Genomic DNA, 72,089 nt, shown 5'->3' on the forward strand with positions numbered 1-72,089 from the left:
GTAGCATTCTACAATTCTTACACTGCCCAGCCACGTACTCATTTACAGCTGATTCGAACCCGCAACCCTTCGGTCACGAGCCCGGCTTCCTACCACTAGACTAGGTGTTTTATATTCAAAATCAAGTAATTCATATTTAAATTCTTGTGATACATGTTTTATATAGTTTTCCTCAATGGTTACTTGACAAATTAGCTTATACTTTGTATTTCCCAATTATAAAAGAAATTCTTGGAGTGAAAAAGGACAACAAGAGCATACCAAAGTGTCAACAAAACAATAATTCGAACTCCTAAGGATAAGACCAGGTGTTCCGGTAGGATGAGCGTCCTCTGCTTCAATGATGACACCCTCCATGTTAACCTTAGTCAAATCCAGGTAAATTCATAATACTCCGGTGGTGACAACAAAATCAAAGTGCAAACATTAGCATAATAAAAAACACCAACCTTCATATCACACAAAGAAATAACACTTCTCCGTGAAATCACGATGGTGATCACCCAAAAATGTCTTTGAAAGTAGCACAGAGCGTCTATATCGCCTTGAACGATCATCTGATGTTGTGCATGGTCTTCTCAGCGGAAGCGAGTTTTCGTTTTCATAAGCCGTGCCATGCCTTCATTCCTATATGATGGTTTGTGGATATGACAAAGTAAATATATCTCCAACCAATGGAAGATTGTTAACACAGCGATTACCTAGATTACCAATGATGCAAATGGTGTTTACTGTGATGTATGACGGTCGCATGCCTTTAGGTTTATATCAGTATCAGTATAATTGCACGCTTCCACGTATATACATGCAAATATGTTGTTTCTGGTGTAAGTTTCGTTGCTCTTCTTCGGATATTCTTATCATGATGTTTTAGTGTTTTTTTTAAATGGTTCCGCTTATGGTTTAAACATTTTGATTCCTTAGGATGAACAAATATTCTACTAATGGGCCCTGCGAATTTGGTGTTTGGGTGTTTAAATGTCGGTTATATGCCAAATACCAGAAACGTATTACCACTTGGTAGATAAATACTACGAAAATTCAGTAAAATATTAATACAGCACTCACAAGTTTACATCAATTGGACGTCTCGTGAGGCAACAAAATAGGGCAAAATAGATAATTAACTAACGTACATTTGCCCCTTGGACTACAAGTAAGATCATATTCATCCTGAAGTTCTACAGAGAAAAGTAAGCTAAGCCCATTATTATGGATTGTCATATGGTGAAATGAGTATAAAGGACGGACTGATGAAAAACACAAAATACAAGGTCTCCTTACATACATAGGAGAAACATAACTCTGGTGGTAGGAAGCCAGGCTCGTGACCGAAGGGTTGCGGGTTCGAGTAACGTCACGACACTGTGTTGTATCTTTAAACAAGATACTTTACTCCGCTTTTTCCAGTCTACTCAGCTGTAAACGAGTACGTGGTTGACAGTGCTAGAATTGTTGAATGCTAGCTTTGAGCGCCGAAATGGCAGCACCAGCTGTATGCTCCCAAGGGAGTTAAGAACGATATTGGCTGGTTGCAAAGGCCCTATAGTCACGGACAATAATTTGTGAACCGCTTTGAGACGACCTACGAACTAGGTTGTGATAGAACCTCGAATTATTATCATTACTTCTCAAGTTTCGATTTAAATTATTTCAAATAATTATTGCCTTATATGTCAAATTCATCTATACATGAAATAAAAAGAGGATTTTGATGTTGCAGTGTTCAACAGACCTTTAATCTCGATATGATCATAAAGGCAAACTGCTTATTCATGGTACTAGTACCTTGATCGCATTGTAGAGATATATACATGAATGATAAATGCACAAAGATGATTAATTGATTGTATTCATGTTAAATTTATTAGATACTTATAGATTATCACACTGTATTTTCAGCGTTTGTCGTTCGAACAGTTTTCTCATCGCTCGCACGTAGATAAAATCTGTAGTCCACCGCATAGTATGATAAACTATTTATCATCTTTATACCAATACCTTATATTTTTCCCCAATTAAAAACCTCAATTATTAACCATGTTTTCCAAATGACCTCTAAGCTCAATGATCAACGATCGCCTGTGACAAACGTAAACAAATAGAAGTTTGAACTTTAAAACTACGTAGAATAGATATTTTTAAAACAACCCTATCATCATTCGCTTTTCCATATGCACATTTACAACTGAAATAGTATTGTTATTCTCACAATATTTTCCCCAACTTTGTATTGATATGTTTATGACGGACTATTTTCTTACGCGGATCACTTTTGTGTGGAAACTATTTCCGGTTTCGGACGTCATCTGTCGCGAGCAGACGTCCTTTTTTTGAGAAAAAACGTTCCCAAGTGCTGGACAATGGGAAAATCCATTCTCAAATTCTTCTCAAGTTGTTCCTAAGTCGTTCTCAACTTTTTCTCATACTGACAACAAATGATAATGAACTTATCATGCTACAGGTAGGTGGTATAAAGTAGTATATAGATGATAATGACAGGTCGTGTATCAGAGGGAGAAACGAATAGGATAATGGTCAGAGCTGCTGATATTTCTCAGCTAGGCTATTCGGTGTGGGAGCTCGGGAGCTCGAGGTATGAACAGAGCACGATCTTCATACAGTTGAAGTTGTGTTTCTTTTTTTCATATAAAATTATCAACACAATTGAACATATATCTATCCTATTAAATGTTGATCCGAATGTTTAATGTACCTATCGTGATTGTACAATGAAAAAGTCGATAAAATACCTGCGTAAATCAGCCACTGTTAAAAATAAAATGAAAAAAAATGTTTACGTCTGTAAGAAAACTTTGTTATTTTCAGGTAACGCAAGAGGAAATGTTACAGTCGCCGCCTACATAGAGGACAAGTCAAGGGCAAACTACGTTTTCAGTAACCCGTTGTTCGACCACAGTTCCCTCACTCTAATATCATGTACAGCGAAATGCCTCGTTGAGAAAATGTGTTATGGTGTGGTCTTCAACGAAGAGCAAAGACATTGCCAAGGATATGCCAGATTTTCAGGTCCTGTGATTTCCACAGGTGCAAAAGTTTGGACGAAAAGTAAGTTTACATGTCTCTGGCGAACCAGCAGTGTTGGAATATCGAATTCGATAGGTTTATGTGTGTTGAAATCCCTGCTGTACCACATTGTATGATCGTACGACGAGATCAGCGTAGGACCCTCTACAGAAGTGTTGTGATTCTTCTGTTCAATCTTCTAGATACAATAGGAGATGAATATTAATCTATCCGCATGTCCCAATAGCAATATTTTGGGCTGGTCTCACACTCATTTATTTTCTTCTCTTTCTTAGGAACTTATGTTAACCCATTACCAAAATGTCATATTTCTTTTGAAATAAAAGTTTGACCTGTTGTCGTGAACGTTTTAAAAGGGAGTTTAGTCCCTTGTTCCCTTATGAAATGCTGAGATGCCAGCAAAGATTTGTTCATTTGAATATTGGCATGTGTCCAATAACTTATGATGATAAATTATTACTTCTTAGACGGTTCATCAGTTTCAACACAAACTTAGATAGAATCGTATTCGTTGGTTACAAAGTACGATAAGAAATTGCTCGAATACATCCCCCTCTCTTGGAACGTATTGCCACTACTTATGTTTCTAAATGAAACTGCCTCGTGTCCAAATCATCACGTGACGTTATCCGCGCTATATTAATGGAGATTTCCCGTACAAATCCAGTTGTCAAACTGGACATCTGGAATTAACTATGAATTTGGGGATAGCAGGAAAACATAATATTATATGGAAGCACATCTTACAGGTATATGTATAATTATTGTAGGAATAATACATCCTTCGTGAAACATTATAAATATGCTACGTTGCCATTTCTTGTTGATATATACTTGAGTGATGAGCTTAGTAATGACCTAGGATCACTGAATTGAACACAACGCCGTCGCATTTAGATGTATGCAGGGATGTTGTTCAATTCCTGAACAAATGCCTCAGCCAAGTTAAAGAGCTGATTCAAGAGTGTTTATCAGGTCATTTTATCGAGTTTAGCATTTTCCCGAAAACAACATGGCTGACAATATTGTGTTTGGGCTTTGCGAGGAAAATGGCGTCAATTGAAATGAAGGTAGCAGCACTTTCCCCAAGGTAGCAGCACTTCGGGGTGAAAGTAGTTGACTGCATCGACCGGGACTTCAGACAAGATATATGTCTCTCAATTAAACCAACAGCTGTATTAAAGCGAACATAGGTTTCATCTTTGTATTCTAAACATTCGTTAGGTGTAGTACGGATTTCGAGATCCTAACAATGACGCCACCAATGTGCATTTTCAGCTAATTTTTTCCTGATGGGTGATTATTTATAACCGCCAAGACATCCTATTAATACTTAACTTACTCCTTTATACTACATTTTCTATTATAATTATCATTATCCACATGAACGTTGGAATTAATCCTTGCTATTATGTAAACATTTTACAACGATTATGAAACAAGTTATTTCGGCTTAATAACTCTTGTTGGCCCGGACGTTAGTGCGTGAGGGGTCTTAAAATGGGAGGCACCGGAGTACCCGGAGAAAACCCACGGAAAGATGACCCCACATCGTTTTACGTCCAATCGAGGAATCGACCCCCGGTCGCCTTAGCGAAGGCGAGTGCGCTATCCACTGTGCCACACAACCACCCATTTTAATTAGAAATGCAATAAATGCAATGTTACAAAATGTCACCACACATATTTTACTAGGGAAAAACGTATGCATCATTGCTCTAACATCTGACTATTGTACCTCACCGACGCACAAACAATGTTATTGTACCGCTGTGTATTTTCAGGAATACGTTGTCATGCAAGCTACATCTACGACCCCATCTCGGACTTGTGTTTTCAGCTGTGCGGCGCTTACAACTGGCCAGACGCCGTTGCATTCTGTGCAGAAGATGATTCTCGGCTGGTGGTGTTTGACACACTTGAAAAGCTACAGTTTTACAAAAACTATGTGATTGGTAAGGACATTGTTTACAAGTGAAACAGAGTTTAAACCCTCAGGAACAAACGCATCGATCGATAAATAACAACAAATATGTCATACAAAATGGCGATATGGTATAAACACTCTAAAAACGCTAGTATTTATGCTGTCTAATGAATACGAAAGAGTATAAGGGCGTCTTAGCTAACAAATACAATTTGTTTTTGTGCCACTAACTCGAAATTTCGATTTGCTAACTCGAAACTTCGGTGCTTTCAGTGGAATAATGTTGACAATCACGATTTATAGTAAACCCTCCCTTGTTTGACTTCACTATCTGGGTCTTTTCACATACTTGGTTCTATGGAGAGGTATCAATTTCAACAGGAGTGTTCAGATTTATTATTTCTTAATGTGCATGTTGATGAATTAATATAAATAATCAATCTTCAATCCAAAAAAACCCTGTCTGCTTTTTTTCATTTTGTTTATTTTATTCTTTACATTTTAAAGACAAGTGTACATGTATAACCGAATGATCTACATTTTATTGTCCTGATTTGTTTTAATTTACACAAATCTGAGCCCATATTTAGAAGACATCTTAATTGCTAAAATATTACTACATTGTAAAAAAAAATCTTTAGACAAATGTTGTTTTCATGTGGAAAAAGAGCATTATAAACAAAGGTCATTAAACTTCTTATCAAACTGCCTATAATGGGTTTTTTTAATAACGTTTTCGCTCTTTTTCAGTAACAAACGATGGGAAAGGTCGAACAATAGGTGGTCGCCGTGTAAACGGAGTGTGGAAGTGGGTAGATGGAAGCCTCATGAGTATGTCGAAGAAGTTCTGGAGAAAAGGGGAGCCGACTGGATCGGGGGTTTATATCTTAGCTTCAATACATCCCGGTATGGATGGTATATTTAATGATGTTCATCACGCTAATCGCCCAATCGTATGTGAGAAACCATAGTCATAATTTTCTAAGAGTCGTCAGGTTAGGATCAATATCATCAGGGACGGCCATATGATCAAGCTAAGATAATGAAAACCAATTATCATTGTAACAGGGCTATTACAGAAAATCCCAACACTTGTGTCAGGTTTCATCTGCAAAGTTGTTTTTGAAAACCGCTAGGACAATTTCACGGGCAAAAAAAAGCTCTGTGTTTGGGACTGAATGATATGTTTCGTAGATTTTAAATACAATGTAGCTTCAATTGATGCACCGTATCTTTTCATTGTACAATCTTAATAAATGTCTAAGAGCTGATTAGTACGCCCCCATCTGTTTAGAAAGGGATGAAAATATGGTTGCATGCATCGTTATTTGTGGCCATTCCTAAAGATCATAAAGACAATTTTGTGATTGATAATACATTTGTATATGAAACTGGTAACATGGAATTGTTTTGACGACTATTATGACAAAACAATTTAACACTCAATTATGGAGCAATGTGATACTGTATTTCCTAAAATTACAATATCATTAACATGTTTATATTTTCTCCTTCGTTATGACTAAAGTACAAAATTGTTGTACATAATTCAGTTAACACAGACAGGTATCGGTAAATTATGTATACATAAACTATTCACTGTTATACGTGTCCTTTACCTAGGGACATATACGTGACCAAGTAAACTTGTTGTATCAATTGAAACATTTGGGCTCTTTATATTTCTTTCTAAGGATCATTTTGTTTTCTGGTGCCTTCCATGGGAATGTGTAGTTTTTGCCTGAGTGTTGAAGGTTCGTTCAAGTAAGAAAGATAAAGGGTTCTGTCCCCAGGCTGGTGCATACCAAGGTCCTTAAAATGGTATTTGTTATTCCCTACTTCATGTTCAGCTTTTAGATGAATCGCAACAACTGGTTAACCCGTTGTCAGAATAATTACGGGATGGAATACAATTCTGGGTACTTCGACATAATCTTTCAGTGAGATAGCACTAAAAAGTCGGCATTAGATCTGAGCTTTCGCAAAGAGGAAAATACACCAAAACACTGCCTCCAGGCACGCATACACAACACACATGTAGACGTGTACCTTAGTTTATGATAATACACTAAACCATACAAAACAAGCAAGCCTAAGCTTTTGTTTTTAGTGTTTTCTAGTCCATTTACATTACAACATATTAATGAAAAACAAGCATTTTTGTATTGAAAATATTGTTACGACAATTTGTTTATGAGGAATATAATTTTGCAACTCACTGCCAATTCCCCACAATATTAGTAAACTCTCATACATTGCAACGTTGCATTTATTCTTAACAAACGACATGAAATCATTTCAGATTCCTTTTATATTATTAATGATCCGTTGATTTATTTGTCAACACAATTATTGAAAGTATTTTCAAATTTGTGTTTTTTATTTTTGTTTTTGTTTTTTTTGTTTTTTTGTTAATTATTTTTTACATATACATGTATATATATGTATGTTGGATTTGGATTTATATGCTTTTTTATATCATATCATGTCACTAACTGGCCATGATTATGATAGTTTGATAAAGTGATGTGTTACCGTGAAAGAGCAGGACGTGCCAGGGACGAGGCGCGAAAGTGTGTTATGGACTTATATTTGATAAGTGTGATGGCTAGTATGTGAACTGCAACGTTTTTGATAATGGCGGTGCTTTGTGACATACTAATTTTGTCAATAGTTGAGTTAGTGGTGATTTATGCTATGTAACTTGTATATACATTTTAATCTTTATAGAGTGTCCATTTACAGCATTGCTGAAATTTTCATCTACTATTGCATAGTTATATTTTACAGAATCGTGTTCCACATACTCATTGCAATATAGCAATATGATATTACCATCTGATGATCATATGTATATTGATATGTTATTCATTCCTGGTATCCACTGCATACCAATCCATTACCCACTCCACTATTCCTGTAATTCCTCTGTTGTACATATTACTTCATTCATGTAACTAGTGTTGAAAAGTTAATTATTCAGCAGGTAAAAAATTACGTAAATGTTACGACACTTGTTTTTTGCCTTTTATGTTCTATAAAACATGTACTTGATGTATTGTCAAACAAAATTTGAATAAAACAAAGTTTAAACCAAGTCCATGGTCTACTACTGTTAATGTGGCGTCAATGCAATGTTGACGTGACGTCATACTATTGTTATGAGTTAGATCGCGCAATTCTGCACGTGGCTATCTCCCCCTAGGGGTGAAAAGCTGATAATCTCCAGCTTAAACGATAGATACGTCTGTGAAACGTGGGAGTAATGTGTATCAATAAAATATACTTATTCAACCTTGGGAGTTGCTTCTATGTGTTATAAACGTTGTAAACGAGCAAAAATAAGGTTACAGCAAGTCATGGAAAAAGACAAGAAAATATTAATCTAAGCCGTTAACACGAACAATGGTGACAACATTGAGCGTATTAAGATTGAAAAAAACGAAGCTTGGACTTTTCATCTTCATTTGCCTTTGTAAGAAAATGTAATACTAAATGATTCAGGCGCGTGAAGAAAAAGTACAAAATTATGTAGCATCAATGCTCTAATAATAGATATGCAGCGACAAATATAAGATTCAAAACTGTACTGTAACGTAAAAAGAATATTTTTTAATTATGATAAGGAGAAAAACATTTTAGTTCTATGAAACTACTTCAAAACATGTCATACAAAACTAATTTATGTACACCTTTTTGGTAATGTGACGTTATAAATCTGATCAGGTTAAACAATTCATAAGGAAATATGTTGAGGCTCCAAATAGTTTGAAACCATACAAAACAAGCAAGCCTAAGCTTTTGTTTTTAGTGTTTTCTAGTCCATTTACATTACAACATATTAATGAAAAACAAGCATTTTTGTATTGAAAATATTGTTACGACAATTTGTTTATGAGGAATATAATTTTGCAACTCACTGCCAATTCCCCACAATATTAGTAAACTCTCATACATTGCAACGTTGCATTTATTCTTAACAAACGACATGAAATCATTTCAGATTCCTTTTATATTATTAATGATCCGTTGATTTATTTGTCAACACAATTATTGAAAGTATTTTCAAATTTGTGTTTTTTATTTTTGTTTTTGTTTTTTTGTTTTTTTGTTAATTATTTTTTACATATACATGTATATATATGTATGTTGGAATTGGATTTATATGCTTTTTTATATCATATCATGTCACTAACTGGCCATGATTATGATAGTTTGATAAAGTGATGTGTTACCGTGAAAGAGCAGGACGTGCCAGGGACGAGGCGGGAAAGTGTGTTATGGACTTATATTTGATAAGTGTGATGGCTAGTATGTGAACTGCAACGTTTTTAATAATGGCGGTGCTTTGTGACATACTAATTTTGTCAATAGTTGAGTTAGTGGTGATTTATGCTATGTAACTTGTATATACATTTTAATCTTTATCGAGTGTCCATTTACAGCATTGCTGAAATTTTCATCTACTATTGCATAGTTATATTTTACAGAATCGTGTTCCACATACTCATTGCAATATAGCAATATGATATTACCATCTGATGATCATATGTATGTTGATATGTTATTCATTCCTGGTTTCCACTGCATACCAATCCATTACCCACTCCACTATTCCTGTAATTCCTCTGTTGTACATATTACTTCATTCATGTAACTAGTGTTGAAAAGTTAATTATTCAGCAGGTAAAAAAATTACGTAAATGTTACGACACTTGTTTTTTGCCTTTTATGTTCTATAAAACATGTACTTGATGTATTGTCAAACAAAATTTGAATAAAACAAAGTTTAAACCAAGTCCATGGTCTACTACTGTTAATGTGGCGTCAATGCAATGTTGACGTGACGTCATACTATTGTTATGAGTTAGATCGCGCAATTCTGCACGTGGCTATCTCCCCCTAGGGGTGAAAAGCTGATAATCTCCAGCTTAAACGATAGATACGTCTGTGAAACGTGGGAGTAATGTGTATCAATAAAATATACTTATTCAACCTTGGGAGTTGCTTCTATGTGTTATAAACGTTGTAAACGAGCAAAAATAAGGTTACAGCAAGACATGGAAAAAGACAAGAAAATATTAATCTAAGCCGTTAACACGAACAATGGTGACAACATTGAGCGTATTAAGATTGAAAAAAACGAAGCTTGGACTTTTCATCTTCATTTGCCTTTGTAAGAAAATGTAATACTAAATGATTCAGGCGCGTGAAGAAAAAGTACAAAATTATGTAGCATCAATGCTCTAATAATAGATATGCAGCGACAAATATAAGATTCAAAACTGTACTGTAACGTAAAAAGAATATTTTTTAATTATGATAAGGAGAAAAACATTTTAGTTCTATGAAACTACTTCAAAACATGTCATACAAAACTAATTTATGTACACCTTTTTGGTAATGTGACGTTATAAATCTGATCAGGTTAAACAATTCATAAAGAAATATGTTGAGGCTCCAAATAGTTTGAAAAGAAGACAAGGTTAACATAATGGTGGTATTGTACATATATGCTCCTAAAAGGCCATGTACAAGGGCAGAAGGCGGGAACAAATCATTGATGTTCTCCATTTCATCGATCCATTGCTATTTTTGGGCATTTAACCTATTCTGAAAAGCTCTTCGATAAATTCAGCGTCGTAAAAAAACTCGACCTATCTACTGTTAGTCCCCAAGTTATGCGTTCTAACAGAGATGGTAATTGCGTGATCCGAGTATTCGCAGTAGGGATTTCTTTCTGTAGTCAAAATAATCGGATACAGCTGCCATTTCTATTAAAGATATTTATGGTATATCGCCAATCTATTCCTTTGGATGCAGCCTGTGCCACTCCCATTTAATTTCTTTGCGACCTTTTCTGTTTAGGCTATTATATATCTGGTTTCTGCGAGAACACGGCGACTTCTATATGACCTTTGACCAAACTTTTTAAATATAGGTTCTCGGAGCATATCTTATTCAAATATTCATGAATGGATATCATATTTGGCAATCATGTACAACGTGGTCATCCGATTTGTCGTACAACAAAGTGTGCTCGATGCGTCAACTCCCATCATCTACGGGAAACTACCTGCCATTGTTTTTGAAAGTCAACACAATGTCACATTGCAGAAATGTCATACGTGTCTCATAGTAACCTTATATTTCATTTGTGTGCAAAAGTAGGTAGGTTAATATCTTTGAATACATTAATTCATGGAGTTTTTCTTTATTACAGATAAGACTAAATACAATTTAAGATAACGTCATGACTTTAATTTTTCTACATTTAGGTAATTATAGATAGAAATTTCAATCGCGAACCAAATAAAGAATCATGACAGCCTTATTCATATTGATATAAATCAAGGAAAATCACTATTGGATTTCGATGAATAATGGTGTTCTGTCGGGTATGCTTGTAAGGGGAGGTTTTCTACCTCCGTCGTCATTCCTTGGACGTCACTACTAGATTCGGAATCAAGTTGAAATATCGGACTTGGATAACTAGCCGGACCATACACCATTTCATAATGCCCTCTGCACATGCGCGTTCTAGGAGAAGATGGCGAAAATGTTTTTGGTTGCTGTTGTATTTCAGAGTTATCAAAGGTACTTGAACTTTGTGCGTGCTGGCTTATTTCTGTTTTTGATCTTCCATTGCTGGGGCTCTTACCTGCTTCTGTGTCTCGGTGGCCAATGTCAGAACATGAAGATAAACAAGAATCAGGATCATTGTCATTGTCACTGGTAATTTGTCCGAACAATCTGTCGTTATCAATTCCATCCAAAAGATCACCGAGAGACACATCAAATGAAGACGTCATTCCATCTGTGTCGTTAGGCAACTTTGAGACAGTGTCTAGTTCTGTTGAGGTATCAAATGATCTAGGTTTCTCGAAACTCCTCACTAGGCTGTCAAGCACTTCTGCAGAATCGTCTATCTTATTAGAAAAGCAATCTTTTAGCGTAGCATCCCACGAACCGTCGTCAATAAACTCGCTCCCATCTAAATCAGGCATTGGACACAGGGTACTACTTTGATCACTTTCATAACACTCGTCGTCTCCCTCAAACGACGTCGATGAAATGAGTTTTCCAATGAATTTGAAAGAGTTCATTTCCTGATTATCAGCGGTGCGCACATTATCCAAAGAAGTTGAACTATCCAGTCGCTCAGAGTCACTTACGATCTGGTCCAGTGTGTTTTGGTCTTCTGTGTAGCTATGATTACTAGAATTGGCCTCATGATCTAAAGATAAATCCTCCGGATTAGAGGACTTGAATATAACGTCATCCTCGTCGTTTTCCACGTTTGTAGTTTTTAGTCCACAATCTTCCTGTGAAGTTGCCTGGGACATATTTGTTTCTGGGTGTGAATATTGTTTGGTTTGAATGTTGATAGGAATTTGATAGTCTGAATAGGCAGCTGATTTGTCCATCAGGTTGACATATAGCTGTTCAGACGGGGCCTGTTGTACATCCTCTTCTGGGAAGAATGTGTTCCTGTGAACAAACTCACACATATCCACATACAGATCGTCTTTATCAGCCGATGGCTGATACGTGTAGTAAACAGGTGTATACTTCATGTCTTCTTCAGATTGCTTAACATTTTCCTCCAATTTTGAATCATGACTTTGCTCATGTGGAGAAAATGTCCGTCTATGGACGATTTCCAAACCGTCTTCTAAATCACGGTTGGTTTTTTCTCCGTGTAATCCTATAATCGAATCCGATGTAACGATGACCAACTCTTTTTCAGACTGATGTGCATCACTCATATCTAAGAAATCTTTATCTTCATTCGGGTCTGACGACATCTTGCATACGGAACTATTTGTCGATATCTGCTTTGCAGGACTAGTTGATGATAACTTGCGTACGGAACTAGCTGTCGACGACATCTGATATGGAGATCTAGTTGTCGATGCTTGCTGACCTCCTCTATATGTAAATGACGCCTGGTGTGCAGATCCATTCGCCATGGACTTGATCTTTTCATCCATGTGATCTTTTGCGTTATCCCTTACGCCTTCAACTTGAAACGACACTGTCTTCTTCGCTTTTAAATCTGGAGAACTTTTAGCCTTTCGGTTAGGTTTTATAAGTAAAATCTTAGATTTTATTTCAGGAGATGTAGGGACCTCGTATGCATTTCCATCAGGTTGATCCGGAAAAACATGCGTTCTGCTCTCTGGTTGCATGTCACCATAATTGTCACGGGTACGATTTTCTGTATTCGATACAGACTTCCGTTGTAACATCGGATGGGACGACATGCTTGTGGTCTTGAAGGACAGTGCATTCAGGACAGGGAGACTACGACTGACTGGTCCGTGCAAGTTGGATGCTGTTTGTTCCTGAAAGTCATGGTAATCCTTTTCTGAAATTTGTATCCACGAATCGTCACTGTGGATAATACTACTGTCCAGGTTTGTCGAAACGTCGGCTTCTTCAACTAAATGTTCAAACATCTGAGGTTCTTTGCCAGGTTTGTTCTTTACTTCTACAACAGGAGGTATATATATATATAGTATTTATTATATTTTCGTCTTCCTTGTTATTTTTGTAAATCAGACATTGAAACAATTTATGTATCATGGGAGTGCAATCAAGTTCTGAATTTATAAACAAACTTTGAGTTTTTATTAGATGCTTTGTTTATTCCTTTTGCTTTTAATAAGGAAACATTTATGATCAAACCAGAATTCGAAACATAGTAGATAACCAAATTATTCTTACTATAAAATATTATATTTACAAAGCAAGGTGCCTAGAAAACGCTCTATCAGTCAATGGCCTTAAAACGGTACAAAAGAGATTTATGAGATACAGAAATATATGGTGAATGGGAAAGATAAAAAACATAGACATACCTTCCAAAAAGACTGGGAAAAGTGGCAATACCTTCTTTATATCCCATAAAACCCTCAATTTAATTATTTATATGTAGAAAACCAATTAAGGGGTAATAGTAATATGTAGGAATACTCTAAGTATATTGAGCTGATATAATAAAACTGGTACTCTCTCTCCAACCTAAGAACCTTGGATACTTTACTATTCCTGAAGACTGTATCTCATTTTCTCCTATACCTGTACACAGTTGTATGAATCAACAAGATTTGAAATGGAAATGACTGAGGATATTTCTTTAATTGACTGTATCTTTCCCTCTTCTTTCTATAATATATCTGTACATCAGAAGACATTTAAATTGTTAAGTATGTATATTATAAGAGCTAATAAGCTGAAAGAAAGTATGATCGGTGTGTGAGAGAGAGGATATGATATGCTTTAGCAAATCAACACTCACATGTGAATAAAATTGGTATTTTTGCTTATTATGATGATGATGATGACATCAATGTGATAACTACTTTGTATCATGATGAATTTATCAGTGTGTTAGTTATGATGATTATATTATTATACGATGAAGATGATATCAATTAGAGATTGATGATGGCATGAGTGTGATAATGATGAAATCAGTGTGATAATGACGATGATGATGATGATGATGATGATGATGATGATGATGATGATGATGATGATGATTTTAGTGTCTTGTTGATGAAATTAGTGAGAGTAGAATGAGAATAACTATGATGAAGAGTATGTCAATGTCATGATGAAAATGTCTGGGTAATGATGAGGATGATAATATCATATGATGATAATGATATATGTTTGATGATGACGACAACATTGTGATGATGATGATATTATGATGAGAATGATGTTGATTTCAGTCATGATTATGATGATGATGATAATGATATAAGTTTGATGATGACGCGTACGACAACAGAGTGGTGATGATGATATTATTGTGAGAATGATGTTTATTTCAGTCATGATTATGATGATGATGATGATAATGATATCAGTTTGATGACGGTAACAGTGTGATTACGATATTATTGTGAGAATGATGTTGATTTCAGTAATGACGATGATATTAGTTTGATGATTATGACAAGTTTGATTACGATCGATATTATTGTGACAATGAGGTTGATTTCAGTCGTGATGATGATAATAATAATAATGAAAAAGTTTATGTCAATTGGATGATGATTTTGTGTCATGATGGATATATGGTGTGATGATTATGATGTTGATGATGATAATGATAAAGAGGAGGAGGATGCTGATGTTTTCAGTATTAATGTCATGATGATGATGATGATGATGATGATGATGTTTGGAGTGTCATGACGATGAAATCGGTTAGAGCATGATGATTATGATTAGAGTCTCATGACGATGAAATCAGTATGATTTTACTAATGAGGATGATTACGAATGAGGATGATGTCAATGTCATGATAAAGATATCGGATGATGATAACAAAACATTATGAAATGATGTGTGATATATGTGAATGCAGTGAGCGTGTGTATGGGTGTAAGGGGGTATGACCAAAAAAATGTATCTATGCAAATTGTACCAGAAATACCTTTGAAAAATAAAAATATTACACACAAAAAAAATCGTCTTCGTAAAACTTTCAATCAATCAAATACGTATTTCATAAATGACCAAATATGCACACCACTCTTAAAATGTTATTTTTTATCTTTAAATTTTGTTGTTCTGTTTCACATTCACAGTTTTTATATCCTTTGGAAACGAATTAAAATTCAGTACCTTTCTTTTTAGACAGTTTTGGCTTATCTTGTTCAGCTTTCCTAGACAAAACATATTAAAAAACAAGAAAGAATGATTTTCACATTTCATACACTATTATACATGTACAATGATACATGATATAAAAATCATGTGCTACTGAAAATTGCTACTTAATATTTTAGAATTTGTATTTATGAAAATATATTTGTTTCGTTACATTCTTCTCTCTAAAACTGAATTGTTATTAATGATGCCCCTTTCGAAACACGTAAAGTAAGACAAATTTCCAATAAAATATCGCTTTTTCATATCAAATCCCATTGAATTCTTTAGCCGACAAAGGGGTTTCTGACTGATAAGAAATATATTATATAAGTTATCATATATATTATACGTCGTTACCTGTATGCACAGCAGTATACCAGGAAACCAAGCAAACTAGAGAACAGAAGACCAATCAGACATGCGACGAGAACGTAGAGGCGAAAGTCGCTATGTGATACATCTGAAAGGGGAAATGATTCTGTTTTTCTTATATTTAAATTAAGAAAGAGGAGTTACAACAGTAAAATAATATATAATAGAATATAAGTTATTTCAACTAAATACAGCTAGGTATGGATATCATGATTCTCAACAAACAGACTATTCCGTCTTTGCGTATTGCAAAGTTATCTTCTCTTGAGAGCAGGGATTGATTGTTACGTCATTGGTTTGTGTGAGAAAATTACGTCGTTTTCTCAAAAATTGATGACGTTACTCTCACAAACAAATGACGTAACAATCAATTCCTGCTCTCAAGAGAAGATAACTCTGCAATACGCAAAGACGGCATTTACTCACAAAGGGATAACATATGCTCAACAAAAGTGAAGAGATGGAGAGTGAGGATGTACTCGTCAGCAGCATCGAGGACATATTTTTTTACGTTTCAAAACAGTTAAGCCTTGAACTGTCATCAATATGAACATTTTCTTTTAAAAAAAGACAAAAGTACTAAAAGATAGATAGTAAACATCGTTTCTTAATTTCTGTTGTGGAGACTAGATTGATCTCAGATACATCAGAAAGAGTTTACGTCATCAAATACAACCTAAAAGTTACTTTCTATAAGTATTGTTTATTTAAACACATATATCAATAGTTTCTGGTTCTTTATATCGGGTAATCGATCCCGAGTATTGATGCAATATTTAACCTTTTACAGTGAAAAACCCACAAAATTCCTACCATGAACACATTCAAATTGTGAAGCTAACCTCAATTATGTTATTTCCAAAAAATTATAAAGCATAGCTAATGCAGTATTTAAACGGAATCATTGGCTATCATATACACATACGGTCCTGACAGTGACGTCCTCCATATCCTTTTCGACATGCACACGTGACCTGTTTGAGCTGTCTATGGAAGCTGTATCTTTGTTCTTTGCATGTGCCTCCGTTTTCACATGGTGACGAGGAGCAAGTCAATACCTCTTAAACAAATATAGAAGAGAATTTGAAAACTTTATATTTTTAAATGCAATAATAATTTTCATGCTTACAATGTTTTATCTACTCGAGTGAAATATTGTAATGTATGGCATATTTGTGTAGGTAAATATATACTATCACAAGTCTTATACATATTAAATCAATCGACCCGAACGTTCATATAAAATAAAATCCATGGAGTAGGATGAAAACGTGTTTGTCTTCTTGAATCTGAAACGACGAGTGAAAATATGAACAGTAAACAAATTAATCACATCAGATGAAGTATAAAATAACTGATATTCATCAAGAAACAAGGGATACTCTATGCATTACATTTACAAAGGATTAACGTGTGTACAGAACTGACAGATGTCATCATTGAATGGTGGAATCATCTGTTAATGACACCACAATCAAATCAACATTTTGCTATTTGTCCACAGTAACCCCGCCATGTATTTTCGTCATAAAAAACCTTCTGCTTCATTGATGAATACGAAATGATTGTGATTTTGAAAGGAACATTTTTACATACATTTTATATATAAACGCTTCTTTTTTTAATGATCATAAATTGTAGGTACAGGCTTCCGCCTTTCTATGGTAAATGTATCAAATGAATATAATGTATACCGGGAAATGCTCGCCGCAGTTTAGCTTTTCCCTTTTTGCCTTCCCAATTGAGAGCGAATTTATCATGACACATTAGTGCAAAACATACAATTTATATGTACAACATTATAGTATTTAAATGTGACGGGCGAAATGAACACTTGGTGAACAGCAAACTTTCAAAGTGTGTAAGAACGTTGTCTGAGTGTGAGCAGCTACAGAGCGATATAGATAGAGTGTATGATTGGTGCACTGTGTGGAAAATGAAAGTGAATGTGAAGAAGTGCTGCCAGGTCATTTTTACAAACAAAAAGAAATGTATGAATTTTAATTACACTATGAACGGTAAGAACCAGAAGAATGAAATACGTGTGAAAGATCTTGGTGTTTGACTGACCTCTTCAATGAGTTTTAGTACCCACATTAGACGTACTGTTTCCAAATCAATGCTAAAGCTCGGTTTTATAAAACGTTCATGTAAAAGTTTTACACAAATACCTGTTTTAAGGTCTTTATATATAAGTCTTGTCATGAGTCAGTTAGAATACTGTTGTCAGATCTGGTCTCCTTACCAAACATCTTTAATTCACCAGGTCGAAGTTTTCCAGCGTAAATTTTTGAAATGTTTATGTTTTAAGACATGTTGACTACAATTCCATGTCTTACGCTGACACTTGTAGGCATTTTAATCTTCCTAGCCTCGACATAGGTGGTATTTTAGTTTACGCTGACACTTGTAGGCATTATAATCTTCCTAGCCTCGACCATAGGTGGGCATTTTAAGACTGTGTATTTCTTTACAAATGTATGGCAAGCCAACTTAACATTTATTCAAGGAGCAATGTCGATCCTGTATTTCAAAAAAAATATATAAGATATCTTATATAGCATATGAGATATCTTATATACTCTATAAGATATCTTATATCGTATATAAGATATCTCATATAGTATATGAGATATCTTATATAGTATATGAGATATCTTATATAATATATAAGATATCTTATATCCTATATGAGATATCTCATATAGAAATTAAATGAGATATCTTATATAAGTATATAAGATATCATATATACTATATAAGATATCTTATATCGCATATAAGATATCTCATTTAATTTTCTATATAAGATATCTCATATAATATATAAGATATCTCATATAATTTATAAGATATCTAATATACAGCTATATAAGATATCTTATATAATTGAAATATCGTTGCTATATAAGGTAGCTGATATAGAATGAGATTTCGTGGCATTAAAAACCAGAAACTAATTTCTCCCTCGAGAATCATTCGGAGCACATTCAGGATTGCATTGGGCGCAATGGCGGAGAGGGATGGTACGGATGCTGTATTTTCCCTAGGCCTAGCTCGCCTTGTCTCTCTTATAGCGGCCAAAGCAGAGGCTGCCATTTCCCGCACTCTTGAAGTGGGCTCAGACATAATGGCGGCGACAGGAACACGTGTTGTTACAACAAGCTTACTGTCCCTACGTAGATCCTCGAGATATTCCGGACGGGGAGACTTCATTTTCGACATTTTGTTAAAATCTCGTTCCTATATAAGATATCTTATTTAGTAACGAGACTTTAATTTATGATATCTTATATACTTATATAAGATATCTCATTTAATTTCTATATGAGATATCTCATATAGGATATACGATATCTTATATATTATATAAGATATCTCATATAGTATATAAGATATCTTACATAGCTATATGAGATATAGAAAATTAAATGAGATATCTTATATACGATATAAGATATCTTATATATCATATAAGATATCTTATATAGCATCTCATTTAATTTCTATATAAGATATCTCATATAGTATATAAGATATCTTATATATTATATAAGATATCTTATATATTATATAAGATATCTCATATACTGTATAAGATATTTCATAAACTATATGAGATATCTTATATACGATATAAGATATCTTATATAGTATATAAGATATATGCTATATAAGATATCTTATATAATTCGATGAAATACAGGATCGACATTGTTCCTTGAATAAATTTTAAGTTGGCTTGCCATACAAATGTGTTAATAGTGCTTTTGATTGTCCATATTTAGTCAAGCAAATGTGTTTTTCGTCCCTGGTCGTAATCTACGATCAATTCGTTTCAACCAGTTTTACTGCCAGAGAAGTAGAATAAACGTTAGAAAGTATAGTATTTTAAACAGAATTCAATGTAATTTTAACTCTCTTGATTTTGCACCAGACTGCGATATGTTTCGTTCCTCTCTCGCCGAGTTCCAAGAACTGTTAAAGAATATTTGCTATCACTAATTCCTTTTGTTTTACATATGAGTATCTTTTAGTGTGTGTTACAAGAATAACTGACTGTGATATTTTATACTTGTGTTGAAATGTTGTTATCCATTCTGTAAGTTGACCCTTGGATCTGTTGAATTGGAAATAAATAAATAAATAAATAAATAGATTTTATCAGCAAAGGGCGAATTTTCTAATTGGCAAAATTTTCCTGGTATGCAGTATACCAGGTTTCAGTCTGTAATCGGGACTTTTCATCATAGGAATCAATATTACTTTAACCAGACTGTTCGTCGACTATATAGATGTCTTGGGTACTGAACTATTGACGTTTCCTCTGAAACACGTGAACAATGAATACGTCCTAAATAATTTAATAATTCTGGTGTTTTCATCAGGCAATCATGTGCATCATATTGTTAGTAACAAACATTAACGCGATATATTTTTCTGGCATTATTTTGTGATTTTGTTCATAGTGGTTCTTATTTCTGTCGCTAGATGTATTCCTCGTTAATCATCATGAAGCACAATACTGGGTTTTTTTTCGATAAAAGGATGTTTTGCAGTTTAATCTTCCCATGAACTTTATTCAATAGTCAAAACGTGCACACTTTGGTCCACTTGCAATTACCATAGTAAAGAAAACATGAGGGCTACCATAGATAATTATCGCTGACAACGGCAAGACATTTATTATTCAGTATGTAAGAATAATAGAATATTTCATCCCCTTGGAGGTGAAACAGTGGAATCTCAACCCGAGGGGGAGGGAGATTCTTCAGTTGTCAAACACGAGGCTTTGCCGATTCCCCTATCTCACTCTCAAGGGGGTGAATGATCCTTTTTCTCTTACCCTGTTCACCCGTTATGTATCATATACATAATATAATGTTAACGTTACATGCTAAATTCAGGGTTCGCGTGACGTTGATGGATTGTTGACATGGCGTCATTGTATTGTTAACGTGACGTCATACCATTGTTATGAATAGGGGAATCCCATAGTGTATCATAAGCATAATGTAATACTTATGTTACAGGCTGAATTCACGGTTGACGTGACGTTGATGGATTGTTGACGTTACGTCATTGTATAATTGTCGTGACGTCATAACATTGATATGAATACGGGGATTCCCCCGTCTAGGGTGAGATTAATCAAATCCATCCCTGACGTGAGGTATGGATAAGGTTATTCAAACCCAAGGGATAAAATATTGAGCAGGAGACCCGAGGCTTTGCCGAGGGTCTTTTGCTCAATATTTTATCCCAAGGGTTTGAATAACCTTATCATTACCTCACATCAGGGATGATTTCTATTTCTTGCTTATTCCCTAAAACCCGTACAACATTTCTCATTTGCATATGAAGCCCGGATGGCAATTGTTAGTGACGTTAATGACCCTGACTGACCCCAAAACGTCATAAAATGACGTCACGACCAGTAGCGTGACCCCGAAAGGTCATTATAATTCCCCCGCTGTCTGCGCGTGTGTCACTATAATTACCCCGCCACTCTGCGCGTGTAGAATTTTCCAGCACCGCCGGAATTGCGGATATCTCGGTCTCGGTATGCACGAAAAGGATATCTCACACCGGTAAAATTGTGGATACACCTGTCCAGTGTTAGAGAAACAGCTATCTCAACTATAAAAAGTACTTATAGAATCTCACCTATTCTTGTGTCCGTCGTGACAATTTGGCTGGGTTGTAGTTGGTCGACGATGCAATGGTAGACTCCCTCATCCGACTTCTGGGCCCCATGGATTACGAGAGTGTCACTTACCATGTATATTCTAAATAGAGTTATAAGATTTGTGTATGTTTAATTGGTGCTAGAGAGAATTTTATAACTTTCATTTGTCTTTATATGCCCTAAAATCAAACTGACATATACATTTACTATAAAATTAATTATTTATATCATAAAATCAAATTTTTAACATCAGAGCGTTTATAAAACGAAGAAACCAGAAATAACAAGGATCTGTACTCAAAAAGCCGTTACCTTGTTAATATCAGATTATTTTCTTAGGTTGAAGTATAAATCGATTTATAAAATTTAAACATTTCACTTTTTCTTTACTCAGCAGAACTCTCTAGTTGAAACAATTCCTATGCTTGTTGTTTACTTTTTAAACTTATCACAAGATCTCAAAGAGTTAAAGGAATTTGGTATAATCACTTCACTTGAGCTTGAGCGTGGTTTTAGCAGCAAGATGCCGGGAGATATATTTATATAACCTCGTTATATTTCAACTATTTCCTGATCAGTATCAATCCCAATTGTTATGTCAACATTTTCAATATAACTTTTGTTATCAGTATGAAATCACAAAGACGATGTATGGTAATCTTCTAAGTTAGAACGTTTAACAAGTATTGGTGAAACTCCTCTCATGAAACTATAGCCTCTATAAAAAGCAGAAATTTGAGAAATCTTAGTCGAAAAAATCATGCAGAGCACTCAAATGTGCTAATATACTTCTTGCCGATATGGACAACGAATACCTATGATTAGTTATTTACAAATCTAATGATATCTTGTTATCAAATTATATGTTAATAATCGATTTTTTAATCTGTTGTAATTTTCATTTCAACTTTATTTTATTTTATTTCATTTTATTATTTTCTATGGAGTGTGTTCTCTTTATGATGCATCTTGATGTTATTTATTTTTTAGTGACACAGTTAGTATGTTCAAACAGCACTAACCACGTTTTTGTACGTAACCATCTGATAGAAAAATACTTCGACGTCACGAAAACAATAAAACATGACGTCACAATCAAGTGCAAATAAGGATCATAAAACAGATTATAGCGCTGATACATGTATAGTGTTTTTCAATAAAGCTCTGAGAGAATGGGAGAAAAAGAGGCATCTCCTATAGTGTTGGTTTACCAGAATTGTTTTACACCCGGATTAAGAATCCTGACTGCCTAACGCTCGGTTTGAAACCAGCGTCGGGTTAAATAATCAAATATGTCACATTTAGGTTGACGAATTTTCTGTCATAACCTTTCAAATAATCTGTTGTTGCCCTTGTTTTGATTATACCTTGGTAAATGTGTAGTTCGGGACACCTTATTTCCACCAGGAGTTATCCAATAAGTCTGTGGGGACGACCAGGGGCGCGACAATCCACAACTCAGCACCGTGTCGTAACCTAGAAGCACTGTCTTCCGCCAGGTATTGGAGTCTGAAATGAGGAGAAAATGATGGTATATAAGATGTGTGCACTGAAACAATAGTTGTAAAGTATAAAGTATCTAAAGTCATATGAAAGCAGGACACATTGCCTAAAAGAAAAGGGTAAAGATCAACAGTGTTATAGTTGGGGCAGCTGATCAATTTCGGTTTTTGCAATGCATTTTAAGTAGAAATTTATCTGCAATCCACCAGCATACATTTATAATAACGATCGACCCTATAGTATAATAGATGGGTCTGGGCAATCGACATCGACGGTGGTGGCTCATTGTGCGTCATAAACAAAATTATCAACAATATATAGCTAAATGATAAGCAATACCAGTGCCCTTGACGATTTTCCCGCTAAAAGATGATTAAATAAAGTTATATATAGAGCAATGTGTGAGATTTGAAATTATACCCAACGACATTTCTGGAAAAAGCATGGTTCATAAAAAGGATATGCATGAAAATTAAAGCAGAATTCAAAAGTACCCCAACATGTTTGTTTTATGATTGTTTGTCGGACTAAGGGGGTTATCATGTAAACATGCTATTTATCGACATAAGGCGCCAATAAAATTGCACTGGAAGACAAAACAAACAACACTGTACCTGCATTGCATGTAGACATAATGCAAAGCCTAGCCATTGTGATCGGTTCCTTACACCTGTCCCTATTGAGCGTTATCTTTGTTTTAGCCTTTCGTCCAGAGCCCCCATCACACGTTCTCGATCTCTTCTCCTGACCTAGGCCACACGTCACTGAACATGCTGACCAGCTTGACCATGGCATTGGCTGTTGTGGGTGGACCTTATGACAAGCGGACGTCGTACAAACCCTCGACACGTGGCTGGGCTTAGTTAGACATTCCGCCGTCTTATGCGGACACACACGTGATCGCGTGGTTATACCGGTTCCACACGATGCCGAGCAGTGACTCCAGTTGCTCCATTCTTCGAATACTGATGCAAATTAAAATATTATTTAAACTTTGATGTATATATTAGTTTGAAGTTCAATATCATGGCAACCGTCTCCTAATTTACAGTTCCAGGTTTAGCACTTTTTCAATTGCATCCCCTCTAATAATCAATTGCATTCGCTTCGCCCCTGATATGATATCTCATCTTATCACATTATTCGTACCACTGGTTGACAGAAAGACATACAGACACAGTCCAAAAGATATAGCTTTTCAGGAAAAAATCAAACAAAAATCAAAACAAAAAACAAAACCTAAGGGCACCAAGTTTGGTCCATTCGGTACCATCAGGAATCAAACCATAATGGAATTTGCGTAAAAATAAACAAAGCACCGATTAATTGACTTTTTTAAACGGTTATGAAATCCCTCGGGATTCAAATGTTTTAGATGACATACCTGGAACGATTGTTATAAATGTTATTTCACGGGACTCTGGAATGACAGACATATTATTAAATCACCACTTATCTACCTCGAATGGAACCCGTTCTTGCATCTTCTCTAGTCCATCCAAATCTTTCTGTTATCGCAGCTCTGGATGCCAAGTAAGACGCGTTGTAGAGTTTCCGTAGAATCTCAGCAGTCGCTATTCCAATTTTCTTAGAAAAGGTATTCGCGTTTCCATTCTGTATCATTAGTTGATGAGCAGAGGCTTTGGCCGACTTCTCGATCTCTTTCAGATCAGACTTTGACACGTTGAACATATCGATTAGTTGCTGCACTTCCTCTCGAATATCTCCGAGCATTAGTTGTCTTCTCTCCCCGGACGACAGGTGAAGACACTGAAGAACCAGGATCTTTGGACATCGCCCTTTTTTCCCTTGCTTTCCACAGAAAAACTCCACGCAGTTATACATCACTTGGTCTTTTGTATGTTTCTGTTTCCTAACCCTCGTGTCATTCTTGCTTGATGCAGATGTGCGCACATAGCCGCGATATTTGTTAACTAAACTAGGTTTTCTTTTCTGCGACGTTGAACTCAATATCGAATCCAGTGCAGTGTTAGAGTCTGATATGTTACTATTTATTCGTATTTCCATTTTTCTGTGAATATTCAGTTTAGATTTGCCGCCTTTGGTCCATGTTCCATGCTTAGTCAATGTTATGTTCAAACTCAATGGTTTGACTTTTCTGTGTACACTAAGACTTCCAATGGCCTTTGAATTATTATGAGTTTTAACTACAGGTACATTTATACCTCGAGATGCATTTACTATTGCGGTTGGCATTTTTATTCTACCCGAGTGATTCCTGGTAATGTCTTTACTTTCAGCAACGGTTGGTGATGTATCTGTCATATTTGGGTCATAGCTTGTAGTGTTCATTATCTTTACAGTTCCCCAAACCGACATTTCGGTAGCGGCCCCAGCAATCAGTTTTGTTGATATTTTCTCTTTCTTCGATTTGTGTTTTTGATTTTGTGTTCCTGGTTTTCTGCTGGTCACTTTAACATTTCTGTGTCTGCTTTTACCAAAAGATCTACTTGGTATCCGACTGAAAGAAATCCTGTCACTTCTATTGGTCTTTTCTTGTCCCTGTGATGTCATTGCGCTGCTGGATAAATGTTCAAGTACAAGATCTTCAAATGTCCTTGCTCTTGAAGGACGCTTACGGGGTTTTCTAATGGAGTATGTCTTCGCCGTTCTTGGTTTTGTTCGTGGACCAATGGTCTTTGTTCCTGACACAGAAGTCTGGGCGGATACCTTGCTTCTCTTTGTATAAACCCCATGTTCTGTTGTAAGGAAATAATGAAATACTTAAGGGAAAACATGGTGAACATATTTATAGACTTACACGTGTTTTATATACATCTGTGTAGACGATTGTGGCATCGGGGAATCGCTAAGGCGGAACACCCCACTAGTTTACGGTGTGACTTAACAAACTTTTACTCTTTTTTTTTGTCTGATTCAACATATAATTATATTAAATCGTTGAATAGCAGGCATGTAGAATATCTTTAAAAAAATTGAAAGCAATATAATGTTATACTTGAATGATTAAATCGACTAACTGAACATTGCGAGATGATATCATTGACTATATAGAACATAGGCAAGAGTGTTCGCATGAAATCGCTAAACCAATAAGTGACAGAGTACTCTGTAGTTCAATATCAGGTCCATGTATCTCATGATCCCTTCACAAAAGCAGTGAATCCAAAAATTAAATATATATGAGTAAATAATTGGCTGTTCCTTTGATCATTTAACGGGTTTAATGAACTCCACCTAAATTTGACTGTACTGAGATGCTTTCCATTATGCATCACTTAATTCCGACAATATCAGACGTTCCAAGCTGGTAATTTGCGAAGCAATAATGAGACGGTGTTTTTAATGACAAACTAATGCCCTTGATTGCGCAATTGCCGTTTCTGAGCTACAAAGACTTTTGGTGTAACAAAATAGATATAACGGCAGCAAACCTCGATAATGACATCTTGTTTGTTGATAGTCTGCTGTTTACAATCGCTATCGCACCGGCGTTTGATTAAATTGGCTCTTGCCGTCAAACGTTCTTGTGACCATCACGGTTGGGAAACGAAGCGGTGAACGCACATTTTTCGCGCATGTGATATTTTTCACTGTCTCATGGCAATATCACCCGCGCCCCTTAAAACCAATGTGTTTTCGGTTAGAAATTCACTTGAGGTGTAACAACAGCCTATATTACCTGTCTAAAATAATCTCCTGTCTTTATTCATCACCGGTCTATAAGTATCACCTGTCTGTATCAAACATCTGCTTATATTATCTGTCTATAACAATCTTCTGCCTGTTCGTATCACCTGTCTATAATTATCACCTGTCAGTATCAAACATCCGCCTATATTACCTGTCTATAACAATCTACTGTCTGTTCGTATCACCTGTCTATAATTATCACCTGTCAGTATCAAACATCCGCATATATTACCTGTCTATAACAATCTCCTGTCTATAGTTATCACCAGTCTATAAGTATCACCTGTCTATATCAAACATCCGCCTATATTACCTGTCTATTACAATCTCCTCGGTATAGTTATCACCGTTCTATAATCATCACCTGTCTGTATCAAACATCCGCATATATTACCTGTCTATAACCATCTCCTATCTATAGTTATCACCGGTCTATAACTAGCACCTGCCTGTATCAAACATCCGCATATATTACCTGTCTTTAACCATCTCCTGTCTATAGTTATCACCGGTCTATAATTATCACCTGTCTGTATCAAACATCCGCCTATATTGCTTGTCTATAACTATTTTCTGTCTGAAGTAATCACCGGTCTATAATTATCACCTGTCTGTATCAAATATACGCCTATAGTACCTGTCTATAACAATCCCCTGTCTATAGTTATCACCGGTCTATAATTATCACCTGTCTGTATCAAACATCCACCTTTATTACCTGTCTATAACTATTTTCTGTCTGAAGTAATCACCGGTCTATGATTATCACCTGTCTCACGCTACTCACAATAGGAATCGGTCGTTAGACATACGTCACTCACCACAGGATTCCGACGATTAGACATACGCTAATCACAATAGGATTCCGACGTTTTTACATACGCTACTCACCACAGGATTTCGACATTTAGACACACGCTTCTCACCATAAAATTTGACGTTTAGACATACACTACTCGCCATAGGATTCCGACGTTAAGATATACGTCACTCACCACAGGATTCCGACGTTTAGACATACGCTTCTCACCATGAATTTTACGTTTAGACATACGCCACTCGCCACAGGATTCCGACGTTAAGGTATACGCAACTCACCACAGGATTCCGACGTTAAGATATACGCAACTCACCACAGGATTCCGACTTTTAGACATACGCTTCTCACCATAAAATTTTACGTTAAGACATACGATACTCACCATAAGATTCCGAATTTTAGACTAACGCTACTCACCGTATGATTCCGACGATAAGACATACGCTACTCGCCATAGGATTCCGACGTTTAGACATACGCTACTCGCCATAGGATTCCGACGTTTAGACATACGCTACTCGCCACAGGATTCCGACGTTTAGACGTACGTTTCTCACCGTAAATGTGACGTTTAGACATACGCTACTCGCCATAGGATTCCGACGTTTAGACATACGCTACTCGCCATAGGATTCCGACGTTTAGACATACGCTACTCACCACAGGATTTCGACGTTTAGACATACGCTACTCGCCATAGGATTCCAAATTTTAGACATACGCTACTCACCATAGTATTTCTTTACCTTTACCTCTTCTTCGACACCGTTGTTAGCTAAATTGCTAGTATAGGCGCATCTTGGTTTGGTAACGTACTGTTAACCGGTTGTGTAGCATAAAAACTAGGATAAAACTTGGACGGTATATTATTCCAACAGATGTTTAATCTAGATTTAAAACAGTTAAGAGAAGGGGCTTCTAATACTGAATTGGGAAGGGAATTCGCATTTATATATACGCTTCTATTGTACAGCTATAGACATTAACTTTTTTTCTTATTTTACACAATTATGAAACAAGGTAGGTTAACTTATAATAATCACTCTCGTTATATTAGCCCGAAAGTAAGCGCAGTGGTATTCAGATTGGAGGAAACTTGAGTTCGTGGAGAAAACCCACGTGGCCGGGCAGGTGACCACAAATACCTTTAACGTCGGATCGGGTAATCGAACCCTGCACTATCCACTCCGCCATCCGACAACCCAAGTGTTTAGGTATAATCACTCACCAGGTGGTTTGACGTTGAGTATGATTCCTAGTCTAACTAGTTTGTGGATAGGTACTATCGACGTCCAAATCTCCAGCACCAGGGGATTTCCTATCCGCCTTTGTATAATCCCTATGGGTATCGAACATTGACACTGATTTCTAGTGTAAAACAAAAAAAAATATAATTATTCATCATGTTATAGTTTGCATGACAATTAAAAGTGTTTTAGACTTATATAGATTCAAAACATTGAAATATATATAAATATTTCTTTTTTTTTTAAATCAATTGGCGAAGGGAAGATAGATTATATTAAAAATCTTTTTTTCTTTTGTTGGTTTACCCATAAATATTTTTTATTTTACTATTTATCATTTTAACCGCCGTACCTGCATGATGTTATTTCATTGTCGGCTGCTGATTCGCTGAGTTCCCGCCATGATACGGGAACGCCCTCTATCCTTCGTCCATCGCATCCGGTGAGTTCAAACTCTGCTGTATAATTTAAGTCTGGTGAATATGTGACAATGCCATTTCCACATAGAGGTTTTGTCACTGATGCATTATAACACCCGATCTTAATTCCACCTAGAAATCAAAAAGTGATAGACAACTTGTAACCAAAACGTATAAATATTGAACTGTCACAATTTCCATCTAGTCCTGAGCATTCCGTCTTTGCGTATTGCAGAGTTATCTTCTCTTGGGAGCAGGTATTGATTATTACGTCATTGGTTTGTGCGAGAAAATTACGTCGTTTTCTCAAAAATTGATGACGTTACTCTCACAAACAAGTGACGTAACAATCAATACCTGCTCCCAAGAGAAGATAACTCTGCAATACGCAAAGACGGAATTGGTGAGCCTTGCATACACCACAGGGACCTGAGAATTGTTTACTGCTATATTTGGACCTAAACTAAGGTGTTTAGATGAATTTCACATGTTTTCGGGGTTTAGATCGACTTTCGGTAAAAATGTCACCCCAACGATGATAATATATGAGTATATCATCATCATTGGGGATGGCATTTTTACAGAAAGTCGAAAAAAAATGCTTCCCCCAATGATGATAATATATGAGTTTATTATCATCACTGGGGTGGCATTTTTACAACGTGTAAAATTTATCTGAACACCTCCATAGTTTAGCTGTAACAAATCCGACCTCAGGTCCATGTGGCGTGATCGTCCTCTGTTCTATCTAAGGTGACAGTACCAAAAATGGACCACCAAACCATGATTTTCTTCATTCATTGAAAATGCAACGGATGAGTTATATTAGTTTTTGATTGTATCAAAAGAGGAATATCGCTGTTCTTACCAACGAAATATTTATATAGAATACTCTTACGTCACCAATTACCGTTTCCGATTTTTTGCAATCTCAGTACCCAAAGCGGATCACGACTTGAATTTTGCAATATTTTGCGCTTCAAATGAACATTTCTCTGTCAGCATTTCAACATCTTATGATGATCTTTGGAATATTAATGAAAAAAAAGTATTTCTATATTGTGAATGTATTCCTACAGTCCGAAACAAAATACATAGTCATCGCAAGCGCCATTTTTTAACAACGTAAACAAAAAAATAGATTTTTGGTTTGAAATACGTCTTCTGATGCTAGGCCTATATGAGCTTAAAAGTTGTTCACCTCTAGACTTAAAACGATGCATAACTATCTGTTTTAAGGATAATTACTGTATTGTAATAACTTGACTGTTGATACAATTATTTATTTATAAGTATTTTGCAAAGAGTGATCCGAATTGGGTACTTATCTGATTTGGGTCCTGCCTCCTTAACTACAATAGGCCTATTCAGCATCCTGATATTTTATTGGCCTTTCCTTATCATAAGATTATACATATATAATTACACATACAGAGGGAAAATGTCTATAAAGATATATGAAGTACGTATAGACATTTAAAAAAGGAAAAGGCAGGCGGGAAGAGATTGACATTGGAGATAGATTTGATTCCAGGGTAAATCAAAATTCGTCGGAGCCCGAAGATCTCAGTCAGCAACAATACAAAAACTAATCCGGCGATTGGCAATCAATCGATTGAGTTGGATCAATTTCATATTTTCACTCTTTTCCAAAATATTTGCACATGAATAGACACCCTCTATGTATAAATTCCTTGCCTGCAATACTTACATGATTTCTCATTTGGTATCCTGTTACTTTCAACAGTATTTACCTTTACCGCGAATGATGCGGCAGAAAGGAAGATTGCTATGAAAAATGATAGATATACAAGATCCATTTCCCAGTGCCATAGGTAGCAAACATGTGGGACGTGCTCAGTGTAGGCAAATGTGTCGTTTTGAGTTCGGAGCGCCAATAAATCGACTAACCATGGGGGTCGCCATTTTCCCAAAATTGTTTGAAACGTTTATGACGTCATCATTATTTGATAAAACGTCACATTCACCAAATGACGTCGCCAGGTTTCCCGCCATTAAATTACTATCTTGGCGGCTTTGATAAGTGACAGCCGACTTCATAAATTATTCTGCTTAGTATACACCGTTGTAAACCATTATTAGAAGAGTGGATTAACTGTTTTATGATATCGTATTAACATGTAATGTATGTAAACCAACTAAAACAGGTTTGCGTTTCGCCACCCACTTTCCCGTTTTCTCCGCTGTTAGCTGAAACTAGGCAGCTGGGAGTCAAATCGCTGAAGATGTTTCCATGGAAATATTTACGTCGATCGCTGTATGTGAATATTATATTTAGAAACTGAACATATGTTTTCTGCACAACATGAAAATGTGTAACGGCATTACACCTGCAGGTGCCTGCATGGACTGTGGTGCGCTACAAATGTATCACATTTCAAACGAATAAGCGATGCTACAAAATACAACGATGGCCTTTTTCAACAGTTATGAAAAAAGCACGCCAGCGTAGCTGCCTACATGCTGGCACAATACGCAGGTGATTCCATAAAATTTTCTAACATGAAAAAGCATTGCTTCTGTACCTCCTTTGTCCCTACGAAAGCCCTGTCCATGACCAACTCCTAAATGAATCCATTCCGAACAAGGACTAGTTACGCCCCTCGTACCCTCAATAACCCGTATTGTGGCCTTTCATGATTGTGAATATGATGTGTCATGCTACTGAAAAAAGTTATATTAACCGAGGCGATATGTCATGATACAACAGCCAATATGCCAATATGCTTAAACAATAAAATGACAGAAATTGAAAATTCTTACAACTATATGTATGTGGATGGTTTGAATGCCAGGTTTTCTGACATATTTTATTGCAGGTTTCCAATTATAAAAAGTTCGGCTACTTGGGACAACAAAGTTTAGTGTTATGCTAAAGAACATGATAACCAGCAATATTTTTAATCATCAAAATATATAATACAAATTTCAGATGTATTGGTATTCATTAAACAGCTCTATATTCACGCAAATATTTACAAATCCATATTCACCGAAAAAACGATATACGTGACTTTTTGAGAACTGGTCGAGTGTGTATAGGATCCGGCCAACAGGATTGTGAGAAAACACCTAATCATGACTTACTGTCAACGTATTTAAATGAAGCAACACGAGAATATTCCGGATCTGAACATTATAAATGTGATTGATATATTTTCATTTTCTGGTATGCAATCTCCTCTTGACTTAGATAGTTCAAAGTCTCTGAACACTAATAAGATTTTTTGTACAATTCTAACTTACTTAGCTTCATTGATTGACAGCAGTATAAAAGGCATCACTTACATGTATGTTATCTGCAACCCTGGAATATGTCATAGCAAAATCGGAGGCACGCGGTTAGCTATTCGATTGTTTTCTGGTAAAAAAACCCCACTATAACCAATCACTAGGGTGATACCTGTCCTTTGAAGATTACAAAGAGCAACACCCGACTTTAAAGTCAGACAATTTTAACCGTTACGCGACCGCGAGATTCTTTTGATGTACATCAAAGGATCGAACTAGTCCACTTATCTAATCAACAAGGTGGCGCACACTGAGCCTTCAAGTTTGTTAAGAAATATTCCAGGGATGCAGAGAGCGTAAGTGAGCGTAACCCCTGGAGTATCGAGGGTGTATAAAGGTAACGCAACTTACCCAATTCCTTCTCGTCTGCTGGATAACCGAATTTCTCGGTAGTGAAGCAAACGTAAAACCAAGCAAACATAAGGATAGTTGTACATGTGCTTCTCTGTTTGTTTGAATGGCAGTCTTTTTATGACAAGGTCGGCCAGAATCTAGTAACCAAGACTATTTCGTATTTGCCGAATATAGATGTGACACTAATTAATTGATCCACAAACAAGGAAGGAACTTATCTATTAAGATACAGACGCGTCCTGTATGTTCTGTCTGCAATCTCAGTTTCAAAGTAACCCATCTCATTATACCCAGAACAGACTTTAGTAGCCTTAAGTTACCAGACTACCGTTGGTGCCAAACCTTGCAACGGTGTCTCTACTCATCAGGCCATGCATTACCCATTATGTCTCTTCTTATAGTTACTGTAGCACCAGCAAATATGTTTCTATTTTTAGTATTTCTACATCCTCCTTCATTGTTTCTATAATCATCGGGCCCTTCAATCGTCTGTCTCTGCGCATCTCTTCCTGTACAACAATGTCTCCCATCTCTTCCTGTACAACAATGTCTCCCATCTCTTCCTGTACAACGATGTCTCCCGTCTCTTCCTGTACAACAATGTCTCCCATCTCTTCCTGTACAACAATGTCTCCCATCTCTTCCTGTACAACGATGCCTCCACTCCCTGGTATCTTTAATATCACCCGTCAACAGTCCTTGCATTACATATCAACTGTGCAACCGACGATCCTTTCTTATGGCGTCTTTAATGACGTCACTATTCGTCATGTCTAGAAATAACATGGTGTCTTTGTTCACAAGATCTTACACTGCCGAATATAACTTCTTTCACCCTTCACAGGTGCATCTCCCGTTTTAGCCGGGAAAGATATGTTTTTAACCCCCTAGTTGGAGATAGCCTCTTAGTGCCGATTAGCACATGTTCAATCGTAACGTTATTAAAATATGTCTCCGGTAATTGTGACGTCATCAAAAGTGAATGGCGATATTCATACCCCACATGTGTTTTTGTTTACAAACATGACAATCTACTGTCGGTTGAGTTGTGACTGAAATAGTAGGATGGGAGAAAAATAATCATCTCCTACCGTGAGAGTGTTACAGAGAAATCGTCAACCCTCGGAGAGATTGCTTTGGTTGTCCAACCCTCGGATAAGACAACCAATTACATCACCCATAAGGAAGGGGATTTCTCTGTCACATCCTCAATATAGGGGAAGATTCTATAAGTCTCCATGTCCACCACCAGCATCACTGACGTGTCTCTGATCATCACAAAGATGTATCTTTCCTGAGGTCCAGTATCGTATGTCACGATGTCCAAAGTCATCAGTCCTTCCATCACCAATCACGATGTTTCTGATCCTCGTTTCCTACATTACACATTACCGCTACTCAACTGGTTCTTAACTCAGGCTATGTACCGATAGTGTCCATACTGATACGAAGTTCCCTGCCTCTAAAAACATGTCTTCACCCTTTTGCTGTTCCACCCAGCCCGTCAATATATTCCTCAATTTCATGCACCGCTTGTCAATGTCTTCATCCAATATCTTTACCATCTGTCTGTCTATGTCTTCACTCATTATCTTTACCATCTGTCTGTCGATGTCTTACTCATTATCTTTACCATCTGTCTGTCGATGTCTTCACTCATTATCTTTACCATCTGTCTGTCAATGTCTTCACTCATTATCTTTACCATCTGTCAATGTCTTCACCCATTATCTTTACCATCTGTCTGTCGATGTCTTCACCCATTATCTTTACCATCTGTCTGTCGATGTCTTCACTCATTATCTTTACCATCTGTCTGTCGATGTCTTCACTCATTATCTTTACCATCTGTCTGTCGATGTCTTCACCCATTATCTTTACCATCTGCATGTCAATGATTTCACCCATTATCTTCACCATCTGCATGTCAATGACTTCACCCATTATCTTTACCATCTGCATGTCAATGTCTTCACCCATTTGCTGCACTGACTGTCAATGTCTTTACCTGATTCTTGCACCACCTGTAAATGTATTCACTTATTTTCTTGCACTGACTGTCAATGTATTCAACTTTTTCTTGCACTGACTGTCAATGTCTTCACCTATTTCTTGCACAATCTGTCGATGTCTCTACCAATTTCCTGCACTGTCAATGTTTACGCCTATTTTCTTGCACTGACTGCACCTATTTTCTTGCACTGACAGTCAATGACTCAAGACTTCACCTATTTCTTGCACCGACTCTTATGATGTCTTCACCTATTTCCTGCACTGACTGTCAATGTATGCACCTATTTCTTGCACTTACTGTCAATATTTTTACCCATATCTTGCACTGACTGTCAATGTCTCCACCTATTTCTTGCACTTACTGTCAATGTATGCACCTATTTCTTGCACTGACCGTCAATGTATGCACCTATTTCTTGCACTTACTGTCAATATTTTTACCCATATCTTGCACTGACTGTCAATGTCTCCACCTATTGTTTGCATATACTGTCAATGTATGCACCTATTTCCTGCACTGACCGTCAATGTCTCCACCTATTTCTTGCACTTACTGTCAATGTTTTTACCTATTTCTTGCACTTACTGTCAATGTTTTTACCTATTTCCTGCACTGACTGTCAATGTCTTCACCTATTTCCTGCACTGACCGTCAATGTATGCACCTATTTGTTGCACTTACTGTCAATGTTTTTACCTATTTTTTGCACTGACTGTCAATGTCTTCACCCATTTCTTGCACTGACTGTCAATGTATTTACCTATTACTTGCACTGACTGTCAATGTCTCCACTTATTTCTTGTACGGACTATCAATGTTTTCACCTTTTTCTTGCACCGACTGTCAATGTCTCCACCAATTTCCTGCAACGCCTTTCAATGTCTTCATCTATTTCTTGTACCACCTGTAGATGTCTCCACCAATCCCTGCATCACTGGTCAAGTTTCTATTCATTTCTTGTAACACGTGTCATGATTCAATGTGAAATAGTCAGCAGGTATGTTTATAAACAACAAATTTCACGGATCCTGTAAATCACTGGTTTTATTATAATAAAATCAGTTGTATCACAGATTCTATGTGGTTATTTCATTTTGACATAGAAAGTCTCCTTCAGCACAGACAAGTTAAAGCACCTAGCCAGTGCCATGTTGTACATAGATAGCGTGTATAAATTAGAATTAAGTGGTTTAATGCGTCAAATAAACTGGTGTTCAACCTCAAACAAACATACAGGCATGTTTTTTGTTATCTAAGAAAATTAATGATGATTATGATTTAAGCTCATGGTTTCTTTCTTCATAATTTCAAAATTCTGTAAATGAAACGAAATTTTAACATTTATCGATAGAAAATACTTGTTGATGTAATGTTGACTTGGACCCTTAAGAATGTAAGGTATGTAGTTCTACATGACTAGATTCACCTTACAACATCCTACAAGAATAACCCTGGATGAAGAGGTCAGTTACTGTTTTTGTATTGAGAACCACAGCAATATAGTTCATACCCTATTTCTTTGCTTAGAAATGTTTAGTACTTACAAATTGACATCCTTGCGAAAATGTTATTTTTTAGAAAATATTTTTTCTTGTAATTTTAATAAACACTAACTATCTCAAAGAAAGCAAGAAGAACCCCACAACCTCCCAGGTAAAGGCAGTACATATGAAGGTGGGTTAATGTTTAAATAACAAAATACTATTTAGATGTCCTTAAACTCTTTTTAGTTTCATATACATATTTCCAGCGACATCTAATGCCTTCAAAGAACTACAATTTCTTGGTTGAACAGTGAAACATCTATCTGATATTTACTGTCAAAATTTTATTTCAAAACTGAAAAACACCAATGCAACTTAAGCAGTTTTGAGGACATCAGACAACAAATATCAACCTTTATGATGTCTTAGATACACTATGATATAGCTATAGGCTGATGAATATCCACATATATCCAGATGTATGAAGAAATTCAGGGTGTATCATTTTACATTCATTTACAACCATATCCTCCCTTGATATACTGACTTCTGGAAAAGCTTAGCATACCAGTATTGCATTAGACTTTGAATCAATGATATTTTTTTTCCACTTTGGTTAAACCACCTAAGAAAAAGATATAAAAGGCCACCCTCAGAAAATATGCACAAAAGTCTCATTATTCTGCTGATAATTAAAAAAAAATCCAAAGCAAAATTAGCAGAGGTTTATACAGTAAGCTATTTTCCATACAGAAAGATTTCTAAACAAGGTTACTAAAGAACCAGTACCACAAACTAGTAGCACTACTTTTATAACAACCCGCTTTGACCATCAATGCACATGTCAAGTTTGGTTGGTCTAGCTCTTATACTTTCAGTGAAACTAACTTAAACGCTAAAACTTAATGTTGATGATGACGCCGTCACCAGAAAAGCAACACCTTAGTCGCGCTCTGCTACTTCGTAGCGGCAGGACAAAAATTACAGATAGTTCATGTAGTGCAGCATATGTCCCTTGTGTATCATTTCATGTATGGAACCAACAGAGTTTAAAGTGATAACAATCCTAGTATCTAGATACAAACTGCTGTAACACACCAGTTTTGGTTACTTCAGCGTATCCATACAGATACAGAGCCTGCATATCAGTACATATATTGCATACCCCATTATTAGAGATGAGCATACCCCATTATTTGAGATGAGAAAATCTGCCCTCCTGCTAGGCATCTTCACATGCATAAACAAAACAGAGACATGTTGGCAGAATTATGTTCACTATTCTTATCAACTTAAATAAATTCAATCCAGTGTCTTTATTTTAATCTTATCTTTCAGAGACACACGTGTCACTCGATCTCTTTCATTCATAACTGACTTGTATTACCATCTGTATCACATCAGTCTGTAATAGCATACATAAACACACACAGAACGAACATCCCACACAATCTTTCTCATAAAAACAATATCAATAATCAAACCCATCCAGCTATACAATTCTCAAGAAAATATTCATGTAACAGCTTCGGGTCATTTCAGATTATCAAAATTAAACCATTTCCTACAGTAGAGTTCACACATATTTCCCTTTTTTTCATTAATATATACTCATTCATACCGATAAGTTTCTACAAGAACACTGCATTACTTCATGAAATGACATATTTTCTGTTGTATTGTACACATTTCAGTAAACATTTGCTACTGACTGTATTTTCCTGCCTGTGCAGACAGACTTATATCACACCAACAACCTGAAAAGTAGCACACATCTGTTCCAGCCTAGGTATTCATTATGATAAAATCCACTGTCTCTTTGCCATTCATAAATAAGTTATGTTCAGCATATTCAGATGTGGGTAACAATTTGCATTAAGACAATGCATCTGCTATTTTTTTTAAATCATGGCTCTCATATTCCAAGAAAAACCCCAACACTTCAACAGCATTATCTGTCTTAAGGATCTGTCTCACTGCCATTATTTCCTATTTACAGTTATCTCCCTTCAACTTCCGTTTGGATGTATCTGTAGCACATTTGGGCTAGTGCACTTCTATTGATCAGATCATTTATTCATTAACAGAGATAGTATAACAATCTGAGGGCCAGTGTTTGAATCCTGGTCTAACCCCGCTGATTTTTTTTACTCAGAATACTCTTGCTTACTATACTGAAGTATACTCTGTGTATTTCATCATTGTTCATGAAAATTCCACAAGGTATGGTTTTCTTTTCGCATATTATTCATCAAGGATATAGTCATGCCGGAAAAAACAGTTTCCCTTAGTTACAGTTTATGGCAGAGGTACTGCGAACCTTTCACAATTTAGAAACCTGTATAAACCAGATAATAACTTTCAGACTGTTCATACATATCTATGTAGGACCAAGATACTGATCAAGCTGATGAGTTCAGTGTAGACAGGTTTTACTGTATTTATAAACTGTCCGTTGCATTAACCAGGAGATAGAGTTACCCTGACATTTATGACAATTATTCCTATAAATAGTCCATATCAAAGCTACTATCATGGTCATCAACAATTTAGCTCCAGCTCCTTCTCCACAATTTGTTTGTATTCGTCAATGCCTCCCTCTAATGCCTCCACGCCTCCGTTCCTTACTACCCATAATTCTTTGCAGACCACCCGTATGAGTCGCTCGTCGTGGGAGACAAGCACAACACCTCCCTGTGAAGAAATTTAGTGGTTTTAAAATTATATTAAAACTTTCTTAAATCTTTGATTAAAAAGAATGCAGGTACCATTTAAGACAGAATACACCATATTTAACTAATGGCCACTCATAAACAAACAATACCTATCCCTTTATTTTTCATGTAATTGTAAACACAAATATTGTTTCGGTAATCGTAATTTAGCACTTTTTTGTTCGCGAGATACTGCACTGAGTTAGGATCGTGCTACAATGTACAGTAAATTAATCATTTTCTGTTACATATTTCAGAGTGTGTTAATTTATCAATGAGCTAATCGGTTTTCAATAATGTGCTAAATTTTGATTGTGCTAAAGCGAGTGCATTTACAGCATTTTTAGAAATGTAACCCCATTACCTAAGATCATAATCAATGAACAGACTGAATGATTTAACAATAATGTTAAAATTTAGAAGAAAAAAAATGAAAATGGGTGTCGTGTCATAACAAAATATTTTTTAATTTCTCACATTGCCCAACACAAACAGTGGTTTAATCTTGATTTAAACTTAAAACATATCTTTGACTGAAGTTTAAAGATATAACTAAAATGAATCAAATCTAATTGAAAAAGCAGAGAATTAGTGAAAAGATATGAAGGTGAGCAACAAGTGTACCTACCTGGAATTTAGATAATGCAAAACCAAGGGCTTCTATCGTCTCCATATCCAAATGATTTGTAGGTTCGTCAAGAACGAAGAAATTAGGGCTAAAAATGACAGTGAAAGTTGCATGATTTTTTTAATTCAAAACATCACATTTCTACTTGATATATATTTGAAACAAGGAGTATCGGCAATCAATTAAATGGAAGAAAAATATATAACTTAAATGATTAGGACACAATTGTAGCTTCTGATGTAATACTTCAAAAATTGTTCCCTTGTTAGATAAGGATATAGACAGATCAAATGCCATAAGTGATAAATATAAACTCTATTTATTGTACAACAATAGACAGATCAAATGCAATAAGTGATAAATATAAACTTTATTTATTGTACAACAAGTAGCTATTTAAACATGGTTTTCCAACTGTTATGAATCCTTCATGTTGGCTGCAATGGAAGCTTGCAGAGAGTCCTAATGTGGGAGGAAATCGGAATACCCAGAGAAAACCCTTATGGTCAGGTAGGTGGCCCCAATACCTTTTCATGTGTCACCCTGGAAAAATACTAGCCGCTTCCTACTTATACCGATTCAGCTATAGAGAATTTCTCTTTAGCTCTTTCCGTAGAGCATAAGACTAGGGGCCTGTTAGTTTATGCGGAACAATTAGTTTGTCTGTTTTTAAATGTAAAAATTCTGGGTATAAATCCTTGCGGTCCTGCAAGGCTTTGTCAAGGCTCGCCTGAAAGTAGCATCAGATTACTAGGTCCGACCTTATTTAATAAACGAACAACTGTGGTCCGACCTGTTCAACCGTTGAAACAAAAACGGCCTAGTAAACTAGAGGGTTCAACTTCTAGCAGAGGCAATGAAAAAATAATGACCTCTGTTATAGTTACATATGCTAAAGAAGAATCAAAACCGGGCAGTCTTGATGAATGGCAAGTGATCTGACCACTGCACCACCTGACCACCTCAAGTCATGTGAGGTAAGAAAAGTGAACTAATTCTGAGCTGAAAAATATATACAGGTATGTTCCCTCAGAATAAGTGTTACATCAAGCCTGTATTTGGACTGTATTAGCCAGTAGGATCAATATCTCGTGCCAACTTGACTCCCAGTACATGTATTAATAACACTGTTTTCCTACTAGACTTCCAGTATAGTAAAAATCACAATATCTCCGGTCTGCCAGACTCAGTATAAACACAGCATAAACAACAGTGAGGCACTTGTACGCCAACTTACTTCTTCATGGCAAGAATAGCAAATGCGACCCTTGACTTCTGACCTCCGGAGAGACTGGACACAGGTCGTAGGGCTAGGTCTCCACTGACACCATACATCCCCAACTTGCCTCGGTACACCTCTGAGTTCAGACCTAGTAAGAAACGGAACGGCAAAGAATGTACAAGGGTGTTAAAAGTCCACTAACCTGATGCCAGGGGCAGTATATTTTATCTTAAGGATTGTCAAAAATTTTAAAATTTACTATAAAAATATAAATCAGGCTAGCAAAATTTTTCAAAATCATCTTGTTGCCTTGTAATATCATTTAAAACTGGAAAGTGTACACCCCTTACAAATAGAATAAATTTAAAGCAATGGAGTCAAATGTTATCACATCAAACAAAATATACAGGTTATCAACCTTTTGGAAGACAAAATAATGGTTAAGGCTTCAATTACCTTGATCAGAAATCCTTTCATGTGTTTTATCTCCATTTTTAAAAACAGCTACTTCCTGAACCAAAAATTCAATCTCAAACTGTTTATCTTCTTATTTTAGAAATGATCACAAGAATTTTCTGTAATGGGAAGTACATATTTTGAAAAGTTCACAACTTCCTTGGTACTGAAAGATTTGGTACTGAAAGAAAAGCAACCATCAGGCTCTATATCTAAAAGATAGATAAATAATTTGTTAAAAAATCAGCAGGATGAATATTTACCTGGGAATCGCTCAGCCATCAGTTCTAATGAGGACAGGTCCATAGCCAGCTGGTCCACATGGTGCTGACTAAAGTAGCCAATGGCAAGGTTGCGGTGTACATGACGGACTCCACTCACAGGGTCAAGATTTCCTAACAAGATCTTCAGCAATGTGGTCTTACCAGCACCATTCTCTCCAACCTTAATAACACAATACAGTCCACTGAACAAAATGCAATCGGTCAATGCAGTCAACGTCTATTAACATAAAATGTTTAATTGACTCAATAATTTGAGACAGAAATTCCTGATTCAGAATATCTTGGAAGTTGTAACATATACGTCATCAAATGAGATGTCACTGTACTGATTTAAGACAATATGTGATGTCACGACTATTGTTAAACTGTTAAAGTTGGTTGCCTTTACCATAGAAAGTGTTGTGTTTATTTATGACTTTGTTTACACATGAAGGGTTGCTGTATAAGGAAACACTTACAATACAAATTCTGGACTCCATATTGGCATTTACACATATACTGTTGAATATAACTTTCTCCTTTGTGTAGTAGAATTTCAACTCGTCCAACATCAGAATAGGGGGAGACAACTTCTCACATTCAGGGAATCTGAAAACAAAAACACAAATACATACATGTATTGTGCTCAGTAACAGTATGTGAATATAGCCTCTGCTATTTAAATTATGAGATGCTTACTGTATAACATGAAATGTTCAGTTTTCGTGGAGGCTACGGAAGCCACGAAATAAAATACAACTAACTTAATTGATATACTTGACAAATTTTTGTTGATATGGGGGTGTCCACGAAAGTTTGTACCACGAAACTATCTAAATGGCTTCAAGCCAAAAGAAAGAAAATACCCACAGATATTTCATGTTATACAGAGTAAGTAATACATGAGGCATTTCCTGATATTATACATATTATGAAAATGTAACTTTTTTTCAGGGCATTTCTGATCTTCGACAAATTAGCACATACAGATTATGTAAAACACATAGCATGACATTGTACTCACTTGAACTGGACTTTCGTTTCTTTTTCCACAGGTATAAGTTTGGGTCTGAAAACAGATCAATGAAACAATTGTACATTCACTTCTACCAGACTGAGCACACTTGGTAAATATGGGGAATGCTTTTAGATTTACATACTAAGAATAGTATTTTTTTCCACATTAAAGTGGCAAAATATTGACAAATTTCTTAAAACTGGACTTTTGTGTAATTGGTTATGTTTGCTTGGTTATTTTTACCAGCTATTTTACACTTTAAATATATAACTTGGGGCATTTATTTCAAAATGTTTAAGATGAGATATGATATAGAAACTTTATATTTCAAATTCTTTTTTCTTTACAAGGTACAATGTATGTAGGTGGATAATGTGTTATTTGGAAATGATAAAGCCTTCCATCTGCTACCTTATGTGGCTCGTCTAGGTTGTTAAAACACATGATGTTCAAGTTTTACTACTGACATCATGCCTACTGATTGTGGGCAGGCTATTTATGCGCCATTTCAATGATGGACTAGGTTTGGCTTTTATATTGCTTTTTTATTTTTGACAAATATACTTACAATTTTTCTAATATCTTTAATTTACTTTGGACTTGTGAAGCACGTTTGGCATTGTATCTGAACTTATCGATGAAAATCTGGAAAAGAAAGAGGATACAAATGTGGTATGACTAATAAATCTACAAGAAGCTTCAACTATGGTAAATCCAATTTTCAAATTTTCAGGTTAATTCGTGATGAGTTTAATTCATGAACTTAAATCTTAAGATTCCAAAACAGAGTAAACTTTAAAATAGTGGCATATCTATACAAATGCCACTCACGGTTACCCAAACAATACCTGCATTAAGTGACGGCTACATTTTTTCCATTTCATCCTTATTTTTATTACTTTTGTATGTTGTCAGCCTGCTTAGTTATAAATAAACTAATTGACTGTTACTATTAAAAATAAATGAGAGCAAGAACCTATTTGGTATTTGTTCTTAGGTGTAATCCTGTTTAGTGTGATTTACCTGTATATGATCACGGTACTGTTGCTGTGCCTCGAATTCCCTCTGCTGGGCGAGTAACCGCTCTTCTCTAGTCCTGTGAAACACCTCATAGTTGCCTCGGTACGTGTCTATCTTCTGGTTGCTTAGTGACAATATGTCAGTGGCGACAGCATTAAGGAACAGGCGGTCGTGAGACACGACTAACATTGTGGTGGCCCAGGTCTAAAATACACAGCAAGTTCAGCATCACAGCATCATCATAAATTGTACTCAATATGAAGGATTCGGTTTTATAAGTTATTGACTGTATATATTGAACTTTGAGCTACTGGTACTAGAAGTGTAAGCAAAAGGCTAACTTAAATAAATCCCACTCATCCATTTGTATGTATAGCTGTGAAACTACATACCTCAGTATGAAAGTACTTATAACATTAGGACCTCCTTTCTAAGCAGCTGAATAATATCTGATGAGGGGCTGTATAGCTAGTTGTCCCTCAACTGTAATGCTCCAAGCATAAACAAGCGACCAATTGTCTCATCTCTAGGGACATTATAAAAGTCCTCATCGTTTAACACATTTTAACAGGTGACCATGTTTATGCTGCAGAGCATTTCTACAGGAAAATGGGATTCGCCACATCATCCCTATGACAATTTTCAGTGTTTACCCCAGGAGATCGTTTCATGTTCTTAAAAGTCACACACTTACCACCTTTGAAAACAACTCATAACTAGAACTATTACAAGAGTGGAAGACTTATATGTGTGCACAAAAAGCTCTAGGAATACTTCTTTGATAACATTTTTAAACGAAAGGGCATAACTCTATTATAAACAGGAGAGGTAACTGAGAGAAGTAAAATAATGTTTTTAAACTAAGGGGTATAACTCCAATAAAAGATAGCCGGATCAAAATATTAATCAGAGGCACACAACTTTGCAGTGTGTTGATCATGACTGCATCGGTGAAGTATCAGGAAACTCAGCTGAAAACTGTAGGACTTGTGCAGACAATATTGTGTTGGCTAGTTTCTGTGAAAAGGGGCATATCACCCATAAAAATGGATGGCTAGAAATATTAATCACAGGTGCAGATTTATGAAATTTGACTGTTTTGACAAGATTGTGTCTGCAGAAGTCTGCCGACAGATTGACAGACAACCCCGTTCCATTATACCAACTTTGTTGCAGGGAGTATGAAAATACCAGCATTATCTAGATTTGGGTATAAATTGCTCACCTGTAAGTAGTTTTCCAGCCATATGATGGCCTTCATATCCAACATGTTAGTAGGTTCTGTAAAACAGGAGAAAACACATAACAGCTACTTCAGACATGAATATAAGATCATGAAGGGGAAGGAGGGAATAACAGCTGGGCCCTGTTCGTTTATGCGGAACAACAGGTTTGACCGTTTATAAATGTAACGATTTCGGGTATAAATCCTGGCAGACCTGCAAGGCTTTTTGTCAAGGCTCGCCTGAAAGCAGCATCAGATTACTAGGTCCGACCTTATTTAATAACGAACAGCTGTGGTCCGACTGGTTTGACCGTTTAAACGAAAACGGCCCTGGCTGTTGAGATAAGTTGTAAGAACATGCACGTGTAAAGGAGACCAAGATAACCCAACAGCTGATAGAGGATATCATAGCTTGCCCATCTGAAGAATATTCGAAAATAAATAGTTAAAAGGCCATGGTTAAGTGACTTACATGTCACTTTTCATTTTAGAAAATGCCTTAATTATTACACAAAATCTAATATACACAGACAAAATTGGTTCACGTGAATTTCACCTGAAACAAGCTTATACATGAAATTCACGTGAAATTTTTCACGTGAATCTCACAAGATAAATCCATGTGAATTGAGATTTCATGTGAATTTCATGTGAGTTTCATGTAAAATTCATGTGAAGTTCAAATGAAAATTTTGATGTAAAATTCATGTGAAAAATTCATGTGAAATTCACGCGAGTTTCATGTGAAATGAGATTCACGTGATATTCAGGTGAACAAAATTTGCCTGTGTATAAGCCTTAATAATGGATTTTGATCTATCCTTCTGGTTGAAAAGCCCCATTTTTTTTTTTTAAATAAGCACTTGTTATGAACACAAATACATAGGCACATTCTCTACTACAGGTTTTGTCTACTTACCATCAAGTAACAGTAAGTCTGGCCTAAAAAATCAAATAATGATAAATTGCTTTAAAAGATATATCAATGTGTTGTAATAAACAGCTAGGAAATGGTTATAAATAAACATCATGAGTTGATAGCATCCAACTTAGGTTCAATAAAACATCTGTTCAGGCTTTAAGCGAAATGCATCATTATCAGTCATATTGAAATGAAATATTAAAATATTGGAATTGGAAGAAGAGAACAATTTTTTTTGAACTTTTTCGTGAATGCAACACCAATTAAAATTATTTGATTATTTCTAGAATCATTGTACAGTAGACAAGGATGACTTTTTAACCCTAATACACACTGTACTGTGTCTGGATTTTGAAGATTACATAAACTCGATCCGAGGCTGAATGTGATCATTTGTAATCAAACAGAGCCTACTGATGATTTAATCTTATCTACAATCATTCTACACTAAGCAATGAACTGATATACACAATATTATGGGGGTTTTTTGTAGATAATTTAAAAATAGGTTTATGTACAGCGCAAGACAAACAATGACAGACATAAGACAATCATAATTTAGTATCTAAAAAGCCAAAGAAATTATTTGGAGTAAATAATAAGGTTATGGTAAGAATACTTATAAATAATTATCTTCCACATTGGAAACATTTGTGCAGAATCTAAACAAACTTCACATGCTATTTTCAGAAAGTGACAGCATTTCTTACTTTGAAAACAGTGCCCTTGCCAAAGCTAATCTCATTCGCCAGCCTCCTGAGAATTCTCTGCAAATAAAAAGTTATATTGTATGCATCGTTTGAAAATGGGGAAAGTTTTTAATTTCAAGGGTTGTATAGATTCTCATGTACTTCACTCTATGTGCCATTTGAAACATGAAATACTGCAGTTTAAAGAACTAATTTTGGCAGTTTTGATTTTGTGTCCTTGGTCTCATTACTTTGGTTGTCAAAAACAAAGTTAAGATTATGTTAAACTTTAAACTAGAAAATGTCTGTAAGACATGAATGCCCCAGTCACCATGTGAAATTAGATTCAGTGTTTGATGTTTGACGGGACAGGACAGGACGGACATGGGCAACACTATATGCCCCCCCCCCCCCTATTTTATGGCAGGGGCATACAAATGTCTGTTCCTAAATTTTACATAGGCAAACAAGGATAAAAAACAAAAGTAGTAGGTTAATGAACCTACCTAGATTGAAAAACATTATTGTGACTTGGTTCTTTTACAGTAATTTTGGAGAACACAAAGCTATGTTGCCACTTTTGCTTACTTTGTAGGTGCAGCCTGCATTTTAGGCGTGAATCCTAGACCAGCTAGAATGACACCTGCGCGGGAAGGTGCTTTGGCAGCATCCATAGCTTCTAATTCGTGGTAAATCTCTGTAAGTCGTGACGACAATTCACCGTCAGATTTTGCAGTACTTGTAGACAGTTTATTTGAAATATCTCTTTCCTCCTGAAGTAAGCCCTCTCTCTTGACATCACACTCCAGCACACTCTGTAGTGCCACTGTTTGGTCACCGTGAACTTCCTGTTCCACATGTAGCACTGATATATGGGAGGGAATCTTCAGACTTTTCCTGCGAGTATAAACAAACACAGTCAACCTTTTTCCCAGGTCACCTATGCTAAAATTATTTCCCAGTGAAAATTTACATCAATTGTTCATCACTAGAACTCATTGATTTAGTTTTCAAATGGCTTTTTGCTTTAAAGGACTGATGATATGTATAACTTAACATAAAGAAAATCATACACTGCACATTATATTTAATCAGTTTATACTTTATGCTAATTTTGCACTGGGAGAAACATAAAAATATCATCTAAGAACCTCATCTTACTCAAATAGAGAAAATGTTTCAATATCAACCGCATTTCATTCTAACATGTGGCTGCTGACCAATCAAACCACAGAATGCTAATTAATTATGTAAGGATTGCTTATCTTTCTACTTAGCCTTAGTCTTTGTTTATCATATATGCTTATCAAGTAACATCAGCTGACTATCTTTCAGTGTGAATGGACGGATGCTCTCTATATCATAATATGTCCTGTAAAAAATGTTGACAGGTCTCTTAAAACTAGGACAAAGTGCAACAGCAAAGAGACTTACTTGGCGATCATTCTTAGCAATGTTGTTTTACCGAGACCATTTCTCCCAACAAAGCCATATCTTCTCCCGGCCAAGAGCTGTATGGATGCTCCCGTGATCAGAACTCTGTGGAGAAAGCAAAAAATCAACTTTACTCATCCTAAGCTTGCTACTTTGAAATACATTTTCCATTACCCCAGTATGAACCAAGCATCTGAATTTCTGTTAACACCACCAATAAAATGAACTTCAAGACGACATGCGCCAGACCAAAAAATACAAGGCTCAAGTATAGCTTCATCTTCTTTAGATGGAATTTCGAAAATCCAATAAGATGTATTGGCTCATAGCATCAAGAAAAATATAAATCATCTTTGAGCAAGATACTTTACTCTGCTTGTTCCAGTCTACTCAGCTGTAATTGAGTAGGTGGGTGGGCAGTGCTAAAATTGTTGAATGCTAGCTGTGAGCGCTGAAATGGCAGCAACGGCTGTATGCTCCCAGGGAGTTGAGAAAGATATTGGCTGCTTGCAAAAGCCCTATGCGGATAATAATTTGTGAACCCCTTTAAAACGCCCCACGAACTAGGTTGTGATAAAGCGGTATATAAGAACCTCAAATTATTATTATTAAACATGTTGGAACTAACTTCATTTCTTAGACGGCTAAGATTTTATTTTATGTTTCAACAAACATAACTCTATTATTACTTAAAGAGGCTGGTCGGGGAAAAAATTACAAAATAAATGGGTCTAAATGCGTTCTCTGGCCTTCCAAAAGTTATACCATGGCAATATGACGGTCGAGATCTGCTTGCAATGTCCAGTTTTGACCACTGAAATCTCGGGGAAGCCCCGCGTAAATTTAGTGCAGATCTATTTATATATGTCAACTGGTTGTTTCGAAAGTGAGGCAGTGAATATAACAACAATAGCACGCCGTCTAACAGCAATGTCGGACTCAAATAGCGGACAAGACAGCAATACTATACGTAAATAATTGGTTTCAAAGGTCATGTATGATGCAAGTGTAGTATTCCTACCTACATTTGTATATGTTGTTTTTATATATAACGGTATTGATTCCTCGTGCCTGTCATGACTTTTGCATGCATCTTTTTCTTTCGCCGCGATGTTTACATTTGGCCTTGTTGATGACGCGCATGCGGTAAAATTACATCACTGATCTGGGTCAATTGAGAGTTTTAGACTGTCAGGTGACGCTTAAGGATTTCTTTAATATAATTATAATTTTTACTCTTAGGGAGTGAATTTTAGCAAAATTTGTATCAGTATATTTCATAAGAAGGTATTTTAAACATGTGTATGCCATTTTAGCAAATATGACATTTTTTCCCCGACCAGCCCCTTTAAGTGCAAGAGAAAATCAGGATTTTGTAGTCTGACCAAATTTAAATTTTCACAATCACTTACTTTTCTCCAAATGAAATATCAAAGTTGTCAATTTTGATGTCATATGATCTGTTTGCTCCTGAGGCATCAAACTTGACATCTTTTCTGTTAAATTGTTGACTTGCACTGGCTTCATCATGTGCCCTGAAAAAAAATATACAATCAGTGCAAGTATATCACTGTACACCATAACTAAAACAAAATTAATCTGTTTGTAATTATTAAGTAAAGATTCACATCAGATTGTGTCCTCCTTCGACTTGGAGTATTCTCCATTGTATGTTAAAAATTATGCAATAGGGGTACCTTCCTTTAATTGTGTTCTAGTGGTTAATTGTTTATGAAATAGGGACAGATGTATTCAGCTGGGTTCGTTTTTCTGGCAAGCCTTAACATTTGCAGATACCTCACATTTTATTCTTGACATATTAACATTTAAAAGTAGGTGAATCAGTTTGTCTGCACAAATGAAAAAACCTGGGCCCCTGAACTTAATGATACTTCAACATATTCATCTTATATTTTGATACTATGCATTTATAACTCCTGTATAGCAACACTGTCAAAATGTAGGGTTGACAGTGGATAGACGTTAAGTTTGCCCCTGGAATTTCCGTTTTTCTTTTCATATTTTTCTATGTCCAAATACTCAAAATGAAATTTCAAGTGTAATTCTATAAAATGCAACACAGTATTTTTTTTTTTAATTGAATACATAGGTAAAAATTGACTTTTAAACGAATATTTCGTAATTGCTAGTGGTAGCAAAATATTTTAACATTATGGTACTATTCAGCATAATACAAAACATATCTCACAGAGTTCAAGTTCTGTATTGTATCTCCATTTCAGAATAACAGAATAATCCATTCACACATTCCTTTTTATTTATCAAAGAAATTAAGATTATAAAAGACATTGAACAAATCATAGGAATTTTCTTTTCTAAAACTGCCTTAAAAGTCTTTAAAGACAGTAAAAGTTACTATTTCAGAAGGCGATGAATCATAACATCAAGTCTTACCCATTTGCCTTTGGTTTTGGTACAGGTACTTTCCGATCTTTGTTTTTTAGGAGTTTTGCTTCTGCCTTTTCAAGTTTTTTCGGATCAACTTGCTAAAACAGAAAAATGAAGTTATCAATTTAAACAGCTCTGACAGATTATTTTGTTTTTTGAACAATTATATACCTGTACATTGAGTTTTTGTTTGTTATAAACTAGGTCTATATATAGTTCTGAAAATAAATAACATACAAAATTTTCATATTTCAATAATTGCCCTCAAATGAGTTAGTAGCAGGGAACAAAAGCATAAAGCTCCATAAGAATGTAAGTATATCAGATTGAAATACTGTTACAAATCTTTGAGACAACAATTTGTTATTTTACACTAAAACATTTAAATACAGTCAACCATCTATTTAACAACCACCTAAAGGAAATTCAAAACTGCTCTCTAAATAAAGGCAGTTGTTTAATTAATATAATATAATGTGGTTTAACACAAATTTTACATTAGACACAACCAACCAACTTTTTATTGAGACAACTGACCCCACCATAACCTGGACAGTATTCATCAATACTGGCAGATATTGATCTGAGTAATTGACATTCTTGTTTCAGCACATCAATAGATCTGATATGTTGATTTTGTCAAAAGCAGTTGTTGGATTTTGTCAAATTTGTCACTAAAGACACCATCTTAGATCTTGCCAAATATGACAGGTAGGTTCTACTATAAGATTTGAGGCTGCAAGCTATAGTCTAACGTTCTGTTGTCAGCACAAAGTTAGATCTATGACATGTGGATTTCGTCATAAAGCAATATTTTGACTTTGTCTAATTTGCAAAATTTTCATTGAACATACTTGAGATGGACAATAAGTGTAGCCCACTATTCTGAGACTAGTGACATCTCCAACTGGACTAGTGGTTAGAGACTGTTAGCCTGAGTAGTAAAAAAAGTATACTACTTATCATATTTAATAATATCAGGATATAGGAATTTGCACATGGACATGCAAAATGGGAAACTACTTACTTCACTAACTTAGATTAATTTCTAGCCCTGGAGCTATCCGAGATTTTGTCAAACATGATAGATAGGTAACCCTATAACATAAGAGGCTTCTAGTCTAATGTCTACTGATATCAAATGCAACCTCTCGGAAGTATTTTGCCATTAACACCTAACATTGTTGAAGTAGAAAATTTGGTAGATTTCATCCGAAGGGATTGCTGAATTTCATAAAAGCGGTCAGTTAACATGAATCATAGGGTGTGTATCGTGAGTGATGCTGCGATACCATACGCATCACGATACTCAGGTCGTGATACGATACGTATCACGATATCCGGAACTTTTATCAGGCGGGTGTATAATAGGTACCATATAAATAACATTATATAACGAAAAATACTATGTACACATCATTCAATTCTCGTATAACTTCACTGCTGGCTTGAATATAGTGTGGGAGGGTAGGTTGTTTACTTCTCACATTTGTATTACTTTGTTAAGTCTAATTGTTGTTTATGATTTAGAGACAGGGCTCTGTTACTTTCTGTGTTATTCACCCTTATGTAGGGTAGGGCTTTTCGTTCAGTGTAGGATTCCTGGCGATCAGCTGCTACGATACCGGTGCTGAAATCTGTGTGTTTACACTTTTGAGACGGCCGGAAGTGGGTGATAGTAATAACAGGAATAGGTTCCCGCTCCTTGCTCAGATGCTTTTAGATGATGAGGCTGGGTTCGAGATTAACAGTTGATCACTCATCTTCGAGGCTATTTGGTGGGGGGAGCAGGGGGTATTAAACAGCGGGTCTGGGCGGGGACCAGTGTCTTGACAGGGTCGGTGAGCCGACCCACTTCTCCTGGTGAGGAGAACATTACCGCCTCATGCGCTGTTAACAGTGCAAAACATGGGCCGAGGTGCTGCTAACAGTACCAATACCGTAGGACTACATGAAGTTATCGTTCCTGGGATATATAGAGTGCTATAGGAACTACAGTACATGTATTAAGGGATAGTCAGGGGCTTCGGGCTAAGACATCGATACATGGTGGTTCGCTGTAGAACAATAGGGAGCTAGGAGCACGTGGTCGTAGTCTACTGGTAGTACTGTTAGGTAGGATAGGTCATTACTCTACGTAGGGATTGGGTTTCTTAACATTAGTTGTCATTGTTTGGCACTAATGCTATGCTTTGTATTTGTTAAACTTGTTGTATATAATCATTTCGTCTTGTTAATAAACAGTTACTTGTATTTTATACCCATTGTTGAGTTATTGAATCAATGGCTGGTATTACCACTACATCCAGCGATCGAACCTGTAGTGAAAACAGGTCTGTAACCTGACGAAAGAGGCGAGGTCTAGAGAGGACTGCAGGGGAAGTTGTCGACTCGTTACCATTGCTAAAAACTATACGATCACGAAACGGATTTAACGGAGTGACAACGGATGCAAAACCCTCTCCGGACCTCCCCCTATTACAATATTAATAGAATTATACTACCCGAAAAGGAGTGAATATTGAGGTTCTAGAGTGTTTATCAATACCTTAAAATCATAATTTTCAACAACTGATAACGGACGAAGATCATTGGCAATGTGTTTACCGATAGCGGTCGAAAATGGTTTTGAACAAAAACTGTCACATTTCATCTTTATTCCCCAACATAGAAGTAAGACTTGCTTGTTTTGCATTTCTTTTTAACGTTAAAGACGTGTAACGTGACTTTTTCTTCTAACTGGCAGGTAAAGATTGAAGTATTGACGATTTATATGCATGTTCACATTTGTGGTATTTCCCGCATATTTCAGTTTTCTCCGACATTTGTTGCAATAAAAGAACAATGTGTCTGCCTAGAATACATTATTTTTGGATTAAGCATATTTGAAAGTAAACCATTGCGAGATAGGCGACTTGAAATGTTCAAACGACTTGACGTATTCCTCGTCATCTTCTCTATCCGCCATTTTGGTTTGTTGAGTGCTAAAACTATTTTTTCTTTGAAGAGTTCCAACAAGGGACAGTACAAAATTAAAAGTAACGTAGGTATCACGATACAGTCTTGCCGCATCGGTGCATCGTATCGTGTCTATTGCGTTACATGGATGCATCGGTGAATCGTTACACCCCTACATGAGATCAGATCTACACATCGGTCACTGGGTGCCTTAGACATAAAAATCATAAGAGAAAATGGTTGGGAGGAATCAGAAGTCGTCACACATAAGACTTCTTATGTGTGATGACACATAAGAAAGTGGTTGCTTAATATGACAGGTGGTTGCATAATTAGGTTTGCCTTGATTTGAAAAATTCCCCAAAAAGATGACTTGGGTGATTAAATGTGACAATACCGATGCATTTTCTTTCTTTGCAATCCATATACTGCTGGTTTCTGTTGATGTATCCTCTTCTTCTAGCAATGACATTTGAACTGGGGCAATCAGCATCCTCTTGTGGGACTGCTCTGGGGATATATTGTCCCGAGACCTATACATCACAAAGCACAAGTTTCAGTTTATACGACTCCCAAACCTGGTCCCTAGTTCTCAAAACAGAACGTTAAGTCTGGAATTGTTCATCAAATAACACTATCTTAAACTTGATATTGTTTCAAGTAATATACAATAAGTTGTTCAATTAGTTTACATGCATTTGCAAAAAGTCGTGTATATTTAATTTGTGACCATCAAATTATTATTTTGTTCATACCCATTCATGATATTATACAGCCTCCCACATATATCCTTGATGTCATCCTCAGATTTATTCTCATCTGTCTGTAAAAGCATGATTCCAATGGCCTCAAACAAGTCATCGGGTGTATTGAATTCATCATTTCCATCTTCAAGCAGGCCTATAAATAATACACAAAAGCTCTATATTGATTTTCGTGTTGAAAATATTACAAGAGTTAACGTTAAAAGTGAAACATTCAATGTCTCCATGCTATGCTCCCCCCAAGACGGTATACATACTATTCCATGCATTTGTAGGCAATACCTAACTCATATCTGTGACTGTTTGAGTTATCATCAATTTTCACGTGTCCGTGTAGCAAGATGTGTAAAAAAATATTTTAATCACTCAATGCATATCCTACAAACTCAATCTCATTTTACTTCTCCCAAACAATCATTCCAGTATACGTCAGATAATGTAATACGTAGGCCATTTACAATAAATGAAAATAAATTTCCAAGCGTTATATTTTTTTTTCTGTGTAGACGCCGTTCAATTCTTACCAGAACAAGTTTGTAGTAGGACCAGGAAAAATGATAAAGATAGTGCTGTCGCTGGAGCTCAAACCCGCGACCCTTGGCTTTCCAGCCCGATAATCTACCGCTGAGCTAAAAGGAAATTACCTGTACAGCTGACGCTTGTAAGGCAACCTAATCAATGCACATCTTTTACAAATTGGCAAGACAAATAGAACGTAGAATTATATTAATTACAGCACCGTTACTGCGTTAGTCGCATCATTTACCTGATCATGTAAAACAACATTCTCAAACGTTTTTTTCGGCAAGAAAACTAAGGTTGTTAATTCAAGATCTAGTAAACATTTTTTTAGTATGAACGGAAAATCCGTCCAGCAGCCGGCATCATAAGCCAGATCATCTGTTGCGTTGTGCAATACTCAAAACAGTGTAAGATGTTGACGGATTTAAAGGCGATTTTGAATGAAAATCATCATCAATTTTTATCTTATTTGTATATAAATATATCACATATCACTTCCCATACACCAGTCTGATTTACCATTTACATAATCGACGATTTCTGTGTCAATAGATGGAAAGCACTCTGTCAGAATAGTTCCATAGGCCGCCATGCTGTCATATCATAATCTCTAAACAAAATTGATCAGGCAAAATCAAATTACTATTGTTTTAAAAACAAATCAATTATGCAATACATTTCATCTATATTCCATTTATTACAATGTTCAACCTATATTAGTGACTTTTGTCTTTTAATTGACAAAAAGAATGAATTTATTTCAATATTCGTTTTATTGAAGAGTAACAACCGGTTCAAAGTGCATTCGATTTGCTAAATGGGAAATCGGGATAGGTTTGCCGATGTGTGTTGTATCTCGTTCTACATTATAATCTACTAAGTCGCCTGCTTTTCATAAAAATTACATTTGAGAAGTTTCTTAGATTTGAAAAATGTTAGCCAATATCTTAAAAAGTAAAATCTCCCGAACCAAATATCACCGTTATTTCTTCGAACGCGACTGTAAAATAATCACTTCCTGGGTCGCTTTCGTTTATCCGGCTCAACCGTTTCAGTTGGCTCAACATGAATTAACAATATGAAGATACCACGTATCTTGGTCGATGACTCGCAATAATGTTGAAAAATCGATTTATCAATAAACCATTATTGATATTTGAAAATAATTATAAATGTTTCAAAATTAATACGCTATAAATCGATCATCAAATATGACGGTTTCCATTTTTAACATTAAAAATACTTCTTATAATGTTAACAAATATATATGATACCTTCTGATGTTTTGAATGATCAGTTCTTACTAGTTATATCACAAAATGTTTTTTTTTTTTTTTATATTAGGCCTATAACTTTATTTTGATTGACGTTATTCGCGATATTGGTGACACGTTTAACGAAAAAATGACGTCGTATTTATACGTTTTATCATATTTTGCATTATTTTGTATGAACCCATTGTACGCTACCGTGTGGACAAAGAAAAAGGATCAACTTGAGATGATACACTTCTTTTTTAAACATCATTGTTTCGAAATAAATAAAGTTTAAAAACTGTCCGGAATTAGGCGTGGAAGATAGATGTGGAGGGGTGGGGACCGGGTTATATTCTCATAATCGTTTTCGTCGTTTAAGAACCTGTCGGCTGTCCAATTTTTAGATTTTTGCTGTATATACTAAAAGATAAAAAGTATCAACGTCATATTTCTGTTGTTTTTACTATAATTCTACAATTCTATTTATAAACAAAAAATGACTTTATCCACGTAGTGTTTCAAAAACTGTGAAGATGCATTAAAATTAACTAGAAATGATAAAATAGCCTCACGATTTCTACTGATGTTGGCACTCAAAATGTTGCGCAACGTTATCCCCGTTACGTCGCCTTAGTGGGACATTTTATGGAAATTGAAAAGATTTTTTCATTATTGATCCAATAACAAAAGTGAACAGAGTTCCATTCTATTAGTAGTTACACATATTCATCAGGATATTTTTTTTTATTTCATATTACTATTATGCGTCAACAAAGTTTCAACTTATGCAAAATGTAAGTCAAAACACAACTACTGGACATATTTCAGAATTTTAATCCGTTTTAATTTTCTTTCAGGTAGATTGTTTTCTTTGTTGAATATCTTACAATAGCCTAGCCCCGGTCAAACGTATTCAGCTCCCTACTGGGTAGGCGTTACATTTTGTTCATATATATATAGCTGTTTGGAGAAGATTTTGTTAAATATGCCGAAAACTAATTAATCCCAATGAAACTTTTAACGTTATTTGCGACGTTATTTCTGCTTCCGTAGATCTTGTTCTAAACTGTCTGCATGCTTTTGGCGCGAATTATTGCAATTTCTTTGAAACGTCTGATCCCGAAAATGTTACGCGTTATTGTGACGCTTCATGAATTTGGTCTGCAACGTTTTCTAGGTCAAGGGATGCTTCCAGTATACTATCACGCCATCCCGTACCCATCTGAAGAATGGAACACAATATCTAATGCTACAATATATACATATAGCTCACACCGGGTATACCGATGTATGAACGCAGAAACAAATTTATCAAGGATGGAAAGGTGAATGGAAGTTACTAAAAGTTATTGACAATGATCTTTATTTCAGTTCATTTAAAAACTACTTTCAAGAAAGATATTTAGTGTACATACTAGTGAAATTTCGAGTTGAAAAAGCATTGTTGAAGTTATTTGATGCGTCACTTTTAACACTGATGATTTTCGGTAAGATTTAACTTCGTATTACTGTAGCAGAAATATAAGATTGTTACGTCAATTAACTTTGTCAACGTCTCGATAGTAGCCAGTGCCCTGTTTCTTTTCTTTCTTTTTTCCCTTTCTTTAAAAAGAAAATGCATTTCTCGAAGTGCAATAACTGTCACGTCATTTCTTGCTATATTAGTAGATTGTAGAATACTTACAGAAGTTCCTACTTCTGAATTCCTAGTTTTTTTGCCTATACGAGGATTAACTTTTCGAGTACCTACTTTTGACGCGGGGGTAGGGGGAATAGGAAAAGATGGCAGAAGTTGACGGATATACCTAAGTATTGACGGATATAATAAGAAAACCCTAGAATTGACCGGAAGATATAGCTTAACTTTAGAACAGATGATACAGCTTCTTTATCTGAGACTAATTACCTGACACCAGACAAGTCCCTAGAAATCTTTGAATAAAGATTAAAAAATATATATAGTTGAGAAAATCACAATATAGACCAACACAAACACTGTTTCGTCAAATTTAAATTTTGTTTATTGATAGGAAATGAAAACAATAAAAATTGAACCAATCTAGAGACAAAATCTGACAAAAGATTACAAGCATTACAATCGGAATTTCTCTATTTTGACATTCCGTAATTTAGTATGTTTTACGTGTATGTATCCTTCATTATAATCAGAAATTTGAATTATATATTTTTCTTAAAAAATGAAATTTACGTAACCAGAACAAATAATGGAGAAAATGTGTATAGGGAAATGAATCATAATAAAAGCTTTAAGTATAGCCGGGAACGGATTTTGACAAAATATCTTATCCTTCAAGAGGATTTAGTACGCTACTTAATATATATATATATATATAATATATCATTTAAATATATATATACAACACAAAGAGTGACACTAGTCACGAATGCAATCGATAATGTTATTCATCCAAAAAGACAGTATTGAATTTGTTTTTCTTTCCGAAATATAACATCATGATACGACGGGAAACTATTCTATATGTTCATTTTTTCTTAGTACTTTAAACATGAACAACACAATGTAAGCAAATAGGCACATTTAACATCGTTTAACAAACACACACATACCTATAACATACATTTATTAAAATGATATATAGCACAATACTTGAATTACATTGGAATTAGTTTTATCATTTCTTACAGAAAAGAATACATTCTAGAACACTTTTTTTATATACTTGTTCCATATTTTCTAAGAAATGTTAGACACTTATTTATAGTTACAAATGTAAATCCTTACATAAACCTAAAGTAATATATATTACAAGACTTGATATCATTTAAATTTATTTTATCATTTCGAACAAACAGAGATGAATATTCTACAACAATAGTTATTTATACCTTTTCCATCTTTTCAACTTAATGTAATACTTTTTTTTTTCAGTCTTCATAGACAAACACAGCACAATAACACCATATAGACACATATAGCATAACATAGTTATACCAACAACAAAAAAAGGAACTACATTTTCATATCTATAACACATAAAGTCATTTATCGGTTTATTTATTTTTCATCATTATTTTTCATATTATTTTTTTATTTGATCTTAATTTTAATAAACATAAACAACACAATGTATCAAATACACACAGTTTACAGTTGTAAATACAAACACACGTACCTGCATACGTATATCTTCGAAAGTGATATATTGCACAGTACTTTGATAACATTGAACTTAGTTTCCTACAGAGATGCTAGTATTCCACAACAGTTTTATAGATACATGTTCAATATTTACAAAGACATGTTCCACACTCATTTATTTATGTTTAGATTTTTGTATATTATTTCTTTTTCGTTTCCATAGACAGAAGCAAACAAGAATAGAAACATAGAAACAAATGTACGTCCATGCATACATCTATTAAAGTTACATATAGCAGAATACTTTTACAGCATTTAAATAAGTTTCAGCATTTCAAACAGAGATGAAAATATTTTACAACATTTTATATATAAATCTGTTTCATATTTACAAAGGAATTTAGGACACATAGTATTTTTATTTTTCTTAATAATAGTTTTTTCTCCATTTTTATTCTTCATTTTCATAGACTTACACAGCACAATGCCGATATCTGCCACTTTTAAGTTAGTTAAACTAACACACACGAACCTATACATACATCTGGTAAGTGACGTCTAGCACACTACTTAGATAACATTGAAATTAGTTTTGTCATTTCTAACAGAGATGAAAATATTCTACAACAGTTTATATTTACAAAGAAATGTTAGTTATAATTTGTTGTTTTATTACTATTTCACATTTGGTTTTATTTTCACAAACATTAACGACACAATATCAGTATATACGAATATCAAGTTTACATTGTTATACAAACACACACGTACCTACATACAAATGTTCATACCTGTACATCTAATACAGTGATAGAAAGAACAATAATTTAATAGCATTGAAATAAATTTTATCGTTTCTTACAGATATGAAAATATTCTACAACAGTTTTTATATATAACTTTTCAACATCTACTAAAAAATGTTCGACACTCATTTATCTATTTATGTTTCATGTTCATAGACATAAATAATACAATATCAACATATTGACAGATTGTACTAAATATCTGTACCAGTGACAAGGAAATTATAGACATTTGTTTATCTTTTTATATTCCCAATTATTTGTTTATCGTTTTTATAAACATTTGTTATTTATAATTCATACCATTTTTTTTGCACATAGAAATGAAAGGAGCTTATTTTCCTTTAATGAATTTTTTCATTTTCATAGAAATACACAGGACACTTTCATCATAGAGACACATTTAACAAAGATAAACAAATAAATACATACCTATTAAAGTGTTACATAGTACCATACTTTGATAGCTTTGCAATAAGTTTGATAATTTCGAACAAACAGAGGTGAAATTATTCTACAATAATTTTTATATATACTTATTCCATATTTACAAGAAATGTTAAGCGTTTATTTATTCATTTTTATATTTATTTATTTATTTCATATATATATTTTTTTTCGGTTTTTTTTTCATTTTAATTTTCATAGACAGAAAGTTAAACTCTTTGTATTTAAAGCATTATTTTTTCTCACGTGCTTTTGGAGTTTAGTAAGTGTGTTTCTTGTCTTTACAAAAAGTTGATAACAACATAGAGTGGCATGGGTCATGATATTATTTGTAGTAGACTTTTTGAGTTCAATAGATTTACCATACGAATGGAATTAAGCGATACATTTATACGTCTGAAAATAATCAGGAAATTATCACTGACGTCGGATTAAACGTATTAAAAGTTGATCGTCAAGTAAGACGTTTGTTCATATCATTCAAAGTAATATAGACGTCATGGTGGACGATGATAAAACAAAACGTGTATTCCGTCTTTGCGTATTGCAGAGTTATCTTATCTTGGGGGCAGGTATTGATTGTTACGTCACTTGTTTGCGAGAGTAACGTCATCAATTTTTGAGAAAACGACGTAATTTTGTCGCACAAACCAATGACGTAACAATCAATACCTGCTCCCAAGAGAAGATAACTCTGCAATACGCAAAGACGGAATAGAGCACATGTTAACATGCGTAAGTCCCCGACAGCATTTCCACGTGATACACACCAACGTTCTTAAACTCAAGTCTACGAACTTATCAAAAATAAAATAAAATAGATGTCATGGTTGACGATGATAACAGACCACGATTATGATATAAAGATAGGATTCGTTCATAGTGTACATGTAAGAAACATTTTATATGATTCATTCATGGTGCGCATGACGATGGTTACAGTCTCCATTGACATTATGATACACAGCAACGTTGTCGTAAAAGCATGGCGGCCGTACGTTGTCGGTACAAAGTCTACAAACTTATTAAAAGTTGATAATCATGCAAGAAGTTTGTTTATTTCATTCAAAGTGATAAAGATGACATGGTGGACGAGGAATAAGTGTTTGCGATGTTTATTGTCCCCGAAGGCATGTCTGTGTTAGGATACAGAGTCTTAAACTTTTTAACTTATTAAATGATTATAGTCGAGCAAAACAAATTAGGTAGAAGTTTATTCATTATATTCAAAATAATTAAGATATCCGATCCGTCAGTGTGGACGATGCTAAAGGGCCCCTTGTTTGAACTATTTACATTTTAGTCCCCGAAGGCATCTCTAATCGCAAGTATCATGGCGGGCGCACGTTGCCGGTATAACGTCTACCAACTTTATCGATTTACCTACTTGAAGTCGACATTATATCTAAATTTATGTTGGAACATAACAACAAAATAAGTCAAAACAAATTGTGTAGCGTTTATTATCATTTTATTCAAAGTAATACACTTTCTCCAGTTCGTCAAAAATTCTATTAACTTTCCAAAGTATATGTGCAGTTAATGATGATTAAACTTTCAAGATCATTTTCCGTTTCGTATGTGGTAATGGGGCGTTGATGCTTTGATATGTATTTGATCATTTGCTCCCACACTATCATTTCCATAAAAATAATTGTTATGACCATGGTGATGAAATGGGCATTCACTAAAACAAATAAGAAACATCGAGGATATTATTGTAAATATTTTCACACATATGAATAAAAGTTCAAGCATACAGTGACTACGTTTTCAACGATTCACAAGAAAAGCTTTGTTTATAACATGTTTAAAGTTCATACAGGCAGTCATAAAGATCTATATTAAATAATTAACTTATTTTAACATAATCAAATGACCAAACAAAATTACTATTGACCATGTTCCTCACAAAATGTTTTTAACGAATCAAAATTTTGCTGTAAGTTTAAGTTGAAGCAAATGTTGATCAATTTTATATGAATGAAAAGATTAAGCTAACATACGTATTAACATCTCTTCTAACCTAGCATACTCAAGCCGGTACCAGTTCGTAAGTCAGGCAATTTTACAAGTTACGTGACACTAGTCACGAATGCAATCGATAATGTTATTCATCCAAAAAGGCAGTATTGAGTTTGTTTTTCTTTCCGAAATATACAAAGATGACATATGCATATATATACATTAACAAATTACAAGAAACAATTAACTGAATTTTTCAACGATTCAGATAGAAGAGCTGGTTATAACATATTTAAAGTTCATATAGATAATTATATACCTGACACATTCAGATCCGGTAAACATTTGTTGTTCAGTTTTCGAAATCATGAAACGAAGGGAAAATATTCTACATGTTCATTTTTTCTTAGTACTTTAAACATAAACAACACAATATAAGCAAATAGGCACATTTAACATCGTTTAACAAACACACACATACCTATAACATACATATAGTAAAATAATATATAGCACAATACTTGAATTACATTGGAATTAGTTTTATCATTTCCTACAGAAATGAATATATTCTAGAACACTTTTTTGTATACTTGTTCAATATTTTCTAAGAACTGTTAGACACTTATTTATCTTTTTATTTCTTTTGCTTTTTGTCTTTTCTTTTTTCACAGACAGAAAAAAATATCAACATAGAAGCATAGTTACAAATGTAAATCCTTACATAAACCTAAAGTTATATATATTACAAGACTTGATATTATTTAAATTTATTTTATCATTTCGAACAAACAGGGATGAATATTCTACAACAATAGTTATTTATACCTTTTCCATCTTTTCAACTAAATGTAATACTTTTTTCAGTCTTCATAGACATACACAGCACAATACCACCATATAGACACATATAGCATAACATAGTTATACCAACAAAAAAAGGAACTACATTTTCATATCTATAACACATAAAGTCATTTATCGGTTTATTTATTTTTCGTTATTACTTTTTATTGATCTTTATTTGTTCTTATTTTTTAAAATGTACGTCCATCATTTAAAGTTATATATAGCAGAATACTTTTACAGCATTTCAAACAGCGATGAAAATATTTTACAACATTTTATATATAAAACTGTTTCATATTTACAAAGGAATTTATGACACATATTATTTTTATTTTTATTAATAAAAAAACATTCTTCATTTTCATAGATTTACACAGCACAATGCCGACATACCGACACATTTAAGATTTTTTTTCCATATCTCTTTTTATAATTTTCATAGACAGAAAAAACTCCAGTAAACTCCAAAAGCACGAGAGAACAAATTAACATTTCTTGTAAATATGGAATAAGTTTATATAAAAATTATTGTAATATAATTTCACCTCTGTTTGTTCGAAATTATCAAACTTATTGCAAAGCTATCAAAGTATCGTACTATATAACACTTTGATAGGTATGTATTTATTTGTTTAACTATGTTAAATGTGTCAATATGTTGGTAGTGTCCTGTGTATTTCTATGAAAATGAAAAAAAACATTAAAGGAAAATAAGCTCCTTTCATTTCTATGTGCAAAAATGGTATGAATTATGCATAACAAATGTTTATAAAAACGAAACCCAAATAATTGGGAATATGAAAAAATAAACAAATGTCTCTAATATCTTTGTCATGTAGAAAGGCGTATACAAAAACTGTTGTAGAATATTTTCATCTCTGTTTGTTAAAACGATAAAATAGCATAGCTAATTCATATGCTATCAAACCTTGTGGTATAAATATGTATCACTGGTACAGATATTTAGTACAATCTGTCTATATGTTGATATTGTATTATTTATGTGTATGAACATGAAACATAAATAGATAAATGAGTGTCGAACATTTTTTAGCAGATGTTGAATAGGTATATATTAAAACTGTTTTAAAAATATTTTCCTATCTGTAAGAAACGATAAAATGTATTTCAATGCTATCAAATTATTGACCTTTCTATCACTGAATTAGATGTACAGGTATGAACATTTGTATGTAGGTACGTGTGTGTGTTTGTATAACAATGTAAAATATGTTTATATACTGAAATTGTGTCGTTTATGTTTGTGAAAATAAAACCAAATGTGAAATAGTAATAAAAAAACAAATTATAACTAACATTTCTTTGTAAATATGGAACAGGTATATATAAATAAAAACTGTTAAAGAATATTTTCATCTCTGTTAGAAATGACAAAACTAATTTCAATTTTAAGACAAATTAATAAGATCGCTTCATGATCTTGGTGCCAGATTTTCCAGCTGCAAGCTTTCAATGCCTACCATGCCTTAGATCTTAATTGAACTACATACTTTACTGAATTGGCGGGAGACAACACGACGTCATGACGTCATTTCAAATTGTTTTGGCGTCTGCTTTATTGATATTGCCATTTCCTACTGACGTTCACTGCAGATTTTTTTTTATAACGAGAACGCGATTGTTTTCTAATTTAAATTTACTGACCAAACAACTCGACAAGTATAATATGGAAATGGTTTGAAGGAACCACTCGCATTATCACTAAATTTTCACAATGACATTCAAGCAAAAATGATGAAAATGGTTTGTTGATATTATATATGTAGACTCCCTGAAAAAACAATTTCACACCAGAGGAAATAGTTTTTACGGTATAAGAGAACAAACCTAAAGATACATATCAGCATTTTGGTAAACGTGTTTCGTGTCGTCTTTGGCAACAGGCAAAGAAGATCAGCAATTTTAGTTATAATGACAAATACAACTACTTAAGACGACATATGTACATTTGTATATGCCATAAACTGTGTTCTGCTGTAACAGTATATCAGTTGTTCACAGTCTTCTACTAAATGGACGCCATAATTGAACGGGCATGTCGTCCACATCGACGGAAAATCAGAACTAGAATAAAACTTATGATAATTTATTTCCAATTCTTTTAATTCGTACCAGTTGGTCGTTGATGTTTTAACCTATATCCGAGCGTGATGGGGCCCAGAACGAGTTGCTACACTTACGAAAATTATTTCATGAGTACGTTTCCTCTTCTTACGAAATGTTTGATTTTGTTAAGAGTACTTACCAAACGTTGTTATGAATAAAGTTTGTATAGAGAAAATCAGAAACTGTTTCAGCGTATGTCACCCATTAGTTTTGTTTGTATGTGTTTTACGTCCTATTAACAGCTATGGTCATTTAAGAACTTGCCAGTTTTGTTGGTGGAGGAAAGCCGGAGTTCCCGCGGAAAAACCACCGACTGTTCCGTGTAGGTCTCGAACCCGCGACCCATTGGTGGAGGGCTAGTGGTAGCAGAATGTCAAACATCTTAATCACTTGGCCACCGTGGCCCCCACCTATTAGAAAGCAACTGACAATAAATGAAGTTAACAAACGTTAAGTTTTTCATCACAAAACATTGTGACTCACCGAATATATGTCTAGAGACTTGATTGAGGTTCCTGATCTAGACTATCTAGTCCTCACGGCCTGTCATGGCAGGACAAAATTCCAAGTTTTCCAAAAGTGGGTAATATTACTTGTTGCATTATCTCTTCTTTTCCAGGACAACATTAACTGTAGTTTCACATCTTTTCATGATCATTTTATTCATGTTACATTTCTGTAGACAACGTAACGAGCCGTGTTACTTCCTGCTGTAGGTATGATTTTTGAACCTTGGATCTACAAGATTTTATTAACTTTTCATAAAGGATTTGTTTAATAACAGCTGTATGAATATTCAAAACTCAGTTTTAATTAGATCTATTATAACTATAGATCTAATTAAAACTGAGTTTTGAATATTCATACATGAAATATGTCGGGGCCTAAAGTCATCACACGTACAATATCTATGGTTTATTCAAGTCACACATTTTTCACACTGATTGTCTACATTTACATTCACTTTTCATCCTGTACAAATTCTCTCCTTCTTTATCATATAACAGTGCCTAGGATACTAATGTTACATAAAAAAAGCACGCACACACAGAAATAATATTTTATTTTTCAAACTGGAAACACATTTTTGAATATAAGTCTCTCAACATAGGAGTGAATTATTACATCACATTATCCATTTATTGCCCTGGTAGTTGGGAAATATGAAAGTCTGTCACATAAAAAAGTAGGTAGATATGAAAATTGGTCTTCTGAATTGAATCATATTTCTCAAATATACAACAAATTATATAGCGCCATATCTAGCTAGCATAGGCCACTCTAAAGCGCTTTACAGTACATAGATATACAATTTTATATAGTCAATACAATTAGCATATATATTAAACTATATAATATTGAGGAATTAGCATGAGCTGCCTTATCAGGCGCTAACTACTAGCCTTTACCACCTGGCTAATATCTGTGTATGCCTGTGTGTGTGCTGGAGATGTATTGTGTTCTGTTTGTAGAGGGACCGTGCTTCCAACGGAATCATTTATAGTGTCACCTCACCTGGATGCAACAGCACAGATACCGCAACACCCACCCCACTTTGTCTGAATATTCCATGTGTACGGTGACTTCGGGGATCGAACCCCGGCCACCTGCTTGGAAGGCAAGAGTGTTAACCACTCGACCAATCCGCCCATGGGGTTAGATTCACTAGCCTTCATATATATATTTCCCGTAGGGAAAATAATTCACCTCAGGAAAACAAAATAACGTCTCCCTCCCAGCAAGGCATAGGGTTATCATTATACCTAGGTAACATCATAAGTTTGTATATGTTGAAGAAGGGACATTTCTGCATAACACAATGTGAAAGTCCGAAGAGAGACACTAGAGACACAGGGAGATATGTGATGTTTTGTCTTCTGGCCATATGAGTATTAAACTAATCAGTCACACTATGAGAAATATGAGCCATTTTTGTACCATCATTTCACCTATTGTTAAAGTCTGTGGCAAATGATATGAGAGATAAGCAAAATTTTCTATCCAGAATTATCGTTCCTAACCCTCATTAACTGTGAGCGTGTGTAAGGGTCTGGGTAGATATTGAAATAAACATACTACGTTTAATGGAAAATTATCGTCATCATAACTGGATAATGCTTTCAAGCATGACCGCCTAGATATGGAAAAAAAGCTGTGCAGAAATCTAAAACACTTACTCACTATTCACAAACGAGTTTTAATCATGGACATACGAATCGTATTTGAACAATAATTTACTTTCTACGTAGCCATTATTTTACCATTTGCGCATAATGCATCCATGCTGCGATATATTTTAATTTAAAACGTTCAAACGCCAAAAATATGTATCTTTCAATAAATCAACATTCACATTGTCTCGCATTATATCCTACAATCGAACAGACTCAGATATACAAGAACCATATACGTGTACTGCCATTATATACCCATCATTTCGTAGTGTCTTTTATAAGTTACAGTCTAATAATCACAGAATCGAATCTCGCATTTCTCTCTTTCTGCTGTACTTTTTACCGATGAACATATCTGGCATAGAAGGCTGCCTGCAAGCCCCATATCTAAATAGAGAAATGAAATAAAAATAAGAATACATACATTTAGTCACACAATCACCGCAAAGAAAATAAATATTTGCCTTTAGGCCATTTATAATCAAGCAATTCACACACTTTAAAATTCCATCTTAAACTGAACACAATTTGTTATACGATTCAAAAGAAGTATTCACATTAAAATTTCATTAAAGTTGTATGTTATATTTTGAAGTGCAATTACCAACAGGGTCAGCGCCTTCTTCCTTCATTTCGTACTCTTCAACAGAAAGAGACAGGTTCCAGTCTATTTCAGAGTCCTTCTTGTTAAATGATTCATGTTGCATAGGTTTCTCTGTTGTCGGTTGTATATCTTTGTCACTTTTCAGACGTAAATTATGGTATGTCTCCAGTTGTTTAATCTGATCTGTTGTTGTTTGTACATTTTGATCCGTTTCCGGTTGTACACTATGGTCTGTCTCCAGTTGTTTACTCTGATCTGTTGTTGTTTGTACATTTTGATCCGTTTCCGGTTGTACATTATGGTCTATCTTCAGTTGTTTACTCTCGTCTGTTATCGGTTGTATATTTTGGTTCTTTTCCGGTTGTGTATCATGGTCAGTTTCCGGTTGTTGATTCTGGTCTGTTATCTGTTGATATCCCCTACGTGAAGACAATCTTTCGCACTTCCAAAGAATGAAGTCAAATTGACCTATCGGATGATAAACGAAACATGTCAAACAACTTTGTATGGGGAGGACATTATAATGGTTTTTTTTGCATTCTTTTCCAAATCCTACGTTTCCATAAATTGTATCTTGGCTGACAGTTAATTATTCGTTTTATCAAGGTTTACAATGTTGCATGCTTAACTGATAATGAAGCGTAAGGTTTGTAGTGAAAATTAGTTTTACGGAAAAAATATTAATGTTTAGCATCAAATATAAAGCAAATGCTGAATGACTATAATATGACTGTATCTAGACAAATATGCAATAGTGCTTGAACCGATATTAACAACTGATGCTTAAGCTGACACGTGGACACGTATAAATCCCTCAAATTGAATCACCTTTAATGCTACACCTGTGAAAAAGGGAGGATTAAGTAGTGTATGATGGTGTCGGTAAACCAACGTTAAAGATGTCATGCTTATGCTAATGAAAGACAGTGTAGCTCATTTTTTACGTTAACAATGTTAACATTGTCAAATTAAAGCATATACAAAGACCTGGTTACAAAAGAAGACAGGGATAGAATCAGTTTACAATGTACTTACACATCACATAAAGTTGGGGAAGGTCGTCATCGTCAACTCCATCGAAAGAATTTCTCACCAAGTTATGCAATGGTGAAAATAAAGATTCCTTTTGTCTCTCCGTCCGGTGTTGTTGGTCATCATCATCACCAGGAGAAATATCCGATATCAAAACAGTTTGAATGCGACTTTGCACTCCATCAATACGTCGACATGTGACTAATGATAATACTAGATAAATAACAAAACCCATAGCTTTAAACATAGTCCCCATTCCTCTAGCCAATGTCTCGCCTTCAAGTCAGTATGTCTTTAACTTAGCGATGGAAGTATTTATAAGTACAACTGAGCCTGCAGCATATAACATGTGATGGGTTTTTCTTTGTAAATTTCCAACACATGAATAGTGAAAACATTTAAAAAGTAATATTCTCTTCATAGTTGAACTACATAACCGGACTAAATGTAATTTAGAATGAGATATGATTACTGCGTTCCGTCACAGATTCATTTGTGTAAAACATGAAACAGGTCTGTAAGGTTAAGGAAACTAGGGTTCTAGGTGCATACACGTGCGATTTGCCCTGTTATTGTAAATAGACATAGAATGTGCCACTACCTGTCAGAGTCGTGTGAACAAACAGCTGCACCAAAGCCCTGACAACATTCCTCACAATATCAAAATGTCGCATATTTTGTTTTAAATTCCGTGTTGTATATTCTAACCCACTTCTTCTTGTGCAGATAAGTAATGCTTCAACACCAGCATATAACGACACAAACTACCTTCCTCTGCTAACTAGTAAGTCTTTGGGTACATCAGTTCACTCACGTGTAGTGAGCAAGCTTTGAGAAATAAACAATAGTGTTGTTATCATCTATGCACCTCTCCACAGATTTAAATCTATAATAAGTTCATGTGTTTATAATTGGTAAATTACATAATCATTAGAATTCTGATCGCTTAACCTAAATACTTAGAAGATCCGATCGTTTTCATTTTATTTTGAAATGTTCGATTTTTGTATCTTGAAATGTTAGATATTTTATTTAGAAATTTTACAGTATTTGACCAAAAACGCTATCAATCAGTTTCTTGAGCTACGGTTTCCGTGTTGATATTTTTGGTAAAGATGCGTTTATACATTTCAAAAGTGTAAGGTTTACATATTTTTGATAACTTTACACTCCAACTTTATACGGTTGTTATGATTTTAAACTGTTTAAAATGTGTGGACTTTTTTAACAGAGGTTAGAAATCAGTTTAATTCTCTACTGAGTCGTTTATTCTTATAAATAAAACTTAAAAAACGATTATAGCAATTATATACTTAATGGGGGTATTGATGGCAGTTACATACTCTCTACACATAACATCAAAAGTCTAGTTGGTAGTATATACCGAGCTTATGACCATAGAATAATCCTTTATAAATTTGAGCTTAACTTCTTGTTAGATCTTGAATTATGAAATAGGTTTTACCAACTATTAGAAAAAAGAGTAATAACAAGTTTTTTATTAAGCACATGCAAAAACTATTTGAATGACAATACGTTAATTAATGTAATTAACGTCTTATTGTTAAAATGCATTTTCAGCATTATGGAATACAAATGTGAGAATCTGTCGTGTTATTGGCTCTCACTTTTCAACACGGATGTTACAGAAGGCTGTTTCACAAGGCGGAAATTGAAGAGAACAACACGTTCGTGAGAAATTATTAATAAAGTACGCATATAATTTGCACTTAAATTTTACTGAATTCCTTTTTTAAAATCCATTTGCGTGTCATTATGTGTATTGTTATGTTAAACAGAATAACATCCTTGTCCTCCCTATACTTTATATCTAGTGGGCTATGTAAAACAGATTAACATCCTTGTCCTCCCTATAATTTATATCTAGTGGAAAGTGTTTTCTGTTTTAAGGCTTCTAATTACATGAAATGATGGCATACATGTGCAGCAGCTAATCTGTTATACACTATAGTTGGTAGTGTTACCTTTTAATTCTTTTTCGTCAAATCATTTTAATTAAAAAAAGTAAATATCACAATAAATTTGGCTAAGCCTAAACGACTAGGCATATATCAAGACATGAGGTGACAGCTAGTGCACTACGAGAACCGCACTTTTTTTTAAAGAAACGGGTAGACAGAAAGAAACGGTTTATTGCAATTGTATCTACTAACGAGACGTTGAAAAAGGTCAGCGACACAATAGTCTTATTCGACATTTCTTCTATTACAAACACGAATCAACTTTTCTGGTCAATACAGGTTTCAGTTAGGCAACGGATATTATTCAAGACCTTACAATTCCTTTAAAAAAACCCATAAAGCAAATAGAAAAATTGAAAGAATTTAACAAGAAATGCATGAACTGCATGTTATATTTTTTTTTGTAATTTTCAGTGGTAGCCAAAAGATGTTAATGTAGCGTTTTAAAGGGTTTTATTTATTTATACTGAATTACATACGGTTCGGAACACGTTAGACATAGATTTAGAACTCTTTTACCTTTTCAGTACCACTGACAACCACTAACGGATAGTGCAGTAGGATGTTGAATTCGTTAGACTATTTGTATATACAATGTACAAACAAGAAATTCAAAAATATGCGTGCTTCATTTTCGTATTTCTAATGATTATATCAAAATAATTCAAAGAAAAATATTCAAGTATGCTGCCATAAATTGGCTAGTGCTTTCCTTTTGAGAGGTCAGTCTATATGAAAAGATACCTTCGTCATTGACCATGGCCCAGGGATCATTAAATAATATTACACATAATTTGTACTTTGCCATTACGTATGACGCAACTTTCCATTAAGTTATTTGTGATTGGTTAAGTCAAAACTTAAGATTGTTTCATGATCCTGGGGCCCGATTTTCAACTACAGGAGTTTTATGTCCACAATTAGACTTAATGATCAAGCCTGATAT

The 72,089-nt window shown here is 34.9% G+C and overlaps 4 protein-coding genes across 6 annotated transcripts; 1 reads left to right on the forward strand and 3 right to left on the reverse strand.

Moving 5' to 3' along the window:
- The first annotated feature begins 4,548 nt into the window (after positions 1-4,548).
- LOC110455286 (hepatic lectin-like) lies at positions 4,549-5,946 on the forward strand. The gene is made up of 3 exons (XM_021505320.1): positions 4,549-4,651; positions 4,833-5,003; positions 5,726-5,946. Exons 1-3 carry the CDS (start codon positions 4,549-4,551, stop codon positions 5,944-5,946), a joined length of 495 nt encoding a protein of 164 aa, XP_021360995.1.
- Positions 5,947-11,214: 5,268 nt separating this feature from the next.
- Positions 11,215-31,303, reverse strand: LOC110455326. Of its 2 annotated transcripts, none has more exons than XM_021505407.1 (11): positions 31,127-31,303; positions 29,306-29,504; positions 28,935-29,074; positions 24,672-25,931; positions 23,826-24,176; positions 23,076-23,217; positions 21,687-21,808; positions 16,945-17,079; positions 16,005-16,107; positions 15,621-15,661; positions 11,215-13,469 (listed from the first exon to the last, which is right to left on the reverse strand). In XM_021505407.1, the coding sequence occupies exons 1-11, from the start codon at positions 31,203-31,205 to the stop codon at positions 11,326-11,328; spliced, it is 4,716 nt and encodes a 1,571-aa protein (XP_021361082.1). In that variant the 5' UTR covers positions 31,206-31,303; the 3' UTR covers positions 11,215-11,325. The 2 variants fall into 2 exon arrangements, with proteins under 2 accessions (XP_021361082.1, XP_021361081.1); XM_021505406.1 differs by having other exon boundaries at positions 31,084-31,303.
- Positions 31,304-36,080: 4,777 nt separating this feature from the next.
- On the reverse strand, positions 36,081-55,378 carry LOC110455284 (ATP-binding cassette sub-family F member 3-like). Of its 2 annotated transcripts, none has more exons than XM_021505315.1 (18): positions 55,300-55,378; positions 54,250-54,394; positions 53,892-54,027; positions 50,543-50,634; positions 49,540-49,662; positions 48,128-48,232; positions 47,282-47,590; positions 46,715-46,771; positions 46,002-46,024; positions 45,083-45,138; positions 43,861-44,061; positions 43,406-43,482; positions 42,844-42,888; positions 42,299-42,428; positions 41,820-42,000; positions 41,116-41,248; positions 39,879-39,966; positions 36,081-39,230 (listed from the first exon to the last, which is right to left on the reverse strand). In XM_021505315.1, the coding sequence occupies exons 1-18, from the start codon at positions 55,370-55,372 to the stop codon at positions 39,078-39,080; spliced, it is 2,127 nt and encodes a 708-aa protein (XP_021360990.1). In that variant the 5' UTR covers positions 55,373-55,378; the 3' UTR covers positions 36,081-39,077. The 2 variants fall into 2 exon arrangements, with proteins under 2 accessions (XP_021360990.1, XP_021360991.1); XM_021505316.1 differs by lacking the exon at positions 55,300-55,378 and adding an exon at positions 54,783-54,868.
- A 12,337-nt stretch (positions 55,379-67,715) lies between these two features.
- On the reverse strand, positions 67,716-69,417 carry LOC110455334. Its single transcript, XM_021505415.1, has 3 exons — positions 69,165-69,417; positions 68,130-68,597; positions 67,716-67,912 (listed from the first exon to the last, which is right to left on the reverse strand). The coding sequence occupies exons 1-3, from the start codon at positions 69,415-69,417 to the stop codon at positions 67,815-67,817; spliced, it is 819 nt and encodes a 272-aa protein (XP_021361090.1). The 3' UTR covers positions 67,716-67,814.
- Positions 69,418-72,089: the final 2,672 nt, after the last annotated feature.

This window comes from Mizuhopecten yessoensis, unplaced genomic scaffold, assembly GCF_002113885.1.
Source record: "Mizuhopecten yessoensis strain PY_sf001 unplaced genomic scaffold, ASM211388v2 scaffold8195, whole genome shotgun sequence".
NCBI lineage: Eukaryota > Metazoa > Mollusca > Bivalvia > Pectinida > Pectinidae > Mizuhopecten > Mizuhopecten yessoensis.

Bases quoted from the DNA above. Each gene is read 5' to 3' on its own strand.
- LOC110455286 (XM_021505320.1), top strand. From the start codon at position 4,549: ATGGGAGGCACCGGAGTACCCGGAGAAAACCCACGGAAAGATGACCCC. The intron at 4,652-4,832 runs GTGCGCTATCCA...GTGTATTTTCAG, and splicing joins GGTCGCCTTAGCGAAGGCGA to GAATACGTTGTCATGCAAGC. The intron at 5,004-5,725 runs GTAAGGACATTG...GCTCTTTTTCAG, and splicing joins TTACAAAAACTATGTGATTG to TAACAAACGATGGGAAAGGT.
- LOC110455284 (XM_021505315.1), bottom strand. From the start codon at position 55,372: ATGGCGGCCTATGGAACTATTCTGACAGAGTGCTTTCCATCTATTGAC. The intron at 48,233-49,539 runs GTAAGTGATTGT...CTTTCTCCACAG, and splicing joins GATATTTCATTTGGAGAAAA to AGTTCTGATCACGGGAGCAT. The intron at 41,249-41,819 runs GTAAATATTCAT...GTTTCTTACTAG, and splicing joins GATGGCTGAGCGATTCCCAG to GTCTGAACTCAGAGGTGTAC.
- LOC110455334 (XM_021505415.1), bottom strand. From the start codon at position 69,417: ATGGGGACTATGTTTAAAGCTATGGGTTTTGTTATTTATCTAGTATTA. The intron at 68,598-69,164 runs GTAAGTACATTG...ATCATCCGATAG, and splicing joins TCCCCAACTTTATGTGATGT to GTCAATTTGACTTCATTCTT. The intron at 67,913-68,129 runs GTAATTGCACTT...TTCTCTATTTAG, and splicing joins AGAAGGCGCTGACCCTGTTG to ATATGGGGCTTGCAGGCAGC.
- LOC110455326 (XM_021505406.1), bottom strand. From the start codon at position 31,192: ATGGATCTTGTATATCTATCATTTTTCATAGCAATCTTCCTTTCTGCC. The intron at 29,075-29,305 runs GTACGGCGGTTA...GTTTTACACTAG, and splicing joins AATGAAATAACATCATGCAG to AAATCAGTGTCAATGTTCGA. The intron at 25,932-28,934 runs GTGAGTGATTAT...TCCTTACAACAG, and splicing joins ACTCAACGTCAAACCACCTG to AACATGGGGTTTATACAAAG.